General features: G+C 37.8%; 1 protein-coding gene across 1 annotated transcript; it reads right to left on the bottom strand.

Annotated features, from left to right (window-relative positions):
* Nucleotides 1-42734: 42734 nt before the first annotated feature.
* Nucleotides 42735-43722, bottom strand: LOC100664682 (olfactory receptor 6M1-like). Its single transcript, XM_003418209.3, has one exon. The coding sequence runs from the start codon at nucleotides 43680-43682 to the stop codon at nucleotides 42735-42737; it is 948 nt and encodes a 315-aa protein (XP_003418257.1). The 5' UTR covers nucleotides 43683-43722.
* Between the last annotated feature and the right edge of the window lie 28367 nt (nucleotides 43723-72089).

Here is a 72089-nt window from a genome sequence, read left to right as displayed (position 1 = left end):
CCATCATGTGATGTCCCAGTGAAAGGAACTCAGTGAAATTTTAGATATTTCATTCTATACTCATGATTATCTGGACTTTTATCTTTCCCTAGAATCTTTTAGTAAATGAATGGTTATGAATACCTCAAATCTTTTATCAATTAAAGGTGACTTGAATTTTTTAAAAAGTTTACTTATTTTTCTTTCTGTATAAACTGAAGCCTCTTTCCTTGTATCATTTTTTAAATCTAATTGGATGAACTGTGTTTTTTCACAGGCTTATTTGCCTTAGAGATTTAGATGAGAAATGCCTTTGGGGATATAGTTGGAAGAAGTTAATTAACAATATTGTCGTAAAAGAATGTTGGTTCTGTAAGTACCCAAAACACAATACAAAGTTTATGAAAGAAGGTGCAAAATAGACCTGCTTGGAAATTTTCTCAGGAATTTTACTTCATCCATTTAAAAAAAAAATTTTAAAAATCTACAAGGAAGCTAGAAAAATGAAAAATTTTTAATTCTCCTTAAATTAATAACATAATAGAAATATTCTATAACAATGAATATTCTATAGTTTCAAATACTAGTTAGTACCTTGGTCTGTATCAGCATAGAAATATTTTTTAAAGAGTTCGAGATACAAATATGGCCACAGTAAATTCCACTGTGCTTTCCACCCCTGTCTTGTCCCTCATCTCCAGGAGCTACATGTTTGCCATCCATTTGCGCCGTATTCTTATATACACGTTTTCAATACAAATTCCTTTAATATGCTCCTCTTAACTAAAATCTCTGTCCTTTTCTACCTTAACAGAAACCTGAGTTTCACTTGAGAACTGTGATTCCACTGAGGGATTTTCAGAAAGAACGTGCATCCTCCTTTCCAGGCACCACAGAGCTAGGGTTCATGGTGAGAGGGAGGGCGGTAGCTTTTTCTTCTTCTCATCTTTCTATTATCCCTCCCCTTCCTTGATCTTCTTTCTATTTTTCTCCCAATTCCCACTTTCAAATAACTATTTCTATAGTTTTTCATAAAACTCCTTTGAGGTTCATAGTATACAATCCTATAAGTTTTCTTTGTTCCTGCCATGTATGGCCTAAATAAGTTTCAAACAAGAAGTAAACAACTGCCTTCAAGCATTCAGCTAAGACAATTATGAATAAGTTTTTAAAAATTTAATTTGCAAACATGATAATCATAGGTAACACATTTAGTAAAGACTATTTCATTGTCTAATGGTCCTCTACTTCGTCCTAAGAATTGCTATCATTCTGGGCAACCTCAATGTCTATGTAAAACCAAAACAAACAACCAGTTGTCGTTAAGAGCATGCACTTGATCAGGAGTCTGGAGGCCCTTCCATTTTTCTAGGATTAAGGATTAAGTTTTCTCACCTATAAATTGGAGCTATTATTGCCTTATCCACTTATCCCATAAAGATATGAGGATGGAATTTGAAAGAACTTTAAAGCCAAGAGTGCTACATAAATGTCATGTGTTAATTGCGTAAAAGGAATCCTCTGTATTGAACTTAAGGCGCCATTGTGGTGCAGCGGTTAAAGCGATTGACTGTTAACCAAAATGTCAGCAGTTTGAAACCACTGGTGGCTCCACAGGAGAAAGATGTGGCAGCCTGCGTCTGTAGAGACCGACAGTCCAGGGAACCCTACGGGCTCGCTACAGGTCGAAATCAGCTCGATGGCAGCGGGTTTGGTTTGGTGTTGAGTTTAGACTGTAGTAAGTTATTGAGACATCGCACTAGGGTAATAGCAGCTGCTGTAGAGTTGATCCTGACTCATGGCAGCCCCGCGTGTGTCAGGGTGGAACTGTGTTCCATAGAGTTTTCAATGACTGATTTTTCAGAAGTGGATCACCAGGCCTTTCTTTTGAGGCAGGTTTGGGTGGACTCAAACCTCCGACCTTTCCTGGGTGGTGGAAGTGATTAATGCGCTTTAGTTAGCAGCCAATCATATTAACCAACTGCACCATCCAGCGACTCCTAATATCTACGTAAAAAGCTAATAAAATCATCTAAAAGTTGAATTTCTAAATTTAATTCCAATAATTAGCACCTGCATTCCATTTCATTTTTTAAAAATTTTTATTTAGTTGAAAGTTTACAGAGCAAATTAGTTTCTCATTAAACAGTTAATACACAAATTGTTTTTGTGACATTGGTTGCCAACCCTATGATGTGTCAACACTCTCCTCTTCTCCACTCTGGATTTCCTGTTTCCATTCATCCAGTTTTTCTGTCCCTTTCTACCTTCTCCTCTTTGCTTTTGGGATGGTGTGCCCATTAGTCTCGTATACGTGACTGAACTATGAAGCATGTCACTCACATGTGTTATTGTTGGCCCTATAGACCTTTCTAAAATCCTCACAACTGGACCAAAAGCAATATTATGATAAACGGAGAAAAGATTGAAGTTCACAAGGGTTTCATTTTACTTGAGTCCACAATCAGCACCCATGGAAGCAGAAATCAAGAAATCAAACAATGCGTTGCATTGGGCAAATCTGCTGCAAAAGGCCTCTTTAAAGTGTTAAAAAGCAAAAGCATCACCTTGAAGACTAAGGTACTCCTGACCCAAGTTGTGGTGTCTTCAATTGCCTCATATGCATGCAAAAGCTAGACAGTGAATAAGGAAGACCGAAGAACTGACAATCACAGTGTTGTCGAAGATTATTGAACATAGCATGGGCTGCCAGAAGAAGGAACTTTTCTGTTTTGGAGGAAGTGCAGCCAAAATGCTCCCTGGAAGCAAGGATGGTGAGACTTCTGTCTCAGACTTTGGACATGTTGTCAGGAGGGATCAGGCCCTGGAGAAGGACATCATGCTTGGTAACGTAGAGGGTCAGTGATGAAGATGAAGTCCCTCAATGAGATGGATTGACACAGTGGCTGCAGCAATGGGCTCAGGCATAATAACAATGATTGTGAGGATGGCACAGGACCTGGCAGTATTTCCTTCTGTTGTACATAAGGTCACTGTCAGTTGGAACTGACTGGATGCACCTAACAACAACAATCTTTGGCTGAAGGGTGAACCTTGGGAGTGACTTCAGGACTGACAAAAAAGATATCTGGGGACATATTCTTGGGGTTTCTCCAGCCACTGTCAGACCAGCAAGCCTGATCTTTTTTTTTTTGTAAATTTGAATTTTTTTCTACTTTTTTCTCCCACTCTGTCTGGGACCCTCTATTGTGATCCCTGCCAGAGCAGTTGGCAGTGGTAACTGAGCACCATCTAGTTTTCTGGGCTCAGCCTGGTGGAGGTTGTGGAAGTTGTGGTCCATTTGTCCTTTGGACTAAAATTTCTCTTCTGTCTTCGGTTTTCTTCATTTTCCTTTTCTCCAGCTGGGATGGGACCAGTAAATGTATCTTAAATGGAGCTTGCAGGCTTTTAGAATACTCCCCATAGTCAGATATTGAATATTTTCTAGTAGACTATGTTATGCCAGCTGTGCTATATGACCATGAGACCATGGTTCCCAGGCCTCAGCCCAGTGGCTTGGAGATTAGATCTTGTTGGTTATGTCATAGCCAAAAAATTTTTCCCAGTCTGTAGGTTCTCTTTTTACTCTTTTGGTGAGGTTTTTTGGTGAGCATAAGTGTTTCATTTTTGGAAGATCTCCTTCATCTAGCTTATCTTTTGGTGTTTGTGTATTGTTAATTATAGTTTGTGTCCGGTTATACACTGTATATTAGGGCCCCTAGCATTGACCCTATTTTTTCTTCCATGATCTTTATAGTATTTGGTTTTCTCTTTGGGTCTTTGATCCATTTTGAATTGGTTTTGTGTATGGTGTGACGTAGGGGTCCTGTTTCATTTTTTTTACGGATGCACATCCAGTTTTGCCAGCATCACTTGTTAAAAAGACTGTCTTTTCCCTCATTTAATGGACTTCAGGCCTTTGCCAAAGATCAGGTGACTTAGGTAGATGGATTTGCATCTGGGTTCTTGATTCCGTTCCATTGTCAATGTCTCTGTTGTTGTACCAGGACCAGGCTGTTTTGACTACTATACTAGGTTTTGAGGTCAGGTAGTGCAAGTCCTCCTACTTTGTTCTTCTTCTACAATAACCCTTTACCTATCCAGAGCCTCTTTCCTTTCCGTTAATGATTAGTTTTTCCATCTTGTGAAAAAATGCTGTGGTATATGAACGGGGATTGCATTGTATTTGCAGATTGCTTTGGGTAGAATTGACATTTTCACAATGTTGAATATACCTATCCATGAGCATGATATGTTTTCCCATTTATGTAGGTGTCTTTTGGTTTCTTGCAGTAGTGTTGTGTAGTTTTCTTTGTTAAGGTCTTTTACATCCCTGGTTAGATTTATTCTTAAGTATTTTATTTTTTTAGGGTCTATTATAAATGGTATTGCTTTCCTGATTTCTTTTTGTAGCTCTGTTTATTGGTGCATAGGAATCCAACTGATTTTTGTGTGCTTACCTTGTATCCAGTTACTCTGTCAAATCTTTCTATTAGCTCCGGTAGTTTTCTTGTGGATTCTTTAGGACTCTGTATGTATAGTACCATGTCCTCTGCAGAAGGGGATAGTTTTATTTCTTCCTTACCAATTTGAATGTCCTTTAATTCTTTTTCTTGTCTTATTGCTTTTTTATTGCTTTAGCTAGGACTTCCAGCACAATGTTAAATAGGACTGGTGATAAAGGTCATCCTTGTCTTGTTTCCATTCTCAGGGGGAATGTTTTCAGCCTCTCCTTTGAGAATGATGTTGGCTGTTGGTTTTGTATAAATACCCTTTATTATGTTGAGGAATTCCCCTTCTGTTCCTATCTTATTGAGAGTTTTTATGAGGAATGGGTGTTGGATTTTATTGAATGCCTTTTCTTCATCTATTGAGATGATCGTGTGGTTCTTTTATTTGTGTGGTGGGTTACCTTGATTGATTTTCTAATGTTGAACCATCCTTGCATACCTGATATTAATCCCACTTGGTCACGGTGTATTATTTTTTTTATAAGATGCTGAATTCTATTGGCCAGAATTTTGTTGAGAATATTTGCATCTGTTTTATGGATTGAATTGTGTCCCCCAAAAATGTGTGTCAACTTGGCTAGGCCATGATTCCCAGTATTGCGTGACTGTCCGCCATTTTGTCATCTGATGTGATTTTCCTATGTGTTTTAAATCCTACTTCTATGATGCAAATGAGACTGAATTACAGGGAGTTAATTTTTTTTTATGTTAATGAGTCAGGACTCAATATACAAGATTAGGCTCATCTTTAGTCAAGGTCTTTTGAGATATAAGAGAGAGAATCAAGCAGACAGGCAAGGGGATCTCTTACCATGAATAATGGAGACCCTGGAGGGGGTTGTGCCTTTGGACCCAGGGTCCCTGTGCCAAGAAGCTCTTAGACCAGGGGAAGATTGATGACAAAGACCTTCCCCCAGAGGCAACAAAGGAGAAAGTCTTCCCCTGCCTGGAGCTGGCACACTGAATTTGGACTTCCAGCCTCCTAAACTGTGAAAGAATAAACTTCTGTTTTTTAAAGCCATCTACTTGTGGTATTTCTGTTATAGCAGCACTAGATAACTAAGACATCTATATTCATGAGAGATATTTGTCTTTAATATTCTTTTTCTGTGGTGTCTTTGCCTGGTTTTGGGCCAGGACTATTTTTTTTTTAATTACCTTTTCGATCTCTTCTCTTGTTATAGGCCTGTTCTGATTTTCCAGCTCAGTTTGTGTTAGTTTAGGAAGGTAGTGTGTTTCTAGAAATTTGTCCATTTACTCTAGGTTTTCAAATTTGTTGAAGAACAGTTTTTCATAGTACTCTGATATGATCCTTTATATTTCAGTTGAGTCTGTTGTCCTGTTCTGCATTTCATTTCTTATTTGCTTCCTCTCCTTTTTATATTTTGTCGTTTTGGCCAATGGTTTGTTGATCCTTTTGAAGGACCAGCTTTTGGTTTTGATGATTTTTTAATACTGTTTTTCAATTTAATTTATTTCTGCTCTGATCTTCATTATTTCCTTTTTTTTTTTTTTTTGTGACCATAGGCTTCTTTTGCTGTTCTCTTTCTATTTGTTTGAGATGGAGAGCTAATGTTTTGATTTTGTTCCTTTCTTTTTTTTTTTTGATGTGTGTACCTATTGCTATAAATTGACCTCTGAACACTGCCTTTGCTGTATCCCAAAGGTTTGAGCATGAGGCATTTTCATCCTTATTTGTTTCTAGAAATTTTTTTATTTCATGTTTGGTTTTTACTAATACTCAGTTTGTTTTTTTTTTTTCCAAGCAAGGTGTTATTCAGTTTCCACATATTTTATTATTTTTTTTCCTTGATGTACCTGGTATTAATTTCTACTCTTATGGTGTTGTGACCAGACAAGATGCTCTATATTATGTCAATGTTTTTAATTTTTTTTTAATTATTCTTTAGGTAAAGGTTTACAGAGCAAATTAGTTTCTCATTAAACAATTGATAAACATTTTATTTTGTGACATTGGTTCCTAACCCACGATGTGTCAATATCTCTCCTTCTTGACTTGGGTTCCCCATTTCCATTTGCTTCCAGCTTTCCTGTCCCCTCCTACCTTCTCATACTTGCCACTGGGCTGGTGTGCCCATTTAGCCTTATTATATGGTTGAGCTATGTGTATTATTGTTTGTTTTATAGGCCTGTCTAATCTTTGGGTGAACCTCAGGACTGACTTCAGTACTGAGTTAAAAGGGTGTCTGGGGGCTATACTCTCAGAGATTAAAGTTAATTTTTAATAACCAAACTTCATATCTTGGAAGAGATTTTATACCCAGAGATGGAGCCATTTTATCACAGCATAATGAGAGCTTATTTGTGTTTATTTCTAGTGGGTTTTGGAGTATGGGTGTTGACAGAGATTATGGGTAGGAGATTATGGTATGGGCCCCAGGCTACCCCTTGGCACCACTAATGTGTTGTCTCACAGTCACTGGGGACATAAATCCTGAGATGTTTTCCTCAGTATACAGCTAATCAAACTCCTACACCAGACCCACACAATGAGGAAACCATGCTTTGCTGGACATAAACAGGGAGAGAAGTTGCTGGCATGACTTGTTTGTACAAAGAAGCAGCATATTTTCTGGGCAAAATATGTCCAGAATACAACCACTTTTCTCTACTTCCACTGCTTCAACCTGAGGTCCCATGTGAGCCATTGTCATCTCCCACCTGAATATTAGGAAATTTCCTAACTGACTTCCCTGATTCTGCCCTGGTGACTTTATAGTCTATTCTCAACACAGTGGCCTGAGTGATTCTGCTAATTTTTTTTTTTTTTTAAATTGTACTTTAGGTGAAGGTTTACAGAGCAGATAATTTCTCATTAAACAATAAATAAACATATTGTTTTGTGACGTTGGTTTCCAGTCCTATGACGTGTCAACACTCTCCCCTTCTCAACCTTGGGTTCCCCATTACCAGCTTTCCTGTCCCCTCCTGCCTTCTTGTCCTTGCCCCTGGGCTGGTGTGCCCATTTAGTCTCATTTTGTTTTATGGGCCTGTCTAATCTTTTGTCTGAAGGGTGAACCTCAGGAGTGACTTCATTATTGTGATATAAAGGTGTCTGGGGCCATACTCTTGGGATTTCTTCAGTGTCTGTCAGACCAGTAAGCCTGGTCCAATGTTTTGGATCTTGTTGAGGTTTACATTGTGACCTAAGATGTGGTCTATTCTGGAGATTGTTCCATGTGCATTGGAAAAGAATGTGTACTCTGATGCTGTTGGTGGAGTGTTCTATATATGTCTATGAGTCACGGTGGTTGATTGTGGCATTTAGATCTTTTATATCTTTGTTGAGTTTCTTTCTAGATGTTCTCTCCTTTATCAGGAGTGGTGCATTGCAGTCTCCTACTATTATTGCGGAATTGCCAATTAGTCTTTTCAGTGCTGTAAGAGTTTGTTTAATGTATTTTGGAGCCCTGTCATTGAGTGCATAGATATTTAGATGGTTGGTTATGTCATCATGGTGGATTGTCCCTTTAATCATTATATAATGTCGTTCCTTGTCTTTTATGGTGGATTTTACCTTAAAGTCCATTTAACTGAGATTAGTTTTGCCATTCCTGCTCTTTATGGTTGCTGTTGGCTTGATATCTTTTTTTCTATATTTTGATTTTTAATACGTTTATGTCTTTGTGTCTAAAGTGTGTCTCTTGTAGACAGCATATTGATGGGTCCTTTTTTTTATCCACTCTGTCACTTCCTGTCTCTTTACAGGTGCATTTCAGCCATTTACATTTAGTGTGCTTATCAATTTTCCATAGCTGTGAGTTTATTGCTGTCATCTTGTAGTGCTTTTTTTTTTTATTTTGTGGCTCTGTTGTTTATTTTGTTCCTTTTATTCTCCTGTGCTGAGTTCCTTTTGTTTGTAAAATTTCATTTAGTTTCTTTCTTTTGTTATTGTAGATTTTGTGTTTACTGAGACTTTATGTTTTTCTTCATTTTGATGTAAGTTTGTTAACTTCCTTTGTGGTCACCTTGAAATTTACCTGTATCTTCTTAAGTTTGATCCAGTCTTTTATTACCTGATATCACCTTAACTTGCTCTCTACTTGAAAGTTCTATATCTGTACCATGTAGTCCCCCTTTTAGTGTTCTGACGTTGTCATCATTTACAGATTGACATCTCTAGTTCCCTGTTTTGAATCTTTTAGTTTTGTATTATCCTTGATAGTTCATTACTTAGGTCTGTATTTGGTGGATATTGACCTGTTTCATAAATTCAGATTGTTATCTGGTGGTGCTAGTTCTCTAACTGAAGGATTCCCTTTAATAATTCTTGTAGGTTTGGTTTGTATTTTATAAATTCCCTTAATTTCTGTTTATCTGAAAATGTCCCTATTTCACCATCATATTTAAGAGGGAATTTTGTTTTCCCTTTGCGTGTGACTTTTTTTTTTCTCAAGCTGCTCTCAGGATTTTTTCTTTGTTTTTGGTTTTGGCAAATGTGATTATGATGTCTTGGGAACTTTGTTTTGGCATCTATTCTATATGGGGTTCGTTGTACTTCTTGGATGGTCAGCTTTTCATCTTCCATGATATTAAAGAAGACTTCTATCAGCAAATCTTCAATGATCCTCTCTGACTTTTCCATTTTCTCCCTCTATTCTGGAGCTCCAATTGTGTGCAGTTTTTTTCTCTTGGTTTAGTTCTGCATAGTTCTTAGGTTGTATTCATTTTTCTTCATTCTTTTCACTGATTTTTCCTCAAACAAAGTGGGATCCATGTATTTGTCTTCAATTTCACTGATTCTTTCTTCTATTGCTTCAAATTTGCTCCTAAACCTTAATTACATTCATTCTGAAATTTCGTTGTCTTTTGCATTTCTAATTGCTGTTTTTGTATAATTTCTAATTTTTATTTATGTTGACTTTTTTTTGTATTATTTTCCTGAATTCGTCTGTTGCTTTTTCTGTATTTTCCTTGATATTGGCTATGTTTTGCTAGATTTTTTCTGTGTTTTCCATGATTTTGTCTGTATTTTCCTTGATCTCTTTCCTAATCTCTTGGAGAGCCTTGAATATTAGACTTTTGAATTCTGTGTCATGTAGTTTCAGTACCTTTTCTTCTGCCAGAATGTTAACTGGTCACTTACTGTCCCATTTTTTTAATATGTTTTGGCATTGTCTGCTGTGTCAAGACATTCAAGTCTTTATTTATTGATTGTAAGTTTGTTTGTTTTGTCTTACTTCTTTGTTTTGTTTGGTTATGTGTGGGTGGGTTGGCAGGCTTGCTTTGTTGCTTGTTCGTCTGTGGGCATGATAGTTCTCAGCACCTTGCCCATGTATGTAGGATCAGTCACTCAGCTCTGGTTCAGCAGGGTAGATCCAGCAAGGGGGAAAGGGCAGAAATGGGTCATTTGTCTGCAGTACAAGTCTGTGGCAGCCGGTGGGAGGGGGGTTGAATCAGCAAGGAGGAGTCTGGTATCTGGGCTGGGTCACTTTGGAGCTGCAGCCAGTTGCAGGGGGGTATCCAGAGATGGCATGGAGAGCTCTGGCATCCGGATCGGGACCACTTGTGGCTGAGGTTGGCAGCTGGAGGGGCCCACATATGGTAGGATGGGGTCTTCGGTTCTTTCCAGACCTCCTTGGTGCTGAAGTGGATGGCAGAAGGGGCCCTGAGCTGGGGGATGTGCTTAGGTGCCAGGCTGGGTATCTAAGGGGCTTCAGCAGGTGGAAGGGGTCTGGAGTGATAGGAAGGGGCCTGGGGATTAGGCTGGGTCCCTTTGGGGCTATGGGCGGTGGCGGGAGTTGTCCAGAGCCAGTGAGAAGGGGCCTGGGATCTGGGTCAGTTCCCCTCAGGTCTGTGGGCAGCAGCAGAAGGTGTCCAGAGCTGCGCAGAAGGGGCCTGGGGTCCAGGCTGGGTCTCCTCAGAGCCATGGCCGGTGGGATGGAGGAGAGAGGTGAGGATGAATGCAGGGGGAGATGGGGATAGATGGAGAAGGGCAGTAGGTTCGTTTGCTGCTGTAGTTTCTGACATTTGGGGTTGCTGCAATGGGGTGGTTATACCTGCTGTTCACCAAAGGTGTGCGGGTTACAGGAGCATGCTCCTGTTTTGACTGGGTGAGAGAGTCTTGGCTTCTCCTTGAGTTGTTGCCAGCAAACGTGGTCTCACTTAGTCCTGGGTGTGTCCACACCATATCTCTATATCCTAGTGGGAATTCCATGGAGGTGCCTTTCTGGGTGCAGAGTTGTTTTTATTCCAAGATGGCCATGCTGAGCCATGCCATTTGGCCAGGTACCTCTGCTCCATATCTCTATTCCTTCCCAGTTTTCTATCAGTTTCTTCTTCTCCTTAGTGACTTCCAATATAATACTTTATCCCTTCATTTAAAGTTCAGGGTTCCAGGATTGTCATGTATATCTGTTTTACTTGGTTTATCAGGTCTTTGTTGCAGTGGGATGGCTTAGTGTGTCTGACTAGTCTGCTATCTGGCTCTGCCTCCGATTTTATTTTTGATGATTTCTAATTTTCCTGGATTCATACTTTGTACATTCCATATTCCGATTATTAATGGATGTTTGCAGCTGTTTCTTCTCATTTTGAATCATGCCATGTCAGCAAATGAAGGTCCCAAAAGTGTTATTTCATCTGCATCATTAAGGCCCACTGTATTTTGAGGAGGCAGCTCTTCACCAGTGATATTTTGAGGGCCTTCCGGCCTGAGGAGCTCATGTTCTGGCACTATATCAGACGGTGTTGTACTGCTTTTCATAATGTTTTCACTGGCCTTTTTTTTTTTTTTTTTAAAGTAGATTGCCAGGTCCTTCTTCCTAGCCTGTCTTGGTCTAGAAACTCCACTGAAACCTGTCCATTGTGGGTGGCCCTGCTAGCATTTGAAATGCCAGTGGCATAGCTTCCAATATCACAGCAAAATGCAAGCCACCGCAGTATGACAAACTGGCAGATGAATTGTGGAATGACATCAAGGACATCATATGAAGAAAGCAAAAGATCATTAAAAAGACAGGAAAGAAAGAAAAGACCAAAATGGATATCAGAATAAACTTGCACTTGCATGTAGAGCAGTTAAACTGAATGTGAAAAAATGATGAAAAGAGCTGAACAGATTTCAAAGAGTGGCTTGAGAAGACAAGGTAAATATTATAATGACATGTGCAAAGACACAGAGTTAGAAAACAAAAAAGGGAAGAACAAGTTCATCATTTCTCAAGCTGAAAGAAATGAAAAAAAAATTAAAGCCTCAACTTTCAATATTGACGGATTCTGTGAACAAATTATTGAACGATGCAGGAAGCAACAAAAGAGGATGGAAGGAATACACAGAGCCACACAGAGCACTGCATCAAGAATTGTTTGATGTTCAACCATTTCAGGAGGTAGCATATGATCAGGAACTAATGATACTGAAGGAAGAAATCCAAGGTGCCATGAAGGCATATGCAAAAAACAAGGCTCCAGGAATTGACAGAATACCAGTTGAGATGTTTCAACAAATGGATGCAGTGCTGGAAGTGCTCACTTCTCTACATCAAGAAATTTGGATGACAGCTACTTGGCCAGCCGACAGGAAGAGATCCATATTTTTGCTTATTCCAAAGAAAGATGATCCAAGAGAACACAGAAATTATTGAACAATATCATTAATATCACAGACAAATAAGATTTTGCTGAAGATCATTCAAAAGAGCTGCAGCAGTATATTGATAGGGACCTGCCAGAAGTTCAAGCTGGATTCAGAAGATGATGTGGAGTGGGGGATATCATTGCTGATGTCAAATGGACCTTGGCTGAAGGCAGAGAATACCAGAAAGATGTTTACCTGTGTTTATTCACTGTGCAAAGGGATTCAACTGTGTGGATCATAAGAAATTATGGATTACATTGCAAAGAATGGGAATTCCAGAACACATAATTGTGCTCATGCAGAACCTGTACGTAGACCAACAGGCAGTTGTTTGAACCAACAAGGGGATACTGTATGGTTTAAAATTAGGAAAGCTATACATCAGAGTTATATCCTTTCAGCATACTTATTCAGTCTGTGTGCTGAGCAAATAATCTGAGAATCCAGACTATGTGAAGAAGAACGAGACATCAGTATTGGAGGAAGACTAATTAACAGTCTGTGATAAGCACATGACACAATCCTGCTTGCTGAGAGCCAAGAGGACTTGAAGTACTTACTGTTGAAAATCAAAGCCTACAGCCTTCAGTATGGATTACACCTCAACGTAAAGAAAACAAAAATCTCACAAGTGGACCAATAAGCAACATCATGATAAATGGAGATGATATTGAAGTTGTCAAGGGTTTAATTTTTCTTGTATCCACAATCAACGCCCATGGAGGCAGAAGTCAAGAAATTAAACGATGCATGGCATTGGGAAAATCTGCTGCAAAAGACCTCTTTAAAGTGTTATAAAGCAAAGACGTCATCTGGAAGACTATTGAATATACCATGGACTGCCAGAAGAAGGAACAAATGTGTCTTAGAAGAAGCACAGCCAGAATGTTCCTTAGAAAGGAGAATGGCAAAATTTCATCTCACATACCTTGGACATGGTATCAGAAGGGACCAGTCCCTTGAAAAGGATGTCATGCTTAATAAAGTAGAAGGTCAGCAAAAAAGAGGAAAACCCTCAATGAAATGGATTGACACTGTGGCTGCAATGATTGGTTTATGCATAACAATAATTGTGAGGATGGTGCAGGACTGGGCAGTGCTTCATTCTGTTGTACCTAGGGTTGTTATGAGTCAGAACCAACTCAACATTACTGAACAACAAACATCACCTGCCTGCCTCTTAAATCTTCTACTCCATTTTTATCACCTGGCTTTTGCCATTACATGAAATTACTCAATCTCTGATGTTCAAAACTCCAGTTTATTGATCTTGGGCTATAATCTCCCCATTATACAGATGTTTGTTCCTACACATATACTCCATGACCTCATCCAAATCTGGATCCTATGGATGACTCTATTGTCTTCCTATCCTATTTCCCATTTTGTTTTGGTAGCTCAACCATGGTGCAATGGCTAAGTATTCGGGTGCTAATCTAAAGGTTGGCAAGTTGAACACACTGAAAGGCTCCATGGGAGAAGCATCTGGCTATCTGCTCCATGAAGATTACAGCCTAGAAAACCCAATGGTTTTCTACTCTGTCACATGAGGTTGCTAGGAGTTCAAAATGACTCAATATATATATATAGACATATATTGGAAACCCTGGTGGCATAGTGGTTAAGTGCTACTTATGTTAACCAAAAGGTTGGCAGTTTGAATCCACTGGGTGCTCCTTGGAAACTCTGTGGGGCAGTTCTACTGTGTCCAACGGGGCTGCTATGAGTTGGAATCGACTTAACGACAGTGGGTTTGTATGTGTAAAACTCGTTGCTGTCGAGTCGACTTCTGCTCACATGGCACCTAACAACAACAGCAACAAATATATATGTGTGTGTGTGTGTGCGTATAAAACCTGTTACTGTTGTCCATTTCTACTCATAGTGACCCTACATATACATATATATAGTTGAATCTTATACTCACGTATACATATATGTTAGAAACTTAGTAAATACATATATCTGAGAAAGTTCTTCATTTTACATTTGTTTTTAGAATACATTTTTACAGGGTAATGAATTCGTTGGTAAAAATTCAAAGTTTTTTTTCCCCAGTATTTTAAAGATGTTGCTTAATTATCTTCTATAGGTGAAATATGCTGCTTCTGACAGGAAATGCGCTGCTACTTTGTATTTGTTTCTCTATGTGTACAGGTCTTTCTCCTTCAACTTCTTTTATGATATTATTTTTATCACTGGTTTTGAGCAATATGATTATAATGTGATTTTGTGTAGTTTTCTTCATGTTTCTTGTGTGTGGGGTTTGTTGAGCTTTTTGGATCTTTGGGTTTGAAATTTTCATCAAATCTGGAAAAATTTTAATCATTATTTCTTCATTTTTTTTCAGTTCCTTTCCCACTTTAGTAACTCCAAGTACATATATATTTGTCTGTTTGAAGTTGTCTCCCACTTCACTGATGCTGTCTTCATTTTTTTCAGATTTTTTCTCTGTGTTTCATTTTGTATTATTTCTATTGTTCTATCTCTTGAGGAACCCTGGTGGTAAAGTGTTCAAGATCTCAACTACTAACCAAACGGTCGTCAGTTTGAATCTACCAGCCACTCCTTGGAAACCCCATGGGGCAGTTCTACTCTGACCTATATGGTTGCTATGAATCAGAATCAACTCAATGGCAATGTTTTTTTTTTGTGTGTGTGTCTTGAAGCTCTTTTCTTTTGCAATGAATAATCTGCCATTAATTTCCTCTAGTGTATTTTTTCATTTCAAACATTGTAATTTATATTTCTACTTAATATGTTCAATCTTTCCTTTAACACCTTGAACAAATGGAATACAGATATAAAAATGACTTTTTAATGTCTTTGTCTACAAATTTTATCATCTTTGTCATTTTTGGGTCAGTTTCAATTGATTGAATTTTCTCCTCATTGTAGTTTACATTTTTCTACCTCTTTGCTTGCCTTTTCTGAACATGTACTTGCCCTGTGTATGTACATGGCTTCTGAATTATCCTGTATACACAGGTGCTTTTGAATACTAATTTCATGAAGAAACTCTCTCCCCGTCTTTTCCTTCGAGGCTTTAGGTGGTCTATATTATGTCTCTATCATACTCTATTGCCTCTGGTGGCTATCAGTTGATTGTTTCCCTTACAGTGTTTTTCAGCAATTCCTTCCACTTTTCTGTCCTGAGTGGGTTCAGAGAGGGAAACAGAGACAAAAACCTCGGGCCAATCTTTCATGTAGGCACTAGACAGGTTAGAATACATAAACTCAAGAACGTGAGAATAAAGTCTGCTCTGTTCCCTCTGGTATGAGGCACCTGGGTCCCACACTGAGATCACAGGTTGTTGCCATCAAGCTGGCACCTAAGCCAGGGAGGGGTTCAGCATGGACAAGTAAAAAATCCACAAAGTTTCCTACTGTTTGAATGTTGCCTTTTTCTTGGTTCTGTGTTTGCTTGATTGTTATAAACTTTCGTTTTCTAGAGTTCTGTCCTACATCAGGAGGACATATACATATATTTCTGCATGTGAAGGGCATATGTCATTACTAATAGAAATAATTTGGTATTTTATTTTTTTTGCTCGTATATAGTAATTCTCCTAGTTAGCATATTATTTTCAAGCTCCCTTCTTTTTACATTGATTGTGTGGTTATATGATGGTCAGTTATTTTCAAGGTCTGCATTGGGAATGGCTGAGATACCTAAAGTAGATTACAACTTTAAAAATTATGGATTACTAAAAATTTTATAATTTTCAACATTACCACTTTAAAACAGAAGAGAATCTATTTGCTGCCAAATACTGAAGAAGAGAAAGCACGTTAATAAATGGAAACCCAGTTAACTTTAAACAATATCCTTGGAGATGGTCAGTAATTCTAGACCATGATGGATTTTTAAAAGGTCACAATAAAAATACAAACCTACAAAATATATACCACACATATGCACACATACATAGACAACTACTTTTCAGTAAACTTTGAGAGTGAAGTCAATTCGTACATAGTTGTACCACCGAAAATAAATACTTTGGTGTATTTTACTGCAGTTTTGGGGAACTCCTGTGATGTAATTGGGATGTACACTTTTAGTTATTCTTACTGTATGATTTATTACAATTCTCCAGTAGGGATGCCCCTTCATCCATAATTGGAGGGATATTATGTATCCAGCACATGGGGTATTATTTGAAATTCCTACAGACTATTTCTACACCCTACCATCTCCCATATTGGAAAAAAAAAAAAAAAAAACTAGTTTAAAACAACTAGTCATAGCTGACTATAGGACAAATAAAAGACTTTCCAGCTGTCCCAGAACTCCAGTAGTTCACAATTTCCAAGTGACACAACTAATCAAAATCATTTTCAAAACCATTATTATTATTATTATCTGTTCTTATAACAATGTTGATGATGATCATCATCATTATCAAAACCAAACCCAGTGCCGTCGAGTCGATTCTGGTTCATAGCGACCCTATAGGACAGAGTAGAACTGCCCCATAAAGTTTCCAAGGAGTGCCTGGTGGATTCGAACTGCTGACCTTTCGGTTAGCAGCCATAGCACTTAACCACTACGCCACCAGGGTTTCCTGGATCATCATCAAAAACAGTAATTTATGTGTTTCTTTGGAGTTTGTGAAGTATTTTTGTATGTTCAGTTTGAAGCCTCACCCAACCTGGTGCTAGTTCTACATGTCAAAATCGTGTTTAAATTACCTTATTTATTCAGGATTTTATTTTGTGCACTAATGATACCAGAATGGAGCTTTTAAGTAACATGGCAATTTATTAAAAAAAAAAAAAAAAGTAAGACAGTACAAAGGGACAAGTATATACATCTTTGCTTAACAATGATTTGAATAAAATCAAACATACAAAAAAGAAAATCCTGTTGCCATCGAGTTGATTCTGACTCATAGAAACCCTATAGGACAGAGTAGAACTGCCTGATAGAGTTTCCAGGGAGCACCTGGTAGATTTGAACTGCCAACCTTTTGGTTAGCAGCTGAACTCCTAACTACTATGCAACCAGGGTTTCCAAAATCAAAAATCGCTAATGGAAATATATAATTCTCAGTTATTTTGCTGCTTTATCAGATTATGGGATTTTTTAATTCTTCTAGCTATAAATGATGAAAGATAGAGATTTTAAGACTTAGTACAGACTTTAAAAAGTCATACTGTATCTTGTTCTTCATTTTTACCTTCTTGGGTCATTTGGTTTTGGGTTTGGGTAATTAACACCAGCAATATAACTGTGGTAGGCAGAATAGCTTCCCTCCCCCAAGAAGTCAGTGCTCTAATCTCTGCAACCTATGAATATGTTACTTTGCATGGGAAAGGGATTTTGCAAATATGATTAAGGATAGGAATTTGAGATGGTGAGATTATCCTGGGTCTTCTGAGTGGGCACGGTCCAATCACCAGAGTCCTTAAAAAGGGAAAACATTTTCTGGCTAAGTCAGAGAGTGTTGAGACAGTAGGAGAGATTTGACATGTGGGAGGGACTTGATCTGCCCTTGCTGGCTTTGAAAGTAGAGGAAGGGGGTCCTGAACTAAGGTTATGCCTCCCTCTTACAGTTTCTAGAAGCTGGGACTGACCCTCGGCTGATAGCCAGCAAGAAAACGGGAGCCTTGGTCCTACAACCTAAAGGAACTGATTTCTGCCAACAATTCAAAGGAGCAGAAAACAAATTCTCCCCTAGAGCCCCTGGAGAAGGATACAGTACTGGTGAAACCTTGTTTTTAGCCTGTACTTCTTATGGAGCCCTGGTAGCACGGCGGTTAAGATCTTAGCTACCAACTAAAGGTTTGGCAGTTTGAATCCACCAGCTGCTCCTCCACCAGCTGCTCCTTGGAGACTGTATGGGGCAGTTCTTCTCTGTCCTACAAGGTCACTATGAGTCGGAATGGACTCGACCACAATGGGTTTGGTTTTGGTTTTATTCTGACTACATAACTATAAAATAATATATTTGTGTTGTTTTAAGCAACTAAATTTGTAGAAAGAATACAGTAACTTTCAAAATCTCATCTTCATTAGTGCCTGGTCATGAGTACAGGGCAGAAAATTATGTGACTGCTTCATTTCTGGTGATTTTTTTAAATCTTCTTTTGATCTTTAACCATCTGTCCACTGCATTATTTTATGATAGATGATGCTCTCTTCTAGTATTCTGCATCCATTTGTAGGATAGCACTTTCCCTACCTGCTCTTTCATGATACATTCCATGACAATTCTTAAGGTCCCCATCTTTGCCCATGTAGATAAAACGTCAATGACCACACTAGTCCAGACCCTTTGTAATCTCAGAGATGCCTATTGTCTTCTCCCTGCTCCTACATCTTCTATTTAGAGTGCTTGCCCCTGAAGGACCTGCCGAGTGGCTGTGTGGAGAGGGGTGATTTGACTCCTTGCCATCCCTTCCTCTTACAGTTAAGTGAATCAACAGTGGGCATCTCACTCTAACTGTACCAATTTAATTCTCCTTCCTAGGAATTTGGATTTTGAACTCAGACCATTTATAATACATATTTATATACAGGTATACCTCATTTTCATTGTGCTTTGCAAATACTGCATTTTATTTTTTTTAAAAAATTGAAGGTTTGTGGCAACGTTGAGTCAAGCGAGTCTTTCAGCACCATTTTTCCAACCGCATGTGCTCACTTTGTGTCTCTGTGTCACATTTTGATAATTCTTTCACAATATTTCAAACTTTGTCAGTATTATTGTATCTATTATGCTGATCTATGGTCAGTGCTCTTAGATATTACTATTGTAATTGCTTTGGGATACCATGAACTGTGCCCACATAAGACGGAGGACTTAATTAATAAATATTGTGTGCGTTCTGACTGCTCCACCAACCAGCCGTTCCCCCATCTCTGTCCCTCTGTTTGGGCTCTCTATTCCCTGAGACACAATATTGGAATTAGGCCAACTAATAACCCTACAATGGCCTCTAAGTGTTCAAGTGAAAGAAAGAGTTACAAGTCTGCCACTTTAAATGAAAAGCTAGAGATGATTAAGCTTAGTGAGGAAGGCTTGTCAAAAGCTGAGAGGCAGAAAACTAGGCCCCTTGCACCAGTTAGCCAAGTCGTGAATGCAACAGAAAACTTCTTGAAGGAAATTAAAAGTGCCACTCTAGTGAATATATGGATGATAAGAAAGCAAAACAGCCTTATTGCTGATATGAAGAAAGTTTTAGTGGTCTAGATAGACGAACTAAGTAGCCACAACATTCCCTTAAGATGAAGTCTGATCCAGAGCAAATCCTTAACTCTCTTCAATGCTATGAGGGCTAAGAGAAAGTACAGAACAATAGTCTGAAGCTAGCAGAGGCTGGTTCTTGATTTTAAGGGAAGAAACCGTCTCCATAATATAACACTACAAGGTGAGGCAGCAAGTGCTGATGTAGAAGCTGTGGCAAGTTATCCAGAAGGTCTAGCTAATTGCTAAAGGTGGTTACATGAAACAACAGGTTTTCAGTGTGGATGAAACAGCCTTCTATTTGAAGTCAGATGCCATCTGGGGCTTTCGTAGCTAGAGAGGAGAAGTTAATCAACAAGATGACTCAAATGCAGTTGGTGACTTTAAGTTGAAGCCAATGCTCCTTACCATTCTGAAAATCCTAGGGCCCTTAAGAGTTACATTAAATCTGCCTGTGCTCTATAAATGGAAAAACAAAGCCTGGATGACAGCACAGCTGTTTACAACATGCTTTACTGAATATTTTAAGCCACTGTTGAGACCTACTGCTCAGAAAAAAAAAATATTTTCAAAATGTTACTACTGCTCATTAACAATGCGCCTGGTCACCCACGAGCTCTGATGGAGATATACAGGAAATTCATGTTGTCTTCATGCCTGCTAACACAACATCCATTCTGCAGCCCTTGGGTCAAGGAGTAATTTCAACTTTCAAGTCTTGATGTTTAAGACATATATTTTATAAGGCTATAGATGCCACAGATAGTGATTCCTCTCATGGATCTGTGGAAAGTAAATTGAAAACATTCTGGAGGGGTTCACCATTCCAGATGCCATTAAGAACATTCATGATTCATGGGAGGAGGTCAAAACATCAACATTGACAGGAATTTGGAAGAAGTTGATTCCAACACTCATGGATGACTTGAGGGTTCAAGACTTCAGTGGAGGAAGTAACTGCAGATGTTGCAGAAATAGCAAGAGAACTAGAATAAAAAGTGGAGGCTGAAAATGTGACTGAATTGCTGCAATCTCATGATAAAATCGTAACGGATGAGAAGTTGCTTTTTATGGATGAGCAAAGGAAGTGGTCCGTTGAGATAGAATCTATTCTTGGAGAAAATGCTGTGAACTTTGTTTAAATGACAAGAAAGGATTTAGAATATTACAGGTGATTAAGCAGCAGCAGGGTTTCAGAGGATTGACTCCAATTTTGAAAGAAGTTCTACTGTGGATAAAATGCTATCAAACAGCATCTACAGAGAAATCTTTCATGAAAGGAAGAATCAATCGATGTGGCAAACTTCACTCTTATTTTAAGAAATTGTCACAGCCATCCCAACGTTCAGCAACCACCATCCTGATGAGTCAGCGGTCATTAATGTTGAGGTGAGACCCTTCAACAACAAAAAAATTACAACTCACCAAAGGCTCAGATGATGGCTAGCATTTTTTAGCAATCAAGTAATTTTTTTCTTTCTAATTTAGATATTTTAAAAAATTTATAGTGCTTTAAGTGAAAATTTACAAATCAAGTCAGTCTCTAATACAAAAACTTATACACACCTGGCTATGTACTCCTAGCTGCTCTTCCCCTAAAGAGAGAGCATACTCTTCCTCTCCACCCTGTGTTCCCTGTGTCACATCAATCAGCTCCTGTCCACCTCTGCCTTCTCATCTCACCACCAGACAGGAGTTGCCCACATAGTCTCATGTGTCTACTTGAGCCAAGAAGCTCACTCCTCACCAGTATCATTTGCTATTTCAAGTCCAATCCCTGTCTGAAGAGTTTGCTTTGGGGATGGTTCCATTCTTGGGCTAACAAAGGGTCTGGGGACCATGACCTCCAGGGTCCCTCTAGTCTCAGTCAGGCCATCAAGTCTGGCCTTTCTACGAGAATTTGAGATCTGCATCCCACTGTTCTCCTGCTCCATCAGGGATTTTCTATTGTGTTCCCTGTCGGGGCAGTGATCCGTGGTAGCCAGGCACCATCTAGTTCTTCTGGTCTCAGGGTGATGGAATCTTTGGTTTATGTGGCCTTTTCTGTCTCTTGGGCTCATCTTTACCTTGTCTTTGGTGTTCTTCATTCTCCTTTGCTCCAGGTAGGTTGAGACCGATTGATACATCTTAGATGGCCACTTGCCAGCGTTTAAGACCCCAGAGGCCAAAGGTGAGACGCAGAACATTTTCTTAATATACTTTCAATCAGGTATTTTTAAGTAAGATATGTACTTAAAAATTTTTTTTTTTTTTTACTTTTATGTACTTTTTTTTAGACAAAATGCTATTACACACTTAATAGACTGCCAAAACCAAACAATGAAACCCAGTGCTCTCAAGTTGATTCCGATTCATAGTGACCCTAAAGGACAGAGTAGAACTGCCCCATAGAGTTTCCAAGGAGCATCTGGCGATTTGAACTGCCAGCCCTTTGGTTAGCAGCTGTAGCACTTAACCACTACGCCACCAGGGCTTCCTAATAGACTGCAGTATAGTGTAAAGATAACTTTTATATTCACTGGGAAACCAAAAAATTCCTGACTCTCTTTATTAAAATATTCACTTTATTGTGGTGGTCTGGAACTGAATCTGCAGTATCTGCAAGGTATGCCTATATATTCATATCGCCCACCTGTGAGTTTGGCATACTGTGGAGGCTTATGTTTTGTGGTGATGCTGCAAGCTGTGCCATTGGTATTTCAAATACCAGAAGGGTCACCTATGGTGGACAGGTTTCAGCAGAGCTTCCAGAATAAGACAGACTAGGGAGAAAGGCCTGGTGATCTACTGAAAACTAGCCAATGAAAAACCTATGAATCACTATTATAAGAAAACTTGGAAAAACCAAAGATAAAGAGAGAATTTTAAGAGCAGCTAGGGATAAACAAAAAGTCACCTACAAAGGAGAGCCAATAAGAATAAGCTTGGACTACTCGGCAGAAACCATGCAGGCAAGAAGGCAATGGGGTGACTTATTTAAAAAATTGAAGGAAAAAAATTGCCTGCCAAGAATCATATATCCAGCAAAACTGTCTCTTAAATATGAAGATGGAATTAGGACATTTCCAGATAAACAGAAGTTTAGGGAATTCATAAAAACCAAACCCAAACTACAAGAAATACCAAAGGGAGTTCTTTGCTTAGAAAATCAATAATATCAGGTATCAATCCAAGACTAGAACACTGGGCAGAGCAATCAGAAGTCAACCGAGACAAGGAAATAAAAAAAAAAAAGCAAGATTAAAAAAGAAAAGCTCAACACAGCTTAACAGCTATGCTATATAAAAGAAGACAACATTAAAACAATAATAAGGGACTGAGAAATGTAATTATAGACCTTCCATATGGAGAGGAAGATATGGCAATACAAAAAAATAAAAGTTAGGTTTAAATTTAGAAAAATAGGGGTATGTAATAAGGTAACCACAAAGGAGACAAACAATCCTTTTTATCAAAATAAAATACAAGAAAAAAATAGAGACTCAGCAAAGACAAAAGCAACAACAACAAATATGAGGAAAGGACAATATATAAAGATAATCTACACAGCACATAAAATTTAGTGGGAAAAAGAAACTGTCAACAACACAACACACAAAAAAAGACATCAAAGTGATAGCACTAAATTCATACCTATCCACAATTACTCTGAATGTCAATGGACTAAACGCACCAATAAAGAGACAGAGAGTGGCAGAATGGATTAAAAAACACGGTCCATCTATATGCTGCCCACAAGAGACACACCTTAGACTTAGAGACACAAACAAACTAAAACTCAAAGGGTGGAAAAAAATATATCAAGCAAACAACAATCAAAAAAGAGCAGGAGTGGCAATATTAATTTCTGACAAAATAGACTTTAAAGTTAAATCCATCAGAAAGGATAAGGAAGGACACTAATGATTAAAGGGACAATATACCAAGAAGATATAACCATAATAAATGTTTACACACCCAATGACAGGACTGCAAGATACATAAAACAAACTCTATCAGCATTGAAAAATGAGATAGACAGCTCCACAATAATAGTAGGAGACTTCAACACAACACTTTCGGTGAAGGACAGGACATCCAAAAAGAAGCTCAATAAAGACACGGAAGATCTAAATGCCACAATCAACCAACTTGACCTCATAGACAATTACAGAACACTCCACCCAACAGCAACCAAGTATAATTTCTTGTCTAGTGCACATGGAACATTCTCTAGAATAGACCACATGTTAGGTCATAAAGCAAGCCTTAGCAGAATCTAAAACTTTGAAATATTACAAAGCATCTTCTCTAACCATATGGGCATAAAAGTGGAAAACAATAACAGGAAAAGCAGGAAAAAGAAATCAAACACTTGGAAACTGAACAATACCCTGTTCAAAAAAGACTGGATTCTAGAAGACATTAAGGATTGATTAAAGAAATTCATAGAATCCAATGAGAATGAAAACACTTCCTATGAGAACCTTTGGGACACAGCAAAAACGGTGGTCAGAGGCCAATTTATATCAATAAAGGCACACATCCAAAAAGAAGAAAGGGCCAAAATCAAAGAACTATCCTTACAACTTGAACAAATAGAAAGAAAGCAACAAAAGAAACCCACTGGCACCAGAAGAAAACAGTAAAAATTAGAGCTGAGCTAAATAGAAAACAGGAAAACAACTGAAAGAATTAACCAGATCAAAAGCTGGTTTTTTGAAAAACTCAACAAAATTGATAAACCATTGGCCAGACTGACTAAAGAAAAACAGGAGAGGAAGCAAATAACCCAAATAAGAAATGAGTTGGGCTATATTACAACAGACCCAACTGAAATTAAAAGAATCATATCAGATTACTCTGAAAAACTATACTCAAACAAATTTGAAAACCTAGAAGAAATGGTTGAATTCCTAGAAACACACTACCTACCTAAACTAACACAAACAGAGGTACAACAACTAAATAGACCCATAACAAAGGAAGAGATTGAAAAGGTAATAAAAAAACTCCCCAAAAGAAGAAAGCCCTGGCCCAGAGGGCTTCACTGCAGAGCTCTACCAAACATTCAGAGAAGAATTAACACCACTACTACTAAAGGTATTTCAGAGCATAGAAAAGGATGGAATACTACCAAACTCATTCTATGAAGCCACCATATCCCTGATACAAAACCAGGTAAAGACAGCACAAAAAACGAAAATTACAGATGTATATCCCTCATGAACTTAGATGTAAAAATCCTCAACAAAATTCTAGCCAATACAATTTAATAACATATCAAAAAAATAATTCACCATGACCAAGTGGGATTCATACCAGGTATGCAGGAATGGTTCAATATTAGAAAAACAATTAATGTAATCCATCACGTAAATAAAAGACAAAAACCACATGATTTTATCAATTGACACAGAAAAGGCATTTGACAAAGTTCAACACCCATTCATGATAAAAACTCTCAGCAAAATAGGAATTGAAGGAAAATTCCTCAACATAATAAAGGGCATCTATACAAAGCCAACAGCCAACATCATTCTAAATGGAGAGAGCCTGAAAGCATTTCCCTTGAGAACGGGAACCAGACAAGGATGCCCTTTATGATCGCTCTTATTCAACATTGTGCTGGAGGTCCTAGCCAGAGCAATTAGGCTAGATAAAGGAATAAAGGGCATCCAGGTTGGCAAGGAAGAAGTAAAATTATCTCTATTTGCAGATGACATGGTCTTATACACAGAAAACCCTAAGGAATCCTCAAGAAAACTACTGAAACTAATAGTTCACCAGAGTTTCAGGTTACAAGATAAACATACAAAAATCAGTTGGATTCCTCTAAACCAACAAAAAGAACATTGAAAAGGAAATTACCAAATCAATACCATTTACAGTAGCCCCCAAGAAGATAAAATAAAAAAACTCTCACTAAAAGGCTTATACAAAGAAAACTACAATACACTTCGCAAGAGACCAAAAGAGACATACATAAGTGGAAAAACATATGTAGCTCATGGATAGGAAGACTTAACATTATAAAAATGTCTGTTCTACGGAAATTAATTTATACTTTTAATGCAATTCCAATCCAAATTCTAACGACATTCTTTAATGAGATGGAGAAACAAATCACCAACTTCACATGGAAGGGAAAGAGGCCCCAGATAAGTAAAGCATTACTGAAAAAAGAAGAACAAAGTGGGAGGCCTTACTCTACCTCATTTTTTAAAAAAATAATTTTTATTGTGCTTTAAGTGAAAATTTACAAGTCAAGTCAGTCTGTCACATATAAGCTTACAGACACCTTACGCCATACTCCCAATTACTCTCCCCGTAATGAGTCAGCCTGCTCCCTCCTTCCAGTCTCTCCTTTCCTGATGGTTTTGCCAGTTTCTAACCCTCTCTACCCTCCCCTCCAGACAGGAGATGTCAACACAGTCTCAAGTGTTCACCTGATACAAATAGCTCACTCTTCATCAGCATCTCTCTCCTACCCACTGTCCAGTCCCTTCCATGTCTGATGAGTTGTCTTCGGGAATGGTTCCTGTCCTGGGCCAACAGGAGGTTTGGGGACCATGACTGCTGGGATTCTTCTAGTCTCAGTCAGACCATTAAGTCTGGTCTTTTTATGAGAATTTGGGGTCTGCATCCCACTGTTCTCCTGCTCCCTCAGGGAATCTCTGTCGTGCTCCCTGTCAGGGCAGTCATCGGTTGTGGCCGGGCACCATCTAGTTCTTCTGGTCTCAGGATGATGTAAGTCTCTGGTTCATGTGGCCCTTTCTGTCTCTTGGGCTCATAGTTATCCTGTGGCCTTGGTGTTCTTCATTCTCCTTTGATCCAGGTGGGTTGAGACCAATTGATGCATCTTAGATGGCCGCTTGTTAGCATTTAAGACCCCAGACCCCACACTTCAAAGTGGGATGCAGAATGTTTTCATAGTAGAATTATTTTGCCAAGTGCCTTAGAAGTCCCCTTAAGCCATAGTCCCCAAAACCCCGCCCTTGCTCCGCTGACCTTCAAAGCATTCAGTTTATCCCGGAAACTTCTTTGCTTTTGGTCCAGTCCAGTTGAGCTGACCTTCCGTGTATTGAGTATTGTCCTTCCTTTCACCTAAAGTAGTTCTTATCTACTAACTAATCAGTAAATAACCCTCTCCCACCCTCACTCCCTTCCCCCCTCGTAACCACAAGAGTATGTGTTCATCTCAGTTTATACTATTTCTCAAGATCTTATAATAGTGGTCTTATACAATATTTGTCCTTTTGCCTCTGACTAATTTCACTCAGCATAATGCCTTCCAGGTTCCTCCATGTTATGAAATGTTCCACAGATTCATCACTGTTCTTTATCGATGCGTATTATTCCATTGTGTGAATATACCATAATTTATCTAACCATTCATCCGTTGATGGACACCTTGGTTGCTTCCAACTTTTTGCTATTGTAAACAGAGCTGCAATAAACATGGGTGTGCATATATCTGTTTGTATGAAGGCTCTTGTATCTCTAGGGTATATTCCTAGGAGTGGGATTTCTGGTTGTATGGTAGTTCTATTTCTAACTGTTTAAGATAACGCCAGATAGATTTCCAAAGTGGTTGTACCATTTTACATTCCCACCAGCAGTGTATGAGAGTTCCAATCTCTCTGCAGCCTCTCCAACATTTATTATTTTGTGTTTTTTGGATTAATGCCAGCCTTACTGGTGTGAGATGGAATCTCATCGTAGTTTTAATTTGCATTTCTCTAATGGCTAATGATCGAGAGCATTTTCTCATGTATCTGTTGGCTGCCTGAATATCTTCTTTAGTGTAATGTGTGTTCATATCCTTTGCCCACTTCTTGATTGGGTTGTTTGTCTTTTTGTGGTTGAGTTTTGACAGAATCATGTAGATTTTAGAGATCAGGTGCTGGTCGGAGATGTCATAGCTGAAAATTCTTTCCCAGTCTGTAGGTGGTCTTTTTACTCTTTTGGAGAAGTCTTTAGATGAGCATAGGTGTTTGATTTTTAGGAGCTCCCAGTTATCGGGTTTCTCTTCATCATTTTTGGTAATGTTTTGTATTCTGTTTATACCTTGTATTAGGGCTCCTAGGGTTGTCCCAATTTTTTCTTCCATGATCTTTATCGTTTTAGTCTTTATGTTTAGGTCTTTGAACCACTTGGAGTTAGTTTTTGTACATGGTGTGAGGTATGGGTCCTGTTTCATTTTTTTGCAAAGGGATATCCAGTTATGCCAGCACCATTTGTTAAAAAGGCTATCTTTTCCCCAGTTAATTGACACTGGTCCTTTGTCAAATATCAGCTGCTCATACGTGGATGGATCTATGTCTGGGTTCTCAATTCTGTTCCATTGGTCTATGTGTCTGTTGTTGTACCAATACCAGGCTGTTTTGACTACTGTGGCTGTATAATAGGTTCTGAAGTCAGGTAAGGTGAGGCCTCCCACTTTCTTCTTATTTTTCAGTAGTGCTTTGCTTATCCGGGGGTTCTTTCCCTTCCATATGAAATTGGTGATTTGTTTCTCTATCCCCTTAAAATATGACATTGGAATTTGGATCGGAAGTGCGTTAAATGTATAGATGGCTTTTGGTAGAATAGACATTTTTACTATGTTAAGTCTTCCTATCCATGAGCAGGGTATGTTTTCCCACTTAAGTATGTCCTTTTGAATTTCTTGTAGTAGAGCTTTGTAGTTTTCTTTGTATAGGTCTTTTACATCCTTGGTAAGATTTATTCCTAAGTATCTTATCTTCTTGGGGGCTACTGTGAATGGTATTGATTTGGTTATTTCCTCTTCGGTGTTCTTTTTGTTGATGTAGAGGAATCCAAGTGATTTTTGTATGTTTATTTTATAACCTGAGACTCTGCCAAACTCTTCTATTAGTTTCAGTAGTTTTCTGGAGGATTCCTTAGGGTTTTCTGTGTATATGATCATGTCATCTGCAAATAGTGATAACTTTACTTCTTCCTTGCCAATCCGGATACCTTTTATTTCTTTGTCTAGCCTAATTGCCCTGGCTAAGACTTCCAACACGATGTTGAATAAGAGCGGTGATAAAGGGCATCCTTGTCTGGTTCCTGTTCTCAAGGGAAATGCTTTCAGGTTCTCTCCATTTAGAGTGATATTGGCTGTTGGCTTTGCATAGATGTCCTTTATTATGTTGAGGAATTTTCCTTCAATTCCTATTTTGGTAAGAGTTTTTATCATAAATGGGTGTTGGACTTTGTCAAATGCCTTTTCTGCATCAATTGATAAGATCATGTGGTTTTTGTCTTTTGTTTTATTTATGTGATGGATTACATTAATGGTTTTTCTAATATTAAACCAGCCTTGCACACCTGGTATAAATCCCACTTGATCAGGGTGAATTATTTTTTGGATGTGTTGTTGGATTCTATTGGCTAGAATTTTGTTGAGGATTTTTGCATCAATGTTCATGAGGGATATAGGTCTATAATTTTCTTTTTTTGTAATGTCTTTACCTGGTTTTGGTATCAGGGAGATGGTGGCTTCATAGAATGAGTTGGGTAGTATTCCGTCATTTTCTATGCTTTGGAATACCTTTAGTAGTAGTGGTGTTAACTCTTCTCTGAAAGTTTGGTAGAACTCTGCAGTGAAGCCGTCCGGGCCAGGGCTTTTTTTTTGTTGGGAGTTTTTTGATTACCGTTTCAATCTCTTTTTTTGTTATGGGTCTATTTAGTTGTTCTACTTCTGAATGTGTTAGTTTAGGTAGGTAGTGTTTTTCCAGGAATTCATCCATTTCTTCTAGGTTTGCAAATTTGTTAGAGTATAATTTTTCATAATAATCTGAAATGATTCTTTTAATTTCATTTGGTTCTGTTGTGATGTGGTCCTTCTCATTTCTTATTTGGGTTATTTTTTTCCTTTCCTGTATTTCTTTAGTCAGTCTGGCCAATGCTTTATCAATTTTGTTAATTTTTTCAAAGAACCAGCTTTTGGCTTTGTTAATTCTTTCAATTGTTTTTCTCTTCTCTAATTCATTTAGTTCAGCTCTAATTTTTATTATTTGTTTTCTTCTGGTGCCTGATGGATTCTTTTGTTGCTCACTTTCTATTTGTTCAAGTTGTAGGGACAGTTCTCTGATTTTGGCTCTTTCTTCTTTTTGTATGTGTGCATTTATCGATATAAATTGGCCTCTGAGCACTGCTTTTGCTGTGTCCCAGAGGTTTTGATAGGAAGTATTTTCATTCTCGTTGCTTTCTATGAATTTCCTTATTCCCTCCTTAATGTCTTCTATAACCCAGTCTTTTTTCAGAAGGGTGTTGTTCATTTTCCAAGTATTTGATTTCTTTTCCCTAGTTTTTCTGTTATTGATCTCTAGTTTTATTGCCTTGTGATCTGAGAAGATGCTTTGTAATATTTCAATGTTTTGGACTCTGCAAAGGTTTGTTTTATGACCTAATATGTGGTCTATTCTAGAGAATGTTCCATGTGCGCTAGAAAAAAAAGTATACTTTGCAGCAGTTGGGTGGAGAGTTCTGTATAAGTCAATGAGGTCAAGTTGGTTGATTGTTGTAATTAGATCTTCCGTGTCTCTGTTGAGCTTCTTACTGGATGTCCTGTCCTTCTCCGAAAGTGGTGTGTTGAAGTCTCCTACTATAATTGTGGAAGTATGTATCTCGCTTTTCAATTCTGTTAAAATTTGATTTATGTATCTTGCAGCCCTGTCATTGGGTGCATATATATTTAATATGGTTATGTCTTCCTGATCAATTGTCCCTTTTATCATTATATAGTGTCCTTCTTTATCCTTTGTGGTGGATTTAAGTCTAAAGTCTATTTTGTCAGAAATTAATATTGCTACTCCTCTCTTTTTTGCTTATTGTTTGCTTGATATACTTTTTTCCATCCTTTGAGTTTTAGTTTGTTTGTGTCTCTAAGTCTAAGGTGTGTCTCTTGTAGGCAGCATATAGATGGATCGTGTTTCTTTATCCAGTCTGTGACTCTCTGTCTCTTTATTGGTGCATTTAGTCCATTTACATTCAGGATAATTATAGATAAATAAGTTTTTAGTGCTGTCATTTTGATGCCTTTTTATGTGTGTTGTTGACAATTTCATTTTTCCACATACTTTTTTGTGCTGAGGCGTTTTTCTTAGTAAATTGTGAGATCCTCATTTTCATAGTGCTTGACTTTATGTTAGTTGAGTCGTTACGTTTTTCTTGGTTTTTATCTTGAGTTATAGAGTTGTTATAGCTTTGTGTGGTTACCTGATTATTTACCCCTATTTTTCTAAGTAAAAACCTAACTTGTATTGTTCTATATCGCCTTGTATCACTCTCCATATGGCAGTTGAATGCCTCCTGTATTTAGTCCCTCTTTTTGATTATTGTGATCTTTTACCTATTGACTTCCATGATTCCCTGTTATGTGCATTTTTTTTTTAATTAATCTTAATTTGTTTTTGTGATTTCCCTATTTGAGTTGATATCAGGACGTTCTGTTTTGTGACCTTGTGTTGTGCTGATATCTGATATTATTGGTTCTGTGACCAAACAATATCCTTTAGTATTTCTTGTAGCTTTGGTTTGGTTTTTGCAAATTCTCTAAACTTGTGTTTGTCTGTAAATATCTTAATTTCGCCTTCATATTTCAGAGAGAGTTTTGCTGGATATATGATCCTTGGCTGGCAGTTTTTCTCCTTCAGTGTTCTGTATATGTGGTCCCATTCCCTTGTTGCCTGCATGGTTTCTCCTGAGTAGTCAGAACATATTCTTACTGATTCTCCCTTGAAGGAAACCTTTCTTTTCTCCCTGGCTGCTTTTAAAATTTTCTGTTTATCTTTGGTTTTGGTGAGTTTGATGATAATATGTCTTGGTGTTTTTCTTTTTGGATCAATCTTAAATGGGGTTCGATGAGCATCTTGGATAGCTATCCTTTCGTCTTTCATAATGTCAGGGAAGTTTTCTGTCAGGAGTTCTTCAACTATTTTCTCTGTGTTTTCTGTCCCCCCTCCCTGTTCTGGGATTCCAATCACCCACAGGTTATCCTTCTTGATAGAGTCCCACATAATTCTTAGGGTTTCTTCATTTTTTTTAATTCTTTTATCTGATTTTTTTTCAGCTATGTTGGTGTCGATTCCCTGGTCCTCCAGATGTCCCAGTCTGCATTCTAATTGCTCGAGTCTGCTCCTCTGACTTCCTAGTGCGTTGTGTAATTCTGTTATTTTATTGTTAATCTTTTGGATTTCTACATGCTGTCTCTCTATGGATTCTTGCAACTTATTAATTTTTCCACTATGTTCTTGAATAATCTTTTTGAGTTCTTCAACAGTTTTATCAGTGTGTTCCTTGGCTTTTTCTGCAGTTATCCTAATTTCATTTCTGATATCATTAAGCATTCTGTAAATTAGTTTTTTATATTCTGTATCTGATAATTCCAACATTGTATCTTCATTTGGGAAAGATTTTGATTCTTTTGTTTGGGGGGTTGGAGAAGCTGTCATGGTCTGCTTCTTTAAGTGGTTTGATATGGATTGTTGTCTCCGAGCGATCACTGGGAAACTAGTTTTTCCAGAAAATCCGCTAAAAAAAAATGCAGTCAGATCCCTATCAGAGTTCTCCCTCTGGCTCAGGCTATTCAGATGTTAATGAAGCTGCCTGGGGAGGGTGGGGGAGGGAACAGAGAGATAGGAGAGTAGCACCTCAGAATATAGCCAGAGTTGCTTGTCTTGCTTGGAATGACTATTATATCTGAGACTCCCGCGGAGCGCGTCTCCTATGTGTGCTGGCTGTGTGGAGATTGCCCACTGGAGTCAAGGTCAGATCCTCCGCTTCCAGCCCCATGCCCAGCGTCAAGGCTCCCCTACTGGGACGGTGCACTCTCGACTCCAAAATCAGTCGCTGCCTCCCGGGGACTTCTCGTCCCTCCAGCCACGTGGTCGTGCCGCCCCCGAGAACCAGTTGGGCCTCCTCCTGGGGTTAGTTCAGATGGGTGGAGCAGGTCCCCGTGCTTGTGCCGTGACCAAGTGTTCCGGCTGGGACGCTGTTCTCCCCGCTCCAATACCAGTCGCTGCCTCCCAGGGACTTCTCCTACCGGATGCGTTCCACGCCGCCCACGCGACCCGGCTGGTCCCCTTCCCAGGGTTAGCTCAGGGGGGTGGAGCAACTCTCCGTGTTTATGCCGTACCTGCGTCCAGTCCAAATCCCTGCAGGACGGTTCCCCGGCTTGGACGCTGCTCTTCCTGCTCCAAGACCAGTCACTGCTTCCCGGGGACTTCTCCTACCGGCTGCGTCCCACGCCTCCCGTGAAACCGGCTGGTCCCCCTCCTGGGGTAAGTTCAGGCGGGTGGAGCCGCTCTCTGTGCTTGTGCCGTACCTGACTGGTACGCTGGCTCCAGGCTCTGGAAACAATCGCTGCTTCCCCGTATTAGTTCGTTCTCCATCTCTAAATCTGTGTTTGTTGTTCAGGGTTCGTAGATTGTTATGTATGTGATCGATTCACTTGTTTTTCCGTGTCTTTGTTGTAAGAGGGATCCGAGGTAGCGTCTGCCTAGTCCGCCATCTTGGCTCCACCTCCTGTATAGGTCTTTTACATCTTTGGTAAGATTTATTCCTAAGTATTTTATCTTCTTGGGGGCTACTGTGAATGGTATTGATTTGGCGATTCCCTCTTTGATGTTCTTTTGTTGATATAGAGGAATCCAAGTGATATTTGTATGTTTATCTTGTAACCTGAGACTCTGCCAAACTCTTCTATTAGTTTCAGTAGTTTTCTGGAGGATTCCTTAGGGTTTTCTGTGTATAAGATCATGTCATCTGCAAATAGAGATAATTTTACTTCCTCCTTGCCAATCCGGATGCCCTTTATTTCTTTGTCTAGCCTAATTGCTTTGGCTAGGACCTCTAGCACAATGTTGAATAAGAGCGGTGATAAAGGGCATCCTTATCTGGTTCCCGTTCTTAAGGGAAATGCTTTCAGGCTCTCTCCATTTAGAGTGATGTTGGCTGTTGGCTTTGTATAGATGCCCTTTATTATGTTGAGGAATTTTCCTTCAATTCCTATTTTGCTGAGAGTTTTTATCATGAATGGGTGTTGAACTTTGTCAAATGCCTTTTCTGCATCAATTGATAAGATCATGTGGTTTTGTCTTTTGTTTTATTTATATGGTGGATTATATTAATGGTTTTTCTAATATTAAACCAGCCTTGCATACCTGGTATAAATTCCACTTGGTCGAGGTGGATTATTTTTTTGAGATATTGTTGAATTCTATCGACTAGAATTTTGTTGAGGATTTTTGCCTCTATGTTCATGAGGGATATAGGTCTGTAATTTTCTTTTTTTGTGGTGTCTTTTTTTTTCAAACCTGGTTTTGTATCAGGGATATGGTGGCTTTATAGATTGAGTTACGTAGTATTCCATCATTTTCTGTGCTTTGAAATAGCTTTAGTAGTAGTGGTGTTAACTCTTCTGTGAAAGTTTGGTAGAACTCTGCCTTGAAGCCCTCTGGGCCACGGCTTTTTTTTGTTGGGAGTTTTTTGATTACCTTTTCAATCTCTTTTTTTGTTGTGGGTCTATTTAGTTGTTTTACTTCTGATTGTGTTTGTTTAGGTAGGTAGTGTGTTTCTAGGAATTCATCCATTTCTTCTAGGTTTGCAAATTTGTTAGAGTACAATTTTTTGTAATAATCTGATATGATTCTTTTAATTTCAGTTGGGTCTGCTTTGATGTGGCTCATTTCGTTTCTTATTCGGGTTATTTGTTCCTTTCCTGTATTTCTTTAGTCAGTCTAGCCAATGCTTTATCAATTTTGTTAATTTTCTTAAAGAACCAGCTTTTGGCTTTGTTAACTCTTTCAATTGTTTTTCTGTTCTCTAATTCATTTAGTTCAGCTCTAATTTTTATTATTTGTTTTCTTCTGATGCCTGATGGATTCTTTTGTTGCTCGCTTTCTATTTGTCCAAGTTGTAGGGATAGTTCTCTGATTTGGGCTCTTTCTTCTCTATGTATGTGTGCATTTATCAATATAAATTGGCCTCTGTGCACTGCTTTTGCTGTGTTCCAGAGGGTTTGATAGGAAGTGTTTTCATTCTCGTTGCATTCTAGGAATTTCCTTATTCCCTCCTTAATGTCGTCTATAACCCAGTCTTTTTTGAACAGGGTATTGTTCAGTTTCTAAATATTTGATTTCTTTCCCTGATTTTTCTGTTATTGATTTCCACTTTTATGGCCTTGTGGTCTGAGAAGATGCTTTGTAATATTTCGATGTTTTGGATTCTGCAAAGGTTGTTTTATGACCTAATATGTGGTCTATTCTAGAGAATGTTCCATGTGCGCTAGAAAAAAAAGTATACTTTGCAGCTGTTGGGTGGAGTGTTCTTAATAAGTCTATGAGGTCAAGTTGGTTCATTGTAGCAATTAGGTCTTCCGTGTCTCTATTGAGCTTCTTACTGGAAGTCCTGTCCTTCTCTGAAAGTGGTGTGTTGAAGTCTCCTACTATAATTGTGGAGGTGTCTATCTCACTTTTCAGTTCTGTTAAAGTTTCTTTTATGTATCTTGCAGCCCTGTCCTTGGGTGCATAAATATTTAATATGGTTATATCTTCCTGGTCAATTGTCCCTTTAATCATTATGTAGTGTCCTTCTTTATCCTTTGTGGTGGATTTAACTTTAAAGTCTCTTTTGTCAGAAATTAATATTACTACTCCTGTTCTTTTTTTGATTGTTGTTTGCTTGATATATTTTTTCCATCCTTTGAGTTTTAGTTTGTTTGTGTCTCTAAGTCTAAGATGTGTCTCTTGTCGGCAGTGTATAGACAGATCGTGTTTCTTTATCCAGTCTGAGACTCTCTGTCTCTTTACTGGTGCTTTTAATCCATTTACATTCAGTGTAATTATAGATAAGAATGTGTTTAGTGCTGTCATTTTGATGACTTTTTGTGCGTGTTGTTGACAACTTCACTTTTCCACTTACTTTTTTGTGCTGAGGCGTTTTTCTTTGTAAATTGTGTGTTCCTCATTTTCATAGTATTTGACTTTATGTTTGCTGAGTCGTTATGTTTTTCTTGGTTTCTATTTTGAGTTATGGAATTGTTATACTTCTTTGTGGTTACCTTAATATTTACCCCTATTTTCCTAAGTAAAAACCTAACTTGTATTGTCCTATATTGCCCTGTTTTCCTCTCCATCTGGCAGTTCTATGCCTCCTGTATTTAGCCCCCCCTTTTTTTTTTATTGTGATCTTTTACATATTGACTTCAATGATTCCCTGTTTTGAGCATTGTTTTCTTTTTAAAATTAATCTTAATTTGTTTTTGTAATTTCCCTATTTGAGTTGATATCAGGATGTTCTGTCCCAGGTCTGATATCTCTGCATATTCAACAGAGCCCTCACTGACCCACAACAGGGAACTGAGGGCTGAAGCTCCCCCCAGACCACCTAGCCTCCTGCCTTAGGGGTCTAAGGAGGGTGACACCTACCAATCTGTAGAGGTACTTGCATTGGGGGCCTAAGGTACAACTGCAGAGCCCACCCACCAAGGTGCTTTAGGAATAGAGACACACCTACCTCACTGACACTTGGGGGAAGCCTGTTAGCATCCTGCCCCCCCCGGAGTGTGAACCCCAGCTGCTACTAGAATCTGGTGCACACAACTATCACCACTACTTCTCAAGGTGGATAGGTGACAGTGTGCATCACACACTTGATGACCCAAAATCAAATTCTACTCAAGAATAGTGAATGGACTCAGGCATATATATCTGGCAACAGCCCAAACCAGCTGGTAATAGGTCATAAGTGACTCAAGGGCTACAACAATCAAGACAGTGCAATCTAGTAGCCCATCTACGTATACTGAAAGAAAACAAAACAAGATAAGACTCAGTGAGCAAATATAGAATAAATCACTACAATATCTTAGTGATGGCTTGGAGACAGCAGTCGATATCAAACCACATAAAGAAGCAGACCATGACGGCTTCTACAACCCCCCAAACTAAAGAATCAAAATCTTTCCCAAATGAAGATACAATCCTGGAATTACCAGATACAGAGTATAAAAAACTAATTTACAGAATGCTTCAAGACATCAGGGAAGACCTCAGAAATGAAATAAGGCAAGCTACAGAAAAAGCCAAGGAACACACTGATAAAGCAGTTGAAGAACTAAAAAAGATTATTCAAGAACATAGTGGAAAAATTAATAAGTTGCAAGAATCCATAGAGAGACAGCATTCAGAAATCCAAAAGATTAACAATAAAATTACAGAATTAGACAATGCAATAGGAAGTCAGAGGAGCAGACTCGAGCAATTAGAATGCAGAGTGGGAAATCTGGAGGACCAGGGAATTAACACCAATATAGCTGAAAAAAAAATCAGATAAAAGAATTAAAAAAAATGAAGAAACCCTAAGAATCATGTGGGACTCTATCAAGAAGGATAACTTGCATGTGATTGGAGTCCCAGAACAGGGACGGATAACAGAAAACACAGACAGAATAGTTGAAGATCTGTTGGCAGAAAACTTCCCTGACATCATGAAAGACGAAAGGATATCTATCCAAGACGCTCATCGAACCCCATTTAAGATTGATCCAAAAAGAAAAACACCAAGGCATATTATCATCAAACTTGCCAAAACCAAAGATAAAAAGAAAATTTTAAAAGCAGCCAGGGATAAAAGAAAGGTCTCCTACAAGGGAAAATCAATAAGTTCAGACTACTCAGCAGAAACCATGCAGTCAAGAAGGCAATGGGATGACATATACAGAACACTGAAGGAGAAAAACTGCCAGCCAAGGATCATATATCCAGCAGAACTCTCTCTGAAATATGAAGGCAAAATTAAGATATTTACAGATAAACACAAGCTTAGAGAATTTGCAAAAACCAAACCAAAGCTACAAGAAATACTAAAGGAAATTGGTCAGAAAACCAATAATATCAGATACCAGCACAACAGAGGGTCACAGAACAGAACATCCTGATATCAACTCAAATAGGGAAATCACAAAAACAAATTAAGATTAATTAAAAAAAAAAGTTCAAAACAGGGAATCATTGAAGTCAATATGTAAAAGATCACAATAACCAAAAAGAGGGCCTAAATACAGGTGGCATAGAACTGCCATATGGAGAGGGATACAAGGCAATATAAGACAATACAAGTTAGGTTTTTACTTAGAAAAATAGGGGTAAATATTAAGGTAAAGAGGTATAACACAAAGAGGTATAACAACTCCATAACTCAAAATAAAAACGAAGAAAAACGTAATGACTCAGCAAACATAAAGTCAAATACTATGAAAATGAGGAACACACAATTTACAAAGAAAAACGTCTCAGCACAAAAAAGTAAGTGGAAAAATGAAATTGTCAACAACACACATAAAAAGGCATCAAAATGGCAACACTAAACACATACTTATCTATAATTACACTGAATATATGTGGAATAAACGCACCAATAAAGAGACAGAGAGTCTCAGACTGGATAAAGAAACATGGTCTGTCTATATGCTGCCTACAAGAGACACACCTTAGAGTTAGAGACACAAACAAACTAAAACTCAAAGGATGGAAAAAATATATCAAGCAAACAATAAGCAAAAAAGCGCAGGAGTAGCAATATTAATTTCTGATAAAAGATACTTTAAAGTTAAATCCACCACAAAGCATAAAGAAGGACACTATATAATGATAAAAGGGACAATTGACCAGGAAGATATAACAATATTAAATATTTATGCACCCAATGACAAGGCTGCTAGATGCATAAAACAAACTTTAACAGAACTGAAAAGTGAGATAGACACCTCCACAATTATAGTAGAAGACTTCAACACACCACTTTCAGAGAAGGACAGGACTTCCAGTAAGAAGCTCAATAGAGACACGGAAGACCTAATTACTACAATGAACCAACTTGACCTCATTGACTTATACAGAACTCTCCACCCAACTGCTGCAAAGTATACTTTTTTTTCTAGCGCACATGGAACATTCTCTAGAATAGACCACATATTAGGTCATAAAACAAACCTTTGCAGAATCCAAAACATCGAAATATTACAAAGCATCCTCTCACACCACAAGGCCATAAAAGTGGAAATCAATAACAGAAAAATCAGGGAAAAGAAATCAAATACTTGGAAACTGAACGATACCCTGTTCAAAAAAGACTGGGTTATAGAAGACATTAAGGAGGGAATAAAGAAATTCATAGAATGCAACGAGAATGAAAATACTTCCTATCAAAACCTCTGGGACACAGCAAAAGCAGTGCTCAGAGGCCAATTTATATCAATAAATGCACACATACAAAAAGGAGAAAGAGCCAAAATCAGAGAACTATCCCTACAACTTGAACAAATAGAAAGTGAGCAACAAAAGAATCCATCAGGCACCAGAAGAAAACAAATAATAAAAATTAGAGCTGAACTAAATGAATTAGAGAACAGAAAAACAACTGAAAGAGTTAACAAAGCCAAAAGTTGGTTCTTTGAAAAAATTAACAAAATTGATAAACCATTGGCCAGACTGACTAAAGAAATACAGCAAAGGAAACAAATAACCCGAATAAGAAACGAGATGGGCCACATCACAACAGACCCAACTGAAATTAAAAGAATCGTATCATATTATCACGAAAAATTGTACTCTAACAAATTTGCAAACCTAGAAGAAATGGATGAATTCCTGGAAAAACACTACCTACCTAAAATAACACAATAAGAAGTAGAACAACTAAATAGACCCAGAACAAAAAAAGAGATTGAAACGGTAATCAAAAAACTCCCAACAAAAAAAAGCCCTGGCCCAGATGGCTTTTCTGCAGAGTTCTACCAAATTTTCAGAGAAGAGTTAACACCGCTACTACTAAAGATATTTCAAAGCATAGAAAATGACGGAATACTACCTAACTCATTCTATGAAGCCACCATTTCCCTGATACCAAAACCGGGTAAAAAAAAAAAAAAAGACATTACAAAAAAAGAAAATTACGGACGTATATCCCTCATGAACATAGAGGCAAAAATCCTCAACAAAATTCTAGCCGATAGAATTCAACAACATATCAAAAAAATAAGCCACCATGACCAAGTGGGATTTATACCAGGTATGCAAGGCTGGTTTAATATTAGAAAAACCGTTAATGTAATACACCATATAAATAAAACAAAAGACAAAACCACATGACCTTATCAATTGATGCAGAAAACGCATTTGACAAAGTCCAACACCCATTTATGATAAAAACTCTCACCAAAATAGGATTTGAAGGAAAATTCCCCAACATAATAAAGGGCATCTATACAAAGCCAACAGCTAACATCACTCTAAATGGAGAGAGCCTGAAAGCATTTCCCTTAAGAATGGGAACCAGATAAGGATGCCCTTTATCACCGCTCTTATTCAACATTGTGCTAGAGGTCCTAGCCAAAGCAATTAGGCTAGACAAAGAAATAAAGTGCATCCGGATTGGCAAGGAGGAAGTAAAATTATCTCTATTTGCAGATGACATGATCTTATACACAGAAAACCCTAAGGAATCCTCCAGAAAACTACTGAAACTAAGAGAAGAGTTTGGCAGAGTCTCAGGTTACAAGATAAACATACAAATATCACTTGGATTCCTCTATATCAACAAAAGAACATCAAAGAGGGAATCGCCAAATCAATACCATTCACAGTAGCCCCCAAGAAGATAAAATACTCAGGAATAAATCTTACCAAAGATGTGAAAGACCTATACAAAGAAAACTACAAAGTACTACTATAAGAAACTAAAAAGGACCTACTTAAGTGGGAAAACATACCTTGCTCATGGATAGGAAGACTTAACATAGTAAAAATGTCTATTCTACCAAAAGCCATCTGTACATACAATGCACTTCTGATCCAAATTCCAATGTCATTTTTTAATGTGATGGAGAAACAAATCAGCACCTTCATATGGAAGGGAAAGAAGCCTCGGATAAGCAAAGCATTACTGAAAAAGAAGAAGAAAGTGGGAGGCCTTACTCTACCTGATTTCAGAACCTATTATACAGCCACAGTAGTCAAAACAGCCTGGTACTGGTACAACAACAGGCACGTAGACCAATGGAACAGAATTGAGAACCCAGACATAGATCCATCCACGTATGAGCAGCTGATATTTCACAAAGGACCAGTGTCAATTAATTGGGGAAAAGATAGCCTTTTTAACAAATGGTGCTGGCATAACTGGATATCCATTTGCAAAAAAATGAAACAGGACCCATACCTCACACCATGCACAAAAACTAACTCCAAGTGAATCAAAGACCTAAACATAAAGACTAAAACGATAAAGATCATGGAAGAAAAAATAAGGACAACCTTAGGAGCCCTAATACAAGACAGAAACAGAATACAAAACATTACCAAAAATGATGAAGAGAAACCAGATAACTGGGAGCTCCTAAAAATCAAACACCTATGCTCATCTAAAGACTTCACCAAAAGAGTAAAAAGACCACCTACAGACTGGGAAAGAATTTTCAGCTATGACATCTCTGACCAGTGCCTGATCTCTAAAATCTATATGATTCTGTCAAAACTCAACCACAAAAAGACAAACAACCCAATCAAGAAGTGGGCAAAGGATATGAACATGCACTTCACTAAAGAAGATATTCAGGCAGCTAACAGATACATGAGAAAATGCTCTTGATCATTAGCCATTAGAGAAATGCAAATTAAAACTACTATGAGATTCCATCTCCAACAAGGCTGGCATTAATCCAAAAATCACAAAACAAGAAATGTTGGAGAGGCTGCGGAGAGATTGGAACTCTTATACACTGCTGGTGGGAATGTAAAATGGTACAACCACTTTGGAAATCTATCTGGCGTTATCTTAAACAGTTAGAAATAGAACTACCATACAACCCAGAAATCCCACTCCTCGGAATATACCCTAGAGAAATAAGAGCTTTCACACAAACAGATACATGCACACCCATGTTTATTGCAGCTCTGTTTATAATAGCAAAAAGATGGAAGCAACCAAGGTGACCATCAACAGAGGAATGGTTAAATAAATTGTGGTATATTCACACTATGGAATAGTACACATCGATAAAGAACAGTGATGAATCTGTGAAACATTTCATAACATGATGGACCTGGAAGGCATTATGCTGAGTGAAATTAGTCAGAGGCAAAAGGGCAAATATTGTATAAGACCACTATTATAAGATCTTGAGAAATAGTATAAACTGAGATGAACACATACTCTTGTGGTTACAAGCGGGGGAGGGAGGGAGGGTGGGAGAGGGTTTTTTACTGATTAGTTAGTAGATAAGAACTACTTTAGATGAAGGAAGGAGAATACTCCATACATGGAAGGTCAGCTCAACTGGACTGGACCAAAAGCAAAGAAGTTTCCAGGATAAACTGAATGCTTCAAAGGTCAGCGGAGCAAGGGCGGAGGTTTGGGGACCATGGTTTAAGGGGACTTCTAAGTCAATTGGCAAAATAATTCTAATATTAAAACATTCCGCATCCCACTTTGAAATGTGGCAGTTGGGGTCTTAAATGCTAACAAGCGGCCATCTAAGATGCATCAGTTGGTCTCAACCCACCTGGATCAAAGGAGAATGAAGAACACCAAGGTCACACGATAAGTTTGAGCCCAAGAGACAGAAAGGGCCACATGAACCAGAGACTTACATCATCCTGAGACCAGAAGAACTAGTTGGTGCCTGACCACAACCAATGACTGCCCTGACAGGGAGCACAACAGAGAACCCCTGAGGGAGCAGGAGAACAGTGGGATGCAGACCCCAAATTCTCACAAAAAGACCATACTTAATGGTCTGACTGAGACTAGAGGAATCCCGGCGGCCATGGTCCCCAAACCTTCTGTTGGACCAGGACAGGAACCATTCCTGAAGACAACTCATCAGACATGGAAGGCACTGGACAGTGGGTAGGAGAGAGATGCTGATGAAGAGTGAGCTGTTTGTATCAGGTGGACACTTGAGACTGTGTTGACACCTCCTGTCTGGAGGGGAGATGGGAGGGTAGAGAGGGTTGGAAGCTGGCAAAATTGTCATGAAAGGAGAGACTGGAAGGGCTGACTCATTAGGGGGAGAGAAAGTGGGAGTATGGAGTAAGGTGTATATAAACTTATATGTGACAGACTGACTTGATTTGTAAACGTTCACTTGAAGCTGAATAAAAATTAAAAAAAAAAAAAAAGAAATTATTAGAACCAGGCTTAAGATTCAGGATTTCTGACTTCCATGCTTTTCCATTAATCCATGTGTGAGGCAATCCAAGAACAGAGCTCAGAACATGTTCTCTTTATGGCTGAATTGCCTCCTCTGGTTCTTGACTACGAGACTTTGCCTCTGATGTGGCACCAACCCTACTTATACCTTCTTGCATACCTTATTTATTTTCTGATTTTCAAACATGCCTTTCTCCACACTGAGTCAAAAAGTTGAAAATAATCATTCTGAGAAAATTTCAAAATGTTTCAAGTTCTTTTGTGCAATGAGGATCTGAGTCTGCTGATTGCTTCTCTCAAGACTTCCTTTACCTTTTGATTTCTCAAGCTGTAAATGAAGGGATTCAGAAGAGGGGTCACCATTGTGGTAAGGACAGCAGTTGCCTTGTCAACATCCAGCAGATGGCTCTGGCTGGGCCTGACATACATGAAGATGTTGCTTCCATAGGCAATGGAGACAACGGTGATGTGAGAAGCACAGGTGGAAAAGGCCTTTTGCTGTCCTTGGGCTGAGGGAATGCGTAAGATGGTAGAAATGATGTAGGTGTAGGACACAGTGGTGAAGACCAGTGATGTCAGGAGGACGAGGGAAGATAAGAGGAAATTTATCATCTCAATGAAATGAGTATCAATACAGGCCACCTGTAGCAGAGGGCCAATGTCACAGAAGAAGTGATGAATTTCGTTATAGCAGAAAGGTAACCTGGACAGCACAATAATCGGACACAGCACTGACAGAAAGGCTCCCACCCAGCAGCCCAGAACCAGCAGGAGGCAGACTCTACTGTTCATGATGATGGTGTAGCGCAGGGGGTTACAGATGGCCACATAGCGGTCAAAGGACATGACAGCCAAGAGGATGAACTCCACTGTCCCCAAGAAGAAATAGAAGTATGTTTGAGTGATGCAGCCAGCAAGGGATATGGTTTTTCTCTCTTCTAAGAGACAAGCTAGCAACTTTGGGGCAGTGGTAGTTGTGAACAGAATGTCCAAAAATGACAAATTACTGAGGAAGAAGTACATTGGGGTTTGGAGGCGATTATCAGCCCATATTAGGGAAATGATGACCGTATTTCCTGTTAGAGTAAGCATATAAGTAAACAAGAGAACCACAAATAGGGAAATTTGAAGTTTCTGAAGTACAGGGAAAGTGGTCAGGGTAAATTCGGTCACTGTGGTCTGATTTTGCACATTCATTGCATGCAATGGTTAGTATGTCTCTGAAAAAAATTATAAAATATAAAGGGATGAAAATCAACCTAGGTAAGTTTTAACTGTCAACATCTGTGATAAGGGTAAAGTAGAAAACGCTTTGTATAGGAGTCAAGAGTGTTCCAGTCCTGTCTCTGGCCCTAATAAATGTAGGACCTTGGAAAAATTGCATTACTTCTTCAAATCTCACTATTTGCATACTTAAAATGTTTGGTTGAATGAAATTATCTCCATGCTCTCCATCAAGTTTTTACGGTTTTATTCTCTTTTAAGAAAGCCCCTGCCCCTGCTCTACTATTTTCCCAGCTGCTCTGTGCTTAAGAAGAGAGGTAGATTTAATCGGGAATCTAGTCTTTAGATCTAGAAAATGGAGACAGGGATATTAATAAAAGTTAGTTATTTTCCTCGGTTATTTTAACTTTTAGGCTATCTTTCATATTAAAGTGCAGACACTATGAGTACTGGCCAGGACACTGTCAAAACGGATATTTGTCTCTATCTACTTCTGTCATTGGTACGATGTGCAAAGTATCAATGTCACGTCTTGTTGGACAACAAGTAATTCTCCTGATCTCCATAAGGTCATGTAGTTTTTCTTTTCAATAATGATATAAACTTTTTGATGTCTACACTGTTAGAGAAAAATTGATCCATGATATACTGTTCATAATTTGCATAAGCGATTTTACGTATCTGTGAAAAAACGTCTTTTAGAATGGTCAGTGTGTTTATTCTGTGTTCTTCATAAATGTCTATGGCAACATCTAGGAGAATAAGCAACCCAACTGATTATTACAGGTTCTCTGAAATGGATCTCTTGTACTTTATATTCTTTTCGTTTAGATAGGAAGTTAGTTTTTAAAACCATAGCCATTTGTCGTTGAGTCAATTCTGAGTCATGGTGACCCCATGTGTGTAGAGTAGAACTATGCTCCAAGCAGCTTTCATGGCTGCAATATTTTCAAAGCAGATCACGAGGCTTTTCTTCTGAGGTGCTTGTGGTTGGGTTCTAACTGCCAAATTTTCGTTAATAACTGAGAACTTTACAATTTGTGCCACCCAGGGGATCCTGGTCATTTTCAGTAATGCAAAAAAAAAAGGAGTATGAAACACATGCAGGTAGATGGTATTTAAATTTTCATTAATAACTGAGAACTTTACAATTTGTGCCACCCAGGGGATCCTGGTCATTTTTAGTAATGCAAAAAAAAAAAAAAAAAATGGAGTATGAAACACATGCAGGTAGATGGTATTTAACACACTCACCTTTATCTCTGAATACTGCTTAACTTTGCTGACATCTGTACTGCATGTCCGTATAGTTCAATTGAAGCTCTGTCTTTTGCTATATTATTTTGTGTCTAATTTTTTAGTGTCAAGTTAAAATGACCAGTTTCCAAACTCTGAACTCGATGCTTTCTTGGCTTGCACCCCACCTGGTTCCTATTTAAAGGAGGTCATTTTCTTCAGGCCCTCTACCTGGGAAATGTAACTCCCAGCAGCTGTTTTATTTATTTATTTTTTATTGCCTTGATACTTTTTCTGACAAGATTTGTATCTGAAAATTTGGCTGTGACCTTTTCTGGTCCCTGTAGTTTCCTTTTTTATTTCTATTCGTTACTCATTTATCCCACAAATCAAGTCATCCTTACTCTTGTTTTAATAAGAATATTTTTGTCTCTATTGTCTTTGTTCTGAATAAATACTGTTTTCTTGAAGAATTATTTGACATTTCTAGGTTGTTGATAAGTAATGTCTTTTACAAATTCGTTGTGGTTTCTGTCCATTTGAGTCATTTTCAAAGGCATTCAGAGCTGAATAACTTGAGTTGCACTTGACTTTGGTAGTAGAGCTCTGTTTACTTCCTTGTAAATCCTGGGTCTGTTTCTACTTCTGTAAAAGATGGGTGTTGATCATGTCCATGTTTCTTTCCAGTTTAAATATTTCTTTTGTTTACCACCAGGGCAGTCACCTTATCTATTTAATCCCCCACTCTTTGAACACAAAAGGTGCTTATTTATTTACTGGTAAATAAATGAATCAGAATTGAGAGAGCTCCCCCTTTAAGCATGGCTTCGTAGCTACCTCAAGATTAAGCAATAGAGGCCCTGTAACCTGCATTTTCATATATCAAATACAGATATCTATCATAACTTGTATTTAGTTTTTCTTGATGTCTTTCAATTTTTCTTTAGTTGTTGAAAGGGATATTTGTATTTGTCTCTACCCACTTCTATCATTGGTACTATGTGCTAAGTATTAACGTAATGTCTAGTTGGACATAAGTCACCCCTAGAAAATTGCATAAAATTGTAGTTCTGAATAATTGATTACTACAATATGAATGCTGGGCATGGGGAAGGGACCCAAACACCAGAACATGTAGTATGTATCAGATCTTTCGGGGTTGAGAGGTAGGAGGGTCACAAGAGGACTGGAGGAAAAATACTAGGATAGAAAGAGATCAGTTCACAAAAGCAAGGTACTTTATTTGATATCCCCTGATAAACTTCTAAATTACTACAAGATAGGCTGGTTATCTTCTTTTAAAGGACTTAATTATCAATATAAGGTCTTGATACCAGAGGAACTCTTTCCAGCATAAATATTCTAATGTTTTCTCCTCCTTTCTTACCCCCTCATATTCCCAGATTTTTTTTTTTTTTTGCTTGATTAAAAAAACAAAACAAAACAAAATTCCAAAGTGTTCATTACTGCATAAAAAGACATAACCATATCTGGGTGGATAAGTTTTAAGGTTATTGAGACATAATGTAAAACTAGAACACCTTACTAGAGAAGTAGAAGCACTTTAACATTCCCTTTCACTTCCCCTTCTCCCTTTATCGCTAACATCACTGAGGACTGATAAGTATCTTCAGGAGAATAGTGTGGATCCCATACAGCTGCCTCTCATCTACCACATTGTTCCTTCTATTTGTCTGGTCAACTGTTTTACAACATTTTTATAGACTTCTTGCCTAAATAGTCTTTTATGGCCCTGACAGAACCTTGATTCTCTTCTGATATTGTGAAAGGTAGACAACTTGGGAGTTTTAACAAGAAAAACCTGAGATGGTTGGACAACAAATTGAGTGGCCATGGTTGTCATATGGATTATATAACCAATGGAAAATGGCATTGAGAGCTTCATATTCTGCTGTACTTTAGGACATATCCTGCTGTATTTTAGGACAAATATACTCCTTTGAGAAGACCTTAAGATGTACCTCCTGTGAAGAATCTTAAGTTTGTGATAATGAAAAGAAGAAAAAAGAAAATTAAATAACCCTGGCTGTTCTAGATTATCCCAGGGCCCTCAGGAGCTCTCATGTCCAGAGGAAAAATTTTAAATCTTCATAATCTGTAGATAACAATTCAATTATAAACTAGCCAAATTAAGGCTTTTCGTTTTTTGGTGGAGCCCTGGTGGCATAATGGTTAAAAGCTTGGCCACTAACTAAAAGGTTAGGAGTTTGAACCCACTAGCTGCTCCTTGGAAATCCTAGGGGGCAGATCTACTCTGTGGTATAGGGTTGCTACGAGTTGGAATCGGCTTGATGGCATAAGTTTTTTCTTTTTTTTCAGGTTTTTTGTATTTTTCCTCAATACCAATTCTGTGGATCCCTAGAAAACTGCACATTTCAAGATTCAAGATTTAGTCAGGAAAATGGGGCCTAATGGGAAAAGGATAGCAAATTTTAGAATCAGGAAACCTGCTCTGTATTTCTGGTTTGGCCACTTGTAGCTCTGTGATCTTTCATGAGATTCTTAAGCTCCCTAAGTCTTATCTTTGTTATCTATAAAATGGTGTAGTTATACTTCAAGGTCCAAGACAGTGATTTATACCTACCTGGTGCTCAACAAATATTTGTTAAGAACATGGGGAAGGATGAACAGAAATGGAATAAGATACAGGAGGGAGGTTAGTGATAATTAGAGATCTTTGCTGCTATATCATGTAGCTATCAGTAAACTGTCAGAAAGTTTAATTGTAACTGAAGTACATTAAAAACATTCAATTATACAGTTACGGTAAAGTTATAACACTTTGCATCTGCCCTCACTAAAATTTTTGACAGAACAAGAATTTCACATTAATTTATGAAATATACATGAAAATAGAACAGGCTGTTTAAAATCTAAATATGGATAATTACATAAAAATATACTTACATCATACTGATTTGCAAAATAATAGGTGTTTTCTTCATACAGATGTGTTAAGAAACTCAAAATTTGGTTGTCATCTAGTGTTCTTTAGATTCTTTTATTGCTACAGCTTTGAATTTTATATAAACCTCTCTCAGTGTTACTCTGACACCCTTTCCCAAGTGATCTTAACCCCCCGTTCAAAAACACAGCAAATGTTTATTTAGTTTTTGCCTAAGAACTCTATCCTTTTTCCCTTGATTGGAAAACTGTCTTTTTGTAAGCTCTGATTACATCTTCTAGTTCTTTCTGTTAGTGCCCTAGAAAGAGTCAAAGTTTAGAATTATCTGAAGAATAAGTCCAAGTGCTATGTTATCTTTTAACCTTTTATCTTATATATTCAGTGTATTTCAACTGAATATTCCTCTGAGTGTCAAATAATATACATTTTGACCAAGGGTGGCAGAATGGTTAGATTTGGTGATAAATCAGGAAGTCAGATACAACTGAATTAAGCCCAGGTCTTCTGACTTCTACTTTAGATCTTTGGTAAAAAAGACTGAAAGTTTACCAACTCTCAGATTTTTTCTCAATTATAGGAATGTAATTTTCTATCTAGTTGGTGAATTTCTATTTCTTCTGTAGACCCATCAAGAAAATGGGAGTTTTTCAAATTCCTAGAACCTTAGGTTAGAAGAGAGCTTAACGGGCGTATGAGCCAATCTGGTCCTAACAAATTTTCCAATGTTTCCAACAAGTTGTTGTACAGTGATGTTAAACTCACTATTTCTTGAGGCCTCTCATTTTCACTCTTACAACCTTGATTGTTAGAAAAAATTCCTATTCACATTGACTTAAAACATCTCTCTAAACTTTCATCATCTTGCTGAGGTACTACTGTTCAGTTGACAGGCATATGGTGACTCAAATTTGGATACCTGATTTCCATTCTCCAGAAAATCTTACCTTTCTTATATTAAAGTGATTACACTTGGATGAACTGCTATATTTAATGATTTTTTGTTTGTTTGCCTTTAGAGATTTGATTTAGAATGGCTCTTGGGACTGTGGCCAAAAAAAAAAAAAAAAAGACAATTATTATTATTGCAATCAAAGTATGTTAAAACTGAAGCAACTAATCAGAGTTACAAAGTTAAGGACTCCTGGGAGACTCTCACGGGCGTTCTATTTTACTTACTTAAAGAAAAACTTAGAGAACTGCCCCAGGGAACTGGAAACTTAGAAAACTTTTTGTTTGTTTCCTGAAATGTTGGTAACTTATTGCAATCAGTTTTAAACTGCTTTTTAATCTGAGAATCTTTGCACACAGACACATATATATGTTTATATTTTGAAACCCATTTTATTAAGGTATGATTTATATACAATAAGCAATTTTAATTGCATAATTTGTTGAGTTTTGACAAATGTATACGGCTGTGTGTCCACTACCACTACCACAACAGTGGTTTACAATATTTGCATTACCTTAAAAAGTTTCCTTGTGCCCTGTGCAGTAAATGCTCTCTCCTCTCCACTCCAGGCCCTGAAACCACTCATGTGTTTTTTGTTGTTATAGCTTTATATTTTCTAGAATTTCGTATAAATGGACTGTTAAAGCATGCAGCCTTTTATGTCTGGCTTTTTAAATTTAATCTGATGCCTTTGAGACTCCTCTAAATGATTCATGTATCAGTAGTTTCTTTGTATTCCTGGGTATTATATATTGTATTAATATACCATAGTTGGTTTATCCATTCATCAGTTGATAGACACTTGAATTGTTATCAATTTTTGGCTATTGTGAATAAATCTGTCAACATTCGATTACATGTTTTTATGTGAATATTTGTTTTCCTTTCTCTTGGGTAATTTTCTGTCACTGAGACTGCTGTGTTGTAAATATATGTTTAACTATGTAAGAAATTGTCAAACTGTTTCTGAAAGTGCTTGTACTAATTTTTCATTCCTGCCAGCAATGTATGAAAATTACTGTAGCTCCACATCCTTGTCAACACTTGGTATTGTCAGTCTTTTTAGCCATCTCATAGATGTAGAGTGGAATCATCTGATTTTGTCTTTAGTTTGCATTTCTGTAACGTTTAATGGGGTTGAGGATTTTTTTCACTATTTATTTTCTGTTTATATATCTTTTTTAATGAAGTATCTATTGAAATATTTTGACCATTATTATTTTTATTTCAGGCTGTCTTCTTATTGTTTATTTATAAAAGTTTTTTTTTTCTATTGGATACCAGTCATTTATCAGATATTTTGCAAATGTGTTCTCCCCATCTATAACTTCCTTGCCTTTTAATTTTGTGAACAATCTCTTAGAAATGACTCAATTGAAAAGTGCTGTTGTTTGATTATATTGATGATATAATGTTGATATCTCAATTTGAAGATCAAGCTATGACCGAATTACAAATGCTGGTTAGTCATATGATTAGGGTGTGACTGACTAATTTGGCTGAAGTGCAGAACCCAGCAAAAACAGTAATATCCTTAAGAATTGCTTGGGCTGGAGCCATTAGAGATATTCTTCAAATGACTATTAAATAAATAATTGTTTCTGCCAGCTCCAAAATGAAAAAAAGAGGCAGAAAGAATGATGGTTTGTTTGGTTTCTGAAGAAGTCACATATAATACTTGAGAATTATAACCAAGTTATCAGGAAAAAAGCTGAATTTGAATGGAGCTTTAAACAGATTATATTGTAACTTCAAAGAGCTATTTGATTTCCTTGGCACTGAAGAATCCTGATGCTCGAATGTATTAGAAGTGGTAGCAGTGCACAATCATGGTCACTAATGCTTTTCAAAAGCCCATGACTATCACCTGGAGATATGACTTCAATTTGGACTAGAAAATTATCTCAGGCTGCATTCAGGATAGGTGGTTTTGCTCTGGTGGCACAGTGGTTAAGAGCTTAGCTGCTGACCAAAGGGTTGGCATTTCAAATCCATCGGCTGCTACTTGGAAACCCTATGGGACAGTTCTACTGGGTCTTATAGAATGGCTATGAGTCGGAATCGACTCATTGGCAATGGGTTTGGTTTAGTTTTTTTTTGTCTTTAGTTGAAATTGCTTACTGGCTGTAAGTAAATTTTCTATTATAGAGATAACTAAATTATTTTGAGACCTGTTATGGATTTTGTCAGAACAACATACCATTATTAAATCAAATGGGAATGGTATATTCCAGAACATACAATATGGGGGGTTACTTGGGAATATCCACTGAATACAAGAACAGGTGGTTGCTGTCCCCTTTGGCCCTACAGTAGATAGCCGTGATGAGTTACCTGACTCCATAGATGAACGTGACCTCCCTATGATAAGTTATCAGAAACAGCATGGCTTACAGATGGCAGCTCAAGGATGGCAGACTAATATTCTCTGTAAGGCAGTTACATTGCAATTGGTTGATGGATGCATTTTGGAGAACAAAAAGTTAAATAGGCTTAATGGACAGAACTAAGAGCGGCATTCTCTATGACATCAGAGGAACTAGATAATGAAAAATTATGATACAGTATGGATTTACAACAATTTGTGGGAACTAGGTAATGGATTGGTAATATGGTCCAGAAAATGGGCCTTAGATGACAGGAAGATAAAAGAAACCACAGTGTGGGGTTTCAACATTTGGAAAAGCCCATGTACATACATAGAGAAAATAAAAATGGAGTATTTTAGTACTCATCAAAGGGAATTAAAAAAAAAAAAACCCACAAAACACTGTCTGAATTAAAGTAGAATCAGCAAGTAGGTATCTTTGTTTGCTCTTGTATTTTTATTGTGCAAGTTTACAAGTCAAGTCAAGTTTACAAGTCAAGTCAGTCTCTCATACAAAACTATATACGCCTTGCTATATACTCCTAGTTGTTCTCCCCCTAGTAAGACATCACACTCCTTCCCTCCATCCTATACTTCTGCATCCATTCAGCCAGCTTCTGTCCCCCTCTGCCTTCTCATCTCCCCTTCCGATAGGAGCTTCGCTCATAGTCTCATGTGTCCACTTGAGACAAGAAGCTCAGTCCTCACAAGTATAATTTTCTACCTTATAGTCCAGTCCAATTCTTGCCTGAGGAGTTGGCTTTGGGAATGGTTCCAGTCTTGGGCTGACAGAAGGTCTGGGGACTATGACCTCCGGGGTCTCTCTAGTCTCAGTCAGGCCATTAAGTCTGGACTCGAGAATTTGAGGTCTGTATTTCAGTACTCTCCTGCTCCATCAGGGATTCTCTGTTGTGTTTTCTGTCAGGGCAGTCATTGGTTATAGCAAGGCACCATCTAGTTCTTCTGGTCTCAGGCTGATGTTGTCTCTGATTTATGTGGCCCTTTCTGTCTCTTGGGGTCATAAATACCTTGTGTCTTTGGTGTTCTTCATTCTCCTTTGCTCCATGTGGGTTGAGACCAATTGATGCATCTTAGATGGCTGCTGGCTAGCTTTTAAGACCCCAGACACCACTCACTACAGTGGGATGCAGGATGTTTTCTTAATAGCTTTTATTGTGCCAATTGATCTAAATGTCTCCTGAAACCATTGTCCCCAAACTCCTGCCCCTGCTTTTCTGGACTTCAAAGCATTCGGTTTATTCAGGAAACTTCTTTGCTTTTGGTTTAGTCCAGTTGTGCTGACCTCTCCTGTATTGTGTGTTGTCTTTCCCTTCACCTAAAGTAGTTCTTGTCTACTATCTAATTAGTGAATACACCTCTCTCTCTCTCCCTCCCCTCTCTTGTAATCATCAAAGAATATTTTCTTCTCTGTTTAAACTATTTCTTGAGTTCTTATAATAGTAGTCTCATACAATATTTGTCCTTTTGCAACTGACTAATTTCAATCAGCATAGTGCCTTCCAGATTCCTCCATGTTATGAAATGTTTCACAGATTCATCCTTGTTCTTTATTGGTGTGTAGTATTCCATTGTGTGAATACACCATAATTTATTCATCCATTCATCTGTTGATTGCACCTTGGTTGCTTCCATCTTTTCGCTATTGTAAACAGTGCTGCAATGAACATGGGTGTGCATGTATCTGTTCATGTAAAGGCTCTTATTTCTCTAGGATATAGTCCAAGGAGTAGGATTGCTGGATTGTATGGTAGTTCTATTTCTAGTTTTAAAATGAAGCCCCAAACCGATTTCCAAAGTGCCTGTACCATTTTATATTCCCACCAGCAGTGAGGACCTCTCTCCACAACCTCTCCAACATTTATTTTGTGTTTTTTGGATTAATGCCAGCCTTGTTTGACTGAGATGGAATCTCACTGTAGTTCTGATTTGCATTTCTCTAATGGTTAATGATCATGAGCGTTTCCTCATGTATGTTAGCTACCTGAATGCCTTCTTTAGTGAAGTGTCTGTTCATATCCTTTGCCCATTTTTTAATGGGGTAATTTGTCTTTTTGTTGTTGAGGTTTTTCAGTATCATATAGACTTTAGAGATCAGATGCTGATTGGAAATGTCATAGCTAAAAAATTTTTCCCATTCTGTAGGTAATCTTTTTACTCTTTGGGTGAAGTCTTTGGATGAGCATAGGTGTTTGATTTTTAGGAGCTCCCAGTTATCTAGTTTCTCTTCTGGTGTTTGTGCATTGTTAGTAATATTTTGTGTACTGTTCATGCTATGTATTAGGGTTCCCAGCATTGTTCCTATTTTTTCTTCCATGATCTTTATCATTTTAGATTTTATATTTAGGTCTTTGATCCATTTTGAGTTAGTTTTTGTGCATGGTGTTAGGTATGGGTCTTATTTCTTTTTTTTGCAGATGGCTATCCAGTTATGCCAGCACCATTTGTTAAAGAGACTGTCTTTTCCCCCATTTAACTGACTTTGGGCCTTTGACAAGTATCAGCTGCTCATATGTGAATGGATTTATGTCTGTATTCTCAATTCTGTTCCATTGGTCTGTGTATCTATTGTTGTACCAGTACCAGGCTGTTTTGACTACTGTGGCGGTATAATACGTTCTAAAATTAGGTAGTGTAAGGCCTCCAAGTTCGTTCTTCTTTTTCAGTAATGCTTTACTTAACCGGGGCCTCTTTCCCTTCCATATGAAACTGGTGATTTGTTTCTCTCATTAAAAAATTTCATTGGAATTTGGACCGGAATTGCATTATAACTGTAGATTGCTTTGGAAGAGTAGACGTTTTTATATTGTTGAACCTTCCTATCCATGAGCAAGGTATGTTTTTGCACTTCTGTAAGTCTCTTTTGGTTTCTTACAGTAGTGTCTTGTAGTTTTCTTTGTGTAGGTCTTTTGCATCTCTGGTTAGATTTATTCCTAAGTATTTTATCTTCTTGGGGGCTATTGTAAACGGTATTAATTTGGTGATTTCTTCTTTGATGTGCTTTTTGTTGGTGTAGAGGAATCCAACTTATTTTTGTATGTTTAACTTGTATCCTGATACTCTGCTGAACTCTTCTATTACTTTCAACAGTTTTCTTGAGGATTCTTTAGTGTTTTCTGTGTATAAGATCGTGTCATCTGCAAATAGAGATACTTTTACTTCTTCCTTGCCAATCTGGATATCTTTTATTTCTCTGTCTAGCCTAATTGCTCTGGCTAGAATCTCCAGCACAATGTTGAATAAAAGTGATGATAAAGGACGTCCTTGCCTGGCTCCCATTCTTGAGGAGAATGCTTTCAGACTCTCTCCATTTAGGATGACGTCAGCTATTGGCTTTGTATAAATGCCCTTTATTATGTTGAGGAATTTTCCTTCTATTCCTATTTTGCTGACAATTTTTATCATGAATGGGGTTTGGACTTTGTCAAATGCATTTTCTGCATCATTTGTTAAGATCATGTGGTCCTTGCCTTTTGTTTTATTTATATGATGGATTACGTTGGTTGTTTTTCTAATGTTGAACCATCCGTGCATGCCTGGTTTGAATCCCACTTGGTCATGGTGAATTATTTTTTTGAGTTGTTGAATTCTATTGGCTAGAATTTGGCTGAGGGTTTTTTCATCTAAGTTAATGAGGGATATAAGTCTGTAATTTCCTTTTTTGTGGTGCCTTTACCTCATTTTGGTATCAGGGATATGCTGGTTTCATAGAATGAATTTGGAAGCCTTCCAACCTTTTTTATTCTCTGAAATACCTTTAGTAGTAGTGGTGTTAACTTTTCTCTGAATGTTTGGTAGAACTCTGCAGTGAAGCTGTCTGGGCCAGGGCTTTTTTTTTTTTGTTGGAAGTTTTTAAATTACTTTTTCAATCTCTTGTTTTGTTATAGGTTTTTTTTTTTAGTTGTTCTACCTCTGTTTGTGTTAGTTTAGGTAGGTAGTATGTTTCTAGGAATTCATCCATTTCTTCTAGATTTTCAAATTTGTTAGAATACAATTTTTAATAGTAATCTGATATGATTCTTTTAATTTCAGCTGGGCCTGTTGTTATATCACCCATCTCATTTCTTATTCAGGTTATTTGCTTCCTCTCCTGTTTTTCTTTTGTCAGTTTGGCCCATGATTTATCAATTTTGTTAATTTTTTCAGAGAACCAGCTTTTGGTCTTGTTAACTCTTTTGATTGTTTTTCTGTTCTCTATTTCATTTAATTCTGCTCTAATTTTTATTATTTGCTTTCTTTTGGTGCCTGAGAGTTTCTTTTGTTACTCTCTTTCTATTCGTTCAAGTTGTAGGGATAGTTCTTTGATTTTGGCCCTTTTTTCTTTTTGTGTATGTACCTTTATTGAAATAAATTGACCTCTGAGCACTGCTTTCGCTGTGTCCCAAAGGCTCTGATAGGAAGTGTTTTCATTCTTATTGGATTTTATGAATTTCTTTTTTCTATCCTTATTTTCTTATAACCAAGTTATTTTGAATGGGGTATTCTTCAGTTTCCAAGTGTTTGGTTTCTTTTCCCTGTTTTTTCTTTTATTGGTATCTACTTTATGGCCTTATGGTCAGAGAAGATGCTTTGTAATATTCAAAGTTATGGGTTCTGTTAAGTCTTGCTTTATGGCCTAATATGTGTCTATTCTAGAGAACGTTCCATGTGCACTGAAATAGAAAGTATACCTGGCTACTGTTGGGTGGAGTGTTCTGTATATGTCTATGAGGTCAAATTGGGTGATTGTGGCATTTAGATCTTCTGCATCCTTATTGAGCTTCTTTCTGGATGTCCTGTCCTTCACTGAAAGTGGTGTGTTGAGGTTTCCTACTACTATTTTGGAGCTGTCTACCTCACTTTTCAATGCTGTTAGAGTTTGTTTTATGTATCTTGAAGCCCTATCACTGGGTACATACATATTTAATATTGTTATATCCTCCTGGTATATTGTCCCTTTAATGATTATATAGTGTCCTTCCTTATCCCTTGTGGTGGATTTAACTTTAAAATCTATTTTTTCAAAATTAATATTGCCATTCCTGCTCTTTTTTGATTGTTGTTTGCTTAATATATTTTTTCCATCCTTTGAGTTTTAGTTTGTATGTTTAAGTGTAGGGTATGTCTCTTATAGGCAGCATATAGACAGATCGTGTTTTTTTTTTTTTTTTTTTTTTTTATCTATTCTGTTACTCTCTGTCTCTTTATTGGTGCATTTAGTCCATTTACATTCAGCATAATTATGGATAGGTATGAGTTTAGTGCTGTCATTTTGATGTCGTTTTTTCTGTGTTGTTGACAGTTTCTTTTTCACACTTAATTATTTTGTGCTGAGTAATTATGTTTATATATTATCTTTTCCTCTTATTCATTATTGGTGGTTGATTTTGTTTTTGCTGAGGCTTTATTTTTTTCTTGTATTTTATTTTGATGAGTAGGATTGTTAGTTTCCTTTGTGTTTACCTTAATATTTACCCCTATTTTTCTAAGTTTAAACCTACCTTTTACTTCTTTATATCACCTTGTCTTCCTCTCCATATGAAAGATCTATGACTACATTTTTTATTCCCTCTTTATTGTTTTAATGTTGTCATATTTTACATAATGACATCACTGTTTCTGTGTTTTGAGTGTTTTTTAAATCTTGATTTATTTTTGTGATTTCCCTATCTGGGTTGACATCTGATTTCTCTGTCCTGTGTTCTAGTCTTGGGTTGATATCTGCTATTATTGTTTTTCTTACCAGAGAACTCCCTTTAGGATTTCTTTAGTTTTGGTTTGTTTGTTTGTTTTACAAATTCCCTATACTTCTGTTTATCTAGGAATGTCCTGATTTTGCCTTCATATTTGAGAGACAGTTTTGCTGGATATGTGATTCTTGGGTGGCCTTTTTTTTTTTTTTCTTCAATGCTTTATATAAGTCATCCCATTGCCTTCTTGCCTATGTGGTTTCTTCCGAGTAGTCCGAGCTTATTCTTATTTTATTTATCCCTAGCCACTCTTAAAATTCTCTTTATTTTTGGTTTTGGGAAGATTGATTATAATTTATCTTGGTCACTTTCTTTTGAGATCTACCTTCTGTGGAGTTCAATGAGCATCTTGGTTAGGATCTTCTCATCTTTCACGATATCAGGCAAGTTTTCTGCCAATAAATATTCAATAATTCTCTCTGTGTTTTCTTTTATTCCTCCTTGTTTTGTTATTCCAATCACTTGCAGGTTATTTCTCTTGATAGAGTCCCCATGATTCTTAGGGTTTCTTCATCTTTTAAAATTCATTTATCTGATTTTTCTTCAAATATATTGGTGCCAAGTGTTTTATCTTCAGTCTCACTAATTCTCCCTTCCATTTCATTAGTTGTGCTCCTCTGACTTTCTATTCAGTTGTCTAATTCTGTAGTTTTATTGTTAATGTTCAGAATTTTTTATTGCTGTCTATGGATTCTTACAGCCTATTAACATTTTTCATTGTGTTCTTGAATACCTTTTTAATTTCTTTAACTGCTTTATCTGTGTGTTCCTTGGCTTGTTCTGCATTTTGCCAGACATTTTTCCTGATGCCTTGAAGAGTTCTGTATATTAATCTTTTGTATTCTACATCTGGTAATTCCAGGAAGATACCTTCATCCGGAAGATTCTTTGTTTTGAGAGCTTGTTGAAGCAATCATGGTCTGCTTCTTTATGTGATTTGATATTGACTGTTGACTCTGAGCCATCTATCAGTTATTGTATCAGCTTATTTTATGTTTGCTTACTGTATCGTAGCTTTTTGCTTTGTTTTATTTTGATACACTCAAATAGGCTGCTTGAGTGAGCTTGCTTGATTATTTTAGCCTTTGAAGCTCTAATGTCCTGTTACCAGATGGCTAGAGCTATTATTAGGTATATGAGCCTAGGAGTCCATTCACTTTTCTTGTATGGATTCAGCTCAGGTGTCCAGGTATTTGGTTATCAAGTGTGTGGTACAGGCTTTGTCCTACAGTCTTAGAGGGGTAGGGGTGATTGGTGTAGGCATAGGTATCTGTTTTCAGCAGGGGGTCATGCTGTGAACAAGGCAGGGGCTGACAATTGTCCCCTGAGTGTCTGTGAGCAAAGTGCATCCATGTTCCCTACAGTGCACAGGTGGGTGGGTTCTGCAGCCAGACCATGGGTACCCAATGCTTTTGGTTGTAAGAACTGGGAGGTACCACTTATCCTTGGACCCCTGTCGTGGGTGGCTGGGTGACATGGGTGGAGCCACCAGTCCTCAGGCCTCTGATGTGGGTAGGTGAGGACTCTGTTTAATAGGCAAGGTGGTGTCAAACATCAAAAATGCACCTCTCTCCCTGCGCAGCTGAGACAGTTGAAGTCTGCCAACAAGAACTTATTCTTCTGAAATGGGCCCACAGAGGTCCATGCAGGCGTAAAAGCTCTTCAAAGTCTGTGGACCATTTGTGACTGGACAGAAGCATCTTCTGTCCTGAGTTCATCAGCTTAGTGGAGCTGGCAGATTATCTTTCCCCCAGTTGTGAATTTATTCCTTCTCCAAGGCCAGAAGAATGGCTCAGGGTGCACAGTAGGATGTGTCTTAGGCCCAGGGAAATCAACAGCCACTGATGTCAGCTTGCAGACTGGTGGTATGGTAAAATAAACGCAACTACTTAGCTTTTTCCAAGAGCTGCATTGTTCTCAGTTTCTGGAGGTGTGAGTAGGCTGTGCACCTCACTGTCTTTCTCTGAGGAAACCACTTCTGGAACTCTACCTCCAGCCCCACCATGCTAGCTCCAGGGGATCATGTCTGAGGGTTCCCACTGAGTAAGGTCCGGCAACTCCTTGCTGCTTCTGAACTGTCTTTCCCTCCCCCTGCCACTCAGTCCACTTTCTAGCTTTGCCTTTGATGTTCAGGGCTCCTAGCTTGTCATATATAATCATTTTGCTTGTCTTTTTGGGTGTTTGTTTTAAGAAGGATCACTGGAAGTGTCTGACTACTCTGCCATCTTGGCCACACCTCCTCCTGTTTGCTCTTTTGAAGTGGACTTTGGAAATGGATACTGAGGATGAGCAATCATAGAGGCATTAAAGCAGTACAAAGACGGGTAGGAAACATGGTATTTCATTGCTTTCCTCATAATCTTGAAATGTAGCTAAAAATTGCCCTGTTTGCCAACTGGAACATAGAGACTAAAAGCAGCTCTGAGCCATCTTCAAAGAGGATATGGGCTGTTCCTTAGTTGGCATATGGATTGCATTAGCTAGTTACTTACCCTCCAGGTGGATATTGACAAGTCTTTACTGGGAGAGAAGCTCATTCTGAATATGGATTTGCATACCTGGAAACTGAAGGGAATGTCTCTAATACTATTACAGTCCTAGAACAGAAAAAAGATTTCAATTTGAAACCCTTGTTTATTTACCATCTGATCAAGGAACCTGTTTTACTGTATGTGTAACAATGAGCAAACACACCAAGTCCAATGAATTTATCTCATACCTTGCCATAAACAAAGGAATGGACTAATTGAAAATTGGAATGGACATTTGAGACATCTTACTAAATTGGGGGGTAATAAGAGATTGGAGGAATCATTTGCAGAATTGAGTGAATGTGCTTAAGGGGGGTGGTTTGCCATTGGATACATTGTAGAGATGATATGGAAGAGGGGTTGTGAAGTGACACAATAAATTACATAAACTTTTTTTCTAATTCTACAAATATTTCCTTTTCTTTTCCTGATCCTGTAGTACAAGGACTTGAATTACACTTACGAGTTCCAAAGGAAGAATCAATTGCTTAACATAACACCATATCCTAACAGAATTTTGGGATGGTTTATTCCTTCTCCTCACCTGTCTAGGCTTGGATTAATGATATCTCTATTTTTTCTACCCAGTGGACATTTCTATAAGCATGTACTTATCTAATTCTCTCCTTCTGACTAGGACTGGATGAAGAATCATACTGGCCAGAATTCTATTACTGCTACCTCTGTGGGTCATTCCACTTGCTGAATATAGCAGTCACACCCCAGGGAGAAGGATGTGGGTAAACTTTAAGAGTAAATAGCAAAGAGAAAGAAGAAGTGAATCCTGATGAAAAAAAAAAATTTTTTTTTTTTGATGGAAAAGGAGTCTATAAACGGATAACACAAAAAAGAAAGACATACTACCTTGATACCGAATGAGAGGCTGAGAGCAAGAGAATGATTATCTTTGCTATATTCACAGATGCCCATAAAAACAAAGCCTGGTGAAAACTACTTCTGTTTTTGAAACTAAAGGTCCAGGTCAGTTTAAGAAACATTCAATATGAAGTCATCTACGTAATGCTTTTGGATAACACTAATTGCATCTTGTAGATAAACATTTGGAATAATTCTAACATTGCTTTGCATTTTGAGAGGTAATGTGTATACAGTTGCCTCTTGAGTGCTCACAAACGACATTGTTGAAAACAAAGTCAGAGACCACTGCACAACTGTTAACCTAGGTTGTGATCTGTTGAGAAAGGTGCCCATATAAAATAGACGCAAAATATCTGCTACGCTTGTCATAGTACCTTAACACCTATAAATCATAATTTTGTGGATGGATGGTGATAACCAAGGTAAAGAATGTTTGACAGAAATCAACATTCACTAGTGGCACTTATGTAGAGCTTTTTGGCATACTCAAACTAAGGTCTATTTGTGGGCAGCTTTTAGCCATACAACATAGTCTTCAAGAACTCAACACCTTTTGGTCAAAAATGTGTACTCAAGCAAAAATTAGCACTGAGGTGATGGATAAACTAACATTTGGTGAAATGCTCTAAAAGAGGCTTGACTGAAATTGGCACAAGCCTATTAAAAACTGAATCTGTCTTTGATGAAAAGAGATATACTGAGGAAAAAGACTTTTGGGTCCAAACTGGCCATCAGAAGGCCAATTGTTATTTCAGGAAGATGGTGAAGAATGGCAAGTAGGTTGAACAGACAACTTGGTTTTAGAAAAATAGATGAACTGTAAAGACAGACAACATGCTAGGGGGCAAAGATGGGAAAGATTGTATGTGCACACTGACCCAATGGTGCTATTGCATATGCGCCTCCAGATAGAAGTGGAGGTAGCTCAAAGAAAATACCTGCAATCTTTGCAGGTATTGCAGATGGAATGAACTTATTGGTAGTTTGTGGTCTTCGTATTCTGTGGGAATCTATAAATGGAAAAAATAATTTGCGTGGGTGATCTCTAACTTCCCAGACTCCATGCATATACAAAAAGCACACTTACCCATTAGTGCAAATTAAGAAGCATGCAATCTGAAATTACCTATGGAATGCATTTGGGTGACACTAATTTTACATTGTAGAATAGGAATTGGAGGCCTATTAACCTTGACAAGGATATTACCAATTAGAAGAATATGTTCATTGCTTGAAATTCAGGTCAGTTGTGAAATCACTCTTTCCAGTATGAAAGAGGACATATATCAATGCTCATAAGAGACTTGGAGTCCAGAATTAACTGTGAGTTGCCTCCTGATTTATACTTCAATGTATGACAGCATTTGGTATATGAGTAAGGGCTGATTTCCTTAAGAATTATAAGAAAATATTATTTTAATTCTAATTGATTTATTTTGGAATGACCTTAGTCTAACTCGTAATAATGTAATTGCTATTTGTGTAACACTAGAGTAACTTATAAGATTAATTTTATTGATTTTTATATAACCTATAGTAATTTTTTTTATAATAATACTAAATTTTTTTTATTTTTTTATAGTAATACTGATATTAATACTGTTATTAAAAGTCAAAAGTGTTGAATTAATATGCTCCCCCTCCCCCCCTCCACCAAGCTCTTCCAATGGAAGCTAACTGGCCAGAGAAATAACTAGATTTATTTAGTAAGCAATTCTTATATGGCATCAATCTATTGGTACCTTTCATAAAGTTCAAATATCAGTGGTGAAAACATGTAAAAGAGTTGTTAAGCTTGTGAATGATTACAAACATACTTATTGTGTGTTATTTGGTAAATGGAAGTGTTTCTTTAAAGCAGTACCTGTATTCCTTTAAATGATCAAATAATCAGTATTTTTGGTTTTTATCTTCCTTTTTCTGGTTTATAAATATTAAAAAGATAAAGAAAGAAAAATACTGAAAAGCTCTTTGTAGTTAGGAAAGCCCTGAAACAATGCCTGGAAGTCTTGAGCCTCTTTATGTCACTTTCTGTATCCTGCTGTACCTTTCCCTGTATTAAAGCCTTACGTGAGTACACCCATGGAATCTTGTGAAGCCTTTTATTTATCTGGCTTTGTGTAATTGCTGAAGTGACATGTAATAAAATATTAGCAAATTGAATCTAGAAATATATAAAAATAATGATATATGTAGACTAGGAGGGAAAGGATTAGGCCCTAAAGATGTACAAGTCCTAATCCTTGTGAATATATTACTTTATATGGCAAAGGGCCCTGGGTGGTGCAAACGTTAAGGGCTCAACTACTAGCCAAAAGATTGGTGGTTTGAATCCACCCAGAAGTACCTCAGAAATAAGGCCTGGCAATCTGCTTCCAAAAGGTCACAGTCTTGAAAACCCTATGGAGCAGTTCTACTCTGAACACATGGGGTCACCATGGGTTGTAATCTGCGTGAGAGCAACTAACAACAAGGATAACAAGAAATGGCCAAAAGAACCTTATAGATCGATTATGTTAAATATCTTGAGTTGGGAAGATTATCCTGTATCATCTGGGTTGTCCCACTGTGATCACAAAGGGCCCTTGTAAGAGGGAGACAGGTGGATCAGAGAAGGAGATGTGATGTGATGAAAGCATACATCAGAGTGATGTGGGGTCAACAGCCAAGGAATGTGGACTGAAAAAACCCAAGGCAAGGAAATGGATTCCTCTCTAGGGTCTCCTGAGGAAACGTAGTCTTGCCAACCCATTTTAGACTTTTTATCTCCAGAACTACAACATAATAAATTCGTGTTGTTTTAAGCCACTAAATATGTTGTAATTTGTTATACTACCAACAGGTTAACAGCCCCCACTATGGAATAACGTTAATGTCCAATCTCCTAGTTAACAAAACAAAAGTTAGGTTGCTGTTTTTTTCTTCTCTGAAATGTTTTATATAATGTTTATCTGCTCATTTAAAATTTGGAATATTTGCATGTAAAATTGCCTGGATATAGAGTGTTTTGATGAGGACCAGTTGACCATCAATTAATTTTCTTTAAATGGTAGTAATCTGTTCAGCTTTCATTTAAGTCATATTTAATGAGGTTACATGGTAATTAGCCATTTTGTCCAAGTTTTCGATTTTTTTTATAATGAAGTTATTTATTAAATTTTCTTATGATTTTACAAATCTCAACCTCAGCTGTTGTTACTTTGTCCTTTCAAAGATAATGTTTTGACTTTTTCTTTTTTAAATATATTTCATTTATATTTTATTAAACTTGTTAAAGACTTTCATTTGGCTTTGTTGTTCCTCTTGATCATTTATGCTTTGCTATTATTATTTCCTTTACAAAATTACTATTTTTATAACATCTAGTTTTGGATGCTTAGCTTAATTTTATCTTTCTTTTCTTGTTAATAAGTATTTCTAAACTTACTTCAGAATAAAACTTCAGCTGAAGTCCATAGGTTCTCTTCCATTATCTTTCAGTTATTAATGTTTTTAATGTCCATTAAAAGTTCCTCTTTAAACCATGAGTTATTGGGAAAGCTACATAAGGTTCCCATCGAATAAGTTTTAAGAAATGATTTGTTTAACTGGAGATCTCTAACCTAGTGGCTTTGTTCTAAGAAGGAAGTTTAAGTATTCTTTTTTTGAAATTCATTTTTTTATATAAAAAATTTTTTTTTTATGATAAACCATGTGAGAAATTTTGTACATGTTCTGCATCGACTTGAATTGGATGTGTTTTCTAGATTGTTGGATAATGAATTTTATATAAATCTGTTATACTGAGCTCATTTTTTTGTGTGCGCTTTAAGTGAAAGTTTACAATTCGAGTGAGTTTTTCATGCAAAAACTTACACACACGTGTTACGTGACCCTAGTTGTTCTCCCTTTAATGTGACAGCACACTCTTCCCCTCCACCCTGTGTTTCCCATGTCCATTGAACCAGCTCCTGTTCCTCCTGCATTTTCATCTCGCCTCCAGACAGGAGCTGCCCACATAGTCTCATGTGTCTACTTGAGCTAAGAAGCACACTCCTCACCAGTATCATTTCATGTCTTATAGTCCAGTCTAATCTTTGTCTGAAGAGTTGGCTTCAGGGATGTTTTCAGTTTTGGGCTAACAGAGTCCAGAGGCCATGACTGTTGTGGTCCTTCCAATCTCAGTCAGACCTTTAAGTCTGTTCTTTTTACTAGAATTTGAGGTCTGGATCCCACTTTTCTCCCGCTCCATCAGGGATTCTCTGTTGTGTTCCCTGTCAGGGCAGTCACTGGTGGCAGCCAGACACCATCTAGTTCTTCTGATCTCAGGCTGCTGGAGTATATGGATTATGTGGCCCTTTCTGTCTCTTGGGGTCATATTTTCCTTGTGTCTTTGGTATTCTTCATTCTCCTTTGCTCCAGGTGGGTTGACATCAACTGATGCATATTAGAAGGCCATTTTCTGGCTTTTAAGGCCCAACACTGTTGGTGTAGTAGTTAAGTGCTGTGGCTGCCAACCAAAGGGTCGGCACTTCAAATCCACCCGGCACTCCTTGGAAACTCTATGGGGCAGTTTTACCCTGTCCTATAGGGTCACTATGAGTCGGACTCAACTTGACGGCAGTGGATTTGGTTTGGTTTTGGGTTAAGACCCCAGATGCCACTCACCAAAGTGGGATGAAGAATGTTTTCTTAATATACTTTGTTATGCCAGATGACCTAGATGTCCCCTGAAACCATGATCCCCAAATCCCTGCCCCTGCTACTCTGTCCCTTGAGGTGTTTTGTTGTATTCAGGAAACTCCTTAGCTTTTGGCTTGGTCCAGTTTGCTGACTTCCTCTGTATTGTGTGTTGTCCCTCTCTTCACGGAAACTAATTCTTTTGTTTTTATCTAATTAGTGAATACCTCTCTCCCTCCCTCCCCAACCTCATAACCATCAAAGAATGTTTTCTTCTGTGTTTAAACCTTTTCTTGAGTTCTTATAATAGTGGTCTCATACAATATTTTTTCTTTTGCAACTGACTAGAATCGGCACTGGGTTTCTGGGTCGGTAATTTCACTCAGCATAATGCCTTCCAGATTCCTTCATGTTAGGAGATGTTTCAGGGATTCATAATTGTTCTTTATCATTGTGTAGTATTCCATCATGTGAATATACCATAATTTGTTTAACCATTCATTTGTTGGTGGGCGCCTTAGTTGTTTCAATCTTTTAGCTATTGTAAACAGTGCTGCAATGAACATGGGTGTGCACATATCTATTTGTGCGAGGGCTCTTATTTCTCTAGGGTATACTCCAAGGAGTGGAATTGCTGGATCATATGGTAGTCCTATTTCTAGCTTTTTAAGGAAGTGCCAAATCGATTTCCAAAGTGGTTATACCATTTTACATTCCCACCAGCAGTGTATAACTGTTCCAATCTCTCCACAACCTGTCCAACATTTATTATTTTGTGTTTTTTGTATTAATGCCAGCCTTGTCGGGGTGAGATGGTATCTCATTGTAATTTTGATTTGCATTTCTGTAATGGTTAATGATCATGAGCATTTCCTCATGTATCTGTTAGCTGCCTGAATGTTTTCTTTGGTGAAGTGTGGGTTCATATCCTTTGCCAATTTTTTAATTGGGTAGTTTGTCTTTTTGTTGTTGAGTTTTTACAGTATCTTGTAGAATTTAAAGATTAGACACTGATTGGATTTGTAGTAGTGGAAAATTTTTTTTCCCAGTCCGTAGGTTGTCTTTTTACTCTTTTGGTGAAGTCTTTGGATGAGCATAAGTTTTTGGTTTTTAGGAGCTCCCAGTTATCTAGTTTCACTTTTGGTGTTTGTGCATTGTTAGTAATGTTTCATATAATGTTCATGCCATGTATTAGGGCTCCTAGAATTGTCCCTATGTTTTTCTTCTATGATCTTTTATGGTTTTAGAGTTTATATTTAGGTCTTTGATCCATTTTAAGTTAGTTTTTGTGCACTCTGTGAGGTATGGGTCTTGTTTCATTTTTTTGCAGCTGGATATCCAGTTATGCAAGCACCATTTGTTAAAGAAACTGTATTTTCCCCATTTAATTGACTTTGGGCCTTTGTCAAGTATCAGCTGCTCAAAGGTAGAAGAATTTTTGTCTCAAGACTCAATTCTGTTCCATTAGTCTATGTATTTTTTGTTGTACCAGTACGAAGCTGTTATGACTACTGTGGTGGTATAATAGGCTCTAAAATCAGGTAGCGTGAGGCCTCCAACTTTGTTCTTTTTCAGTAGTGCTTTACTTATCCGGGCCTCTTCCCTTTCCTTATGAAGTTGGTGATTTTTTTCTCCATCTCACTAAAAAAATGCTGTTGGAATTTGGATCGGGATGGCATTGTATCTATAGATGGCTTTGGATAGAATAGACGTTTTCACAATATTGAGTCTTCCTATGTTTTTTTTGGTTTTTATCCATGAGGAAGGTATGTTTTTCCACTTCTGTAGGTCTCTTTTGGTTTCTTGCAGTGGCGTCTTGTAGTTTTCTTTGTATAGGTATTTTACGTCTCTGGTTAAATTTATTCCTAAGCATTTAATCTCCTTGGGGGCTATTGTAAATGGTATTGATTTGGTGATTTCCTCTTCGATGTTCTCTTCTTTGGTGTAGAGAAATCCAACTATTTTTGTATGTTTATCTTGTATCCTGATACTTTGCTGAAATCTTCTATTAGTTCCAGCAGTTTTCTTGTGGATTCTTTAGGTTTTCTGTGTATAAGATCATATCATCTGCAAATAGAGATACTTTTATTTCTTCCTTACCAATTTGGATGCCCCTTATTTCTTTTTTCTGGCCTAATTGCTCAGGCTAGGACCTTCAGCACAATGTTAAGTAAGAGTGATGATAAAGGGCATCCTTGTCTGGTTCCCGTTCTCCAGGGAAATGCTTTCAGGCTCTCTCCATTTAAGACGATGTTGGCTGTTGACTTTGTATAAATGACCTTTATTATGTTGAGGAATTTCTCTTCTATTCCTGTTTTGCTGAGAGTTTTTATCATGAATGGGTGTTGGACTTTGTCAAATGTCTTTTCTGCACCAATTGATAAAATCATGTGGTTCTTGTGTTTGGGTTTATGTATGTGATGGATTACATTGATTGTTTTTCTAATGTTAAACCATCCCTGTATACCTTGTATGAATCCCACTTGGTCTTGGTGAATTATTTTATTGAGATGTTGTTGAATTTTATTGGCTAGAATATTGTTAAGAATTTGTGCGTCTAAGTTCACGAGGAGTATTGGTGTGTAATTTTTTTTTGTGTGTGGTGCCTTTACCTGGTTTTGGTATCAGGGTTATGCTGGCTTTGTAGAATTAGTTTGGGAGTATTCATCCTTTTCTATGCTCTGAAATACATTTACTAGTAGTGGTGTTAACTTTTCCCTGGAAGTTTGGTAGACTTCTCCAGTGAAGCCATCAGGACTAGGGCTTTTTTGGGGGGGGCGGGGGAGGTCGAGTTTTTTAATTACCTTTTCAATCTCTTCTTTGTTATAGGTTTATTTAGTTGTTCTACCTCTGTGTGAGTTTAGGTAGATAGTGTGTTTCTATAAATTTATCCATTTCCCCATGGCTTTCAAATTTGTTAGAGTACAATTTTTCATTTTATTCTGTGATTCTTTTAATTTCAATTCGGTCTGTTGGGTTATCGCCCATCTCATTTCTTATATGGGTTATTTGATTCCTGTTTTTTCTTTTGTCAGTTTGGCCACTGGTTTATCGATTTTGTCGATCTTTTCAAAAAACCAGATTTTGGACTTGTTAACTCTTTCGATTGTTTTCTGTTCTCTATTTCCTTTAATTCTGTGCTAATTTTTATTATCTGCTCTCTTTTTGTGCCCAAGGGTTTCTTTTGCTGCTGCCTTTCTATTTGTTCAAGTCGTAGGGATAATCCTTTGATTTTGGGCCTTTCTTCTCTTTGGATGTGTGCATTTATTGCTATAAATTGATCTCTGAGGACTGCTTTTGCTGTATCCCAGGTTTCTGGTAGGAAGTGTTTTCCTTCTCATTGGATTCTATGAGTTTCTTTATTCCATCCTTAATATCTTCTATAACCCAGTAGTTTTTGAGCAAGGCGTTTTTCTGTTTTCATGTGTTTGATTTTTTTTGGTTTTTTGTGTTATTGATTTCTACTTTCATAGCTTTATGGTTAGAAAAGATGCTTTGTAGTATTTTGATGTTTTGGATTCTGTTAAGGCTTGCTTTATGGCCTGATATGTGTCCTATTCTGGAGAATGTTCCATGTGCGTTGGAAAAGAAGGTATATTTGGCTGCTGTTGGGTGGAGTGTTCTGTGTATGTCTGTGAGGTCAAGTTTGTTGATTGTGGCATTTAGATCTTCCCTGTCTTTATTGAGCTTCTTTCTGGATGTTCTGTCCACCAGAACGGGTATGAGTCGAAGTCTCCTGCTATCATGGTGGAGCTGTCTATCTCCCTTTTCAATGCTGTGAGAGTTTACGTATTTTGGAGCCCTGTTGTTGGGTGCATAAATATTTGTTATGGTTATATCCTCCTGGTATATTGACCATTATGTAGTGTCCTTCCTATCCCCTGTGGTGGATTTAACTTTAAAGTCTATTTTGTCAGAAATTAATATTGCCACTCCTGCTCCTTTTTTGATTGTTGTTTGCTTGATATGTATTTTTCCATCCGTTGAGTTTTAGTTTGTTTGTGTCTTTAAGTCTAAGGTGTGTTTCTTATAGGCAGCATATCAGTGGATCGTGGTTTTTTTTTTTTAATCCGTTCTGCCACTGTCTCTTTATTGGTACATTTAGTTCATTTACATTCAGCATAATTATTAATAGTTATGAATTTAGTGCTGTCATTTTGGTGTCTTTTTTGTTCTTGTTATTGACAGTTTCTTTTTTCCACTTAATTTTCTGTGCTGAAGAGTTATTCTTTAAGTATTCTTTTCTTCTTTTTCATTGTTGTTGTGCTTTTATTTACTGAGCCTTTAGGTTTTTCTTGTTTTTTTATTTTTATGTGTAGGATTGTTAGTTTCCTTTGTGGTTACCTTAACATTTACTCCTATTGTCCTAAGTTTAAATGAAACTTTTTTCTTTATATCGCCTTGACTTCCCCGCCATATGAAAGATCTATGACTACATTTTTTTAGTCCCTCTTTTTTGATTTAATGTTGTCATCTTTTACATAATGATGTCTCTGTTTTCCTGTTTCGAGCATTTTATCTTTTATTTTTGTGATTTCTGTATATGGGTTGCTATCTGGTTGCTCTGTCCTGTGTTCTAATCTTGGGTTGTTATCAAGTGTTGCTGATTTTCTAACAAGGGGACTCCCTTTAGTATTTCTTTTAATTTTGGTTTGGCTTTTTCCAAATTCCCTAAAATTCTCTTTATCTGGAAATTTCCTAATTTCGCCTTCATGTTTGAGGGACAATTTTTCTGGACATGTAATTCTTGGCTGGCAATTTTTTTCTTTCAAGGCTTTAAATATGTCATCCCATTGCCTTCTTGCCTGCATGGTTTCTGCTGAGTAGTCTGAGCTTAGTCTTATTGACTGTCCTTTGTAGGAGACTTTTCGTTTATCTCTAGCTGCTCTTAAAATTGTCTTTATCTTTGGTTTTAGCAATTTGATTATATCTTGATTTCTTTTTGGATGTACCTTGTGTGGGGTTAGATGAGCATCTTGGCTAGATATCTTCTCGTGTTTCACAATATCAGGGATGTTTTCTGCCAACAAATCTTCAACAATTCTCTCTGTATTTTCTGTTATTCCTCCCTGTTCTTGTACTCCAATCACTCATAGGTTATTTCTCTTGATAGAGTCCTGCAAAATTCTTAGGGTTTCTTCATTTTTTAAATTCTTTTATCTGATTTTTTATCAAATATGTTGGCATCAAGTACTTAATCTTCAATCTCACTAATTTTGACTTCCATTCCCTCAATTCTGCTCCTATGACTTTCTGTTGAGTTGTCTAATTCTGAAAATTTATTGTTAATCTTCTGGATTTCTGTTTGTTGTCTCTGTATGGATTCTCACAGGCTATTAAATTTGTCATTATGGTCTTCTATTAGTTCCTGTAATGCTATAAATGTGTGTTTCTTGGCTTGTTCTGCGTTTTGCCTGATCTTCTGAAGAGTTTTGTATTCTTCCTCTTGTAGTTCCAGAAAGTTCTCTTCATCCAGAAGATTTTGTGATTTTTTGTTTTGGGAGCTTGCTGAAGCCAGCATGGTCTGAATCTTTATGTGATTTGATATTGACTTTGTCTCTGAACCATCAATAAGTTATTGTATTTATTTTTTGTGTGTTTGCTTATCGTGTCCTAGCTTCTTGTTTTGTTTTGTAATGCCTAAATAGACAGCTCGAGTGAACTAGCTTTATTATTTTTGCCTTTGAAGCTCTAAAGCCCTGTCACCAGGTGGTTAGAGCTGTTACTAGGTATATGAGCCCAGGAGTCCTTTTAATTTTCTTTTATGGATTCAGCTTAGGTGTCCAGGTAGTTGGTTACCAAGTGTGTGGTGCAGGCTCTCATCTAGAGTCTTAGACGAGCAGGGATGATTGGTTTAGGCACAGTATCTGGCTGCAGTAGAGGTCAGGCACTGAGCTAGGCAGGAGGCTAACAACTGCCCCTGAGTATCTGTGAAGAAAGTGTGTCCCTGTTCCCTAGAGTACGTAGGTGCGTAGGTTTGCAGCCGGAACTCAATGCTGTTGGCTGTAAGGACTAGGAGGCACCACCTATCCTTGGAACCCTGTTGTGGTGGCTTGGTGGCATGGCTGAAGCCACCAGCCCTCAGGCCCCTCATGTAGGTAGATGAAGACCTTGCTTAATAGGCAGAGCAGCGTCAAACGTCACGAACCTGCCTCTCTACCATAGAGCTGAAACAATTGAAGTTAGACTTCAGGTATATACCCTGTTTTACTGTGCTGATGAGGTCCTATGCTGTCCAAATGGGCCCACACAGGCCTATGCAGGGGTGAAAGGCATTCATACTCTGTGGACCGCTTGTACCTGTGCCTAGGCAAAGGAGCTGTTTCTGCCCTGAGTTCCCAGCTTTGAGGAGCCAGCAGATTATTTTTCCGCCTGTTTGTTAATTTGTTACTTCTTTAAGGCCAGGATGATGCCTCAGGGTGCTTGGCAGGTCCTACTTCTAGCTCAGGGAAAGTGGCTTTACCTGAAGCCAGCTCAGGACCTGGTACAGAGCAGGGAGGGGTCTATTAATTGGGAGACAGTTTTTTCCAAAAGAGTGTTTCTTGGTTTCTGCAGTAGATTAGATGTAAGTACTTATCTTTTGCAGAGACTGCCACTTTTCTCTGATTCTGGAGGCGTGAGTGAACTCTGTGCCACTCAGTCTCCCCAATGTAGAAAATAAGGAAAACAGCTGCTTGCCTCACTGCATTTGACTGCTTGCCTCACTGCACTCATGCAAGCAGATCCAACCTGCATGGTGTCCGTTCTTACTGGGTCAGGTTTGACAACTCCTCACTGCTTCTGAACCATCTCCCGCTCCCCCGCCACATAGCCCAATTCCTCAACTTTGCCTTTGATGTTCAGGCCTTCTAGATTGTCATATATAATTGATTCACTTGTTGTAAGAGGAACCCCCAGAAGTGTCTGACTACTCTGTCATATCGGCCCCGCCTCCTCGTGTTTTTATAATAGAGGTCTCATACGGTATTTTTCCTTTTGTGATTGACTTATTTCACTTAGCATAATGCTCTCCAGAACCATCCATGTTACGAGACATTTCCCAGATTCATCATTGCTCTTTGTCTTTGCATAGTATTCCATTG

The sequence above is a fragment of the Loxodonta africana genome, chromosome 15, assembly GCF_030014295.1.
Source record: "Loxodonta africana isolate mLoxAfr1 chromosome 15, mLoxAfr1.hap2, whole genome shotgun sequence".
Taxonomy (NCBI): domain Eukaryota; kingdom Metazoa; phylum Chordata; class Mammalia; order Proboscidea; family Elephantidae; genus Loxodonta; species Loxodonta africana.
This window is presented reverse-complemented; position numbering and strand designations above follow the sequence as displayed.

Excerpts from the sequence above, each read along its gene's own strand:
- LOC100664682 (XM_003418209.3), bottom strand. The coding sequence starts at position 43,682 with ATGAATGTGCAAAATCAGACCACAGTGACCGAATTTACCCTGACCACT.